Source organism: Spinacia oleracea, chromosome 4 (assembly GCF_020520425.1).
Source record: "Spinacia oleracea cultivar Varoflay chromosome 4, BTI_SOV_V1, whole genome shotgun sequence".
Lineage (NCBI taxonomy): Eukaryota > Viridiplantae > Streptophyta > Magnoliopsida > Caryophyllales > Amaranthaceae > Spinacia > Spinacia oleracea.
The window spans coordinates 77,274,542-77,342,159 of NC_079490.1; the positions used below are offsets into that span (position 1 = coordinate 77,274,542).

The window sequence follows — 67,618 nt, forward strand, 5'->3', positions numbered from 1 at the left end:
TGCTTGCCTTGCAAGCAGCCGGTCAGCCCTAGTGTTTTAGGGTTTTGGGTTTTGGTAAATTCCTAAAAATTTCCTAAAACGTTATAGGATTTTGGCTCCTAGGGTTTTTCCTATTTCCTATAAATATATGGCCTATAGTCATGAATAAACACATCAATTGAAACACAATTCAATTCTCTTTGCCTATCACCTAATATTGAAATCCCGAAATCATAAACTTTATACTATATCCTAATTGGTACGATCAAATGCAGATCCGAACATATATATTGTGGACTTTCTACGGAGGGATGACGTTTGGCGTTCTAATTTGTTTTTGTTCGGTTCGGGAGCAGCAAGGGAAGGCACGCATCACAAAGTGTGTTCACTAAATTATGCTAAATGATTAAGTGCATTTAATTTGGATTCTGGAATTTATGGGTTTTCCGTATGACATTGGATTGTTCATAACCTAAGACGTGGTTTTTGATCCAATAGTTTTATAATGGTCTGGGTAACGATTCTAGGCTTATTCTGGATTCTGCTGCTAGTGGGAGGGTTATGCAACTTCCTGTGTCCAGGGATATGGAGGTGATTGAGGATACGACCATCCACAATGCCTAGTATGGGAATCCTATAGGCCTTCCTAAAAAAGGTAGTAAGCATGAGATAAATTCTATTGAACAACTTATTGCTCAAATGACTGCCTTACATTATAAGTTCGATTTTTTGCAAGCTACATCATCTCAATCTGATCTCCTACTAGTGTAGCTGCAATGAATGCCCAAACTGTGAATGTCTGTGATAGTTGTGGGGTGTCTGGTCATTATGCACAAGAGAGTAGAAGCGCCATTGAGACATATAATGCCTTTCAGGCCTACAAGTCAAACAATCCATACTCCAACTCTTACAATGAGGGGTACAAAAATAATCCCCTTCTATCTTACAGGAGTACCAATATTCAAAACCCACATCAGACTCAAAATCCTCCACCACCACAGCAACAATATCAATCTAAGGGCAACTATAATCAACAACAGTCTGGTGGACCACCTGGGTTCTCTAGACCACCTTATACCTCCACATGCACATATTCCACCATCACAGCCTTAGGCCCCTTAGTCTGACCCTATGTTAGTGGAAATGCGTAATATGATTCTCCAAATCCAAAAGTATCTCATGGAAAATGATGCAAAATTTGATGCTCTTGCTGCTCATAACAAGATCATTGATAATCAATTGGCACAGATGGCCACTAGTCTTGCAGGGAGCACCCAAGGGTAACTTCCTTCACATCCTAATACTAAAGAGACTGCAAATGCTATTACACTGCGGAGTAGGCATGGGTATGAAGTCCCTTCTATGCATGTTGATGATGATTCAAGTAGGGAACTGATATTCAAGTACCACCCATTGTACTCCCCTTCCCAAACCGTCAACTTAAGAATAAGCTAGACAAGCAGTTTGGTAAGTTCTTAGATGTGGTCAAAAATTTGCAAGTAATTGTTCCTTTTACTGAGTTAATTTTACATGTTCCTGCCTATGCCAAATTTATGAAAGATATTTTGACCAGGAAACGTGCTTTTTGTGAGGTTGAGACTGTGGCTTTTACTGAAGAGTGTAGTGCTTTATTGAAAAATAAGTCTCCACCTAAGCTTAAGGACCCCGGGAGTTTCTCTATCCCATGTAACATTGGTACTATTTTTGTTGATAAAGCCTTATGTAATCTAGGTGCTAGTGTGTCTGTTATGCCTTTGTCTTTGTGCACTAAATTGAACATAGGTGAGTTGAAGGTTACTAATATTACTCTACAAATGGCTGACCGTTCTGTAAAATACCCATTAGGTATTTTAGAAGATGTTTCAATTAGAGTAGGTAAATTTTACATACCTGTGGAATTTGTTGTGCTAGACATGCAAAAGGATACTCGAATTCCCATTATTTTAGGCAGACCCTTCCTTTGTACGACAGGGGCGATTATTGATGTGAAAAATGGGAAATTAACTTTGTCTGTGGGGGATGATAAGATGACTTTTAATCTGAATACTGCCTTAAAAAGTCCTATTCTTGAAGAACAATGTTATCGAATTGATGTAGTTGATTTTATTGTGTAAGATAACGCCTCCCAAGCCCTTGAAAGGGATCACATGGAGGAAGTGCTTTGTTGTGAATCCTCTGCAGGTGATATCAGTTCTTAGAGAGCTGAAGTGGATGCTCTAGAATTGGCTCTTGAAGGTGAAGAGCTAGACCTGAAGAGAGCACTAAAGTGAAGAGGTTAGTTCGGCCTGTATGTTCAATAAAAGAGGTAAAGAAACCCGAACTTAAACTCCTTCCCTCTAATCTCAAATATGTATATCTGGATGATGAAGAGCTTTATCCGGTTATTGTTAGTACTGCACTCGATGATGGCCAATTATGAACACTTCTATTTGTGTTGAAAAAGAATAAGAAATCCATTGGGTACAATATTGACAATCTAAAGGGTATTAGCCTAGACTTTTGCATGCAAAGGATACATTTAGATGAAAATCAAAAACCATGCATTCAAACCCAACGTTGTCTGAACCCCATTATGCATGCAAGATGTTGTAAAAGCTCAGGTTATGAAATTACTTAATGCGGGTATTGTGTATGATGTAGCTGATTCTAAGTGAGTAAGTCCTGTTCAGGTAGTCCCAAAGAAAGGGGGGACAACTGTGGTAAATAATGAAAAGAATGAGTTGATCCCAACTAGGGTAGTTACATGATAGCGTATATGTATTGACTATAGGCGTCTGAATGTTGCTACTAAAAAGAACCACTTTCCCCTTCCCTTCCCTTTATTGATCAGATCTTAGAGAGACTAGCCTGTCACAAGTATTTTTGCTGGATGGTTTTTCTGGGTTTTTTTTTCCAAATCCCTATACATCCAGATGATCAAAAGAATACCACCTTTACATGTCCCTAAGGTTCTTTTGCATATCGTAGGATGCCCTTTGGTCAATGTAATGCACCAGCTACATTTCAACATCATGATGATCATCTTTCTGAGTTTATAGAGTCGGTCATGGAAGTGTTTGTGGATGAATTTAGTGTCCATAATACTTCTTTTGATACATGTTTTATTAATTTGACTAAGGTCCTAAAAAGATGTGAAGAATGTAATCTGGTACTCCCTCCGTCCCGGAATACTTGACCTGTTTTCCTTATCGGGCCGTCCCTTAATACTTGACCTGTTTCTATAAATGGAAATATTCTAACAATATTATATTATTTCTCACTCCACCCCTATTAACCCACCTACCCCCTACTCCATACAAAAAATAATTAAAAATTCAACCCCTACTCTCCCCCAACCCCACCCCTTTACACATTTCCCACTAACTACATTAAAATAATACCCCACTATCAACTACTACCTATTAAATTAAATAAGTCAATTCAAGTCCCTTAAACTCTGTGCCGGTCAAACCGGGTCGAGTATTCCGGGACGGAGGAAGTATTAAACTGGGAAACGTGTCATTTCATGGTTACCAAAGGGGTGGTATTGGGACACTTAATTTCTGATAAGGGCATTCACGTGGATCGGACTAAGGTCCAAGTGATTGAACAATTACCCCCTCTAGTCAATGTGAAGGGTGTTAAGAGTTTCCTTGGTCATGCGGGGTTTTATCGCCATTTTATCAAGGATTTTTCTAAAATTGTTAAACCACTATAACCCAGCTTTTCCTCAAGGATGCCCCATTTGTGTTTACTGATGCTTTTCTTGAGGCTTTTGACAGGATTAAACATGCACTGATATATGCCCCCATCATCCATTTTTCTGAGTGGGATCTCCAGTTCGAGATTATGTGTGATGCAAGTGATTATGCGGTTGGGGCTATTATGGGACAAAGAAAGGACAATGTTTTACATGATATCTACTATGCTAGTAAGACCTTGGATGAAGCTCAAGTCCACTATGCTATTAGTGAGAAGGAGTTTCTAGCTATAGTCTATGCCTTGGAAAAGTTCGTACCTATCTTATTGGGTCCAAGGTGATAGTCTACACAGATCATGCGACTCTTAAGTATCTGCTCTCAAAGAAAGAAGCCAAGTCGAGGCTTATTCGATGGATACCACTGTTACAAGAGTTCGATCTGGAAATCCGAGACAAGAAAGGGGCTGAGAACGTGGTTGCAGACCACTTGTCTAGATTGAGGTGATGGTAAAGCTGCTACACCTATCGATGATTCATTTCCGAATGATCACCAGTCAATCACCATGGTTCGCCGACTATGCGAACTATATTGTGGAGGGTACTCTTCCGGACGATCTGTCATATCAACAAAAGAAGAGATTCCTCCATGATGTTCGTTACTACTTTTGGGATGATCCGCACTTGTTCTGTGAGACTACAGAAGGTTTGTACAAGCGTTGTATTCCTGAATGGGAAGTTCACAGGATTCTCACTAGGTGTCATTCTTTACCTTATGGGGGGGGCCATGGGACTTCCAAGACAAAAACGCGCTTTCTCAGTCGGGTTTTTTCTAGCCTACTATGTTCAAAGGATACACAGACTTTCATTATGGCTTGTGATGCGTGCCTGAGGACCGACACTATTTCGAGGAGGCACGAGATGCCACAGACCGGAATGCTTTAGGTAGACATCTTCAATGTCTAGGGGATTGACTATATAGGACCATTCCCATTGTCTATGGTTAATCTGTATATCCTTGTTACTATAGATTATGTGTCTACGTGGGTGGAAGTCGTTGCCTCACCTACTAACGATGCTAAGACAGTCATCTCCATGTTCAAAAAGATCATCTTCCCTATATTTGGAGTTCCTAGAGAGTTGATTAGTGATGGAGGTTCTCACTTCCATGAGCGTCACTTGGATGCGCTTTTGCGTAAATATGGAGTATATCATCGCACCAGGCTAGCCTACCACCCTCAAACGAGTGGGCAAGTTGAGGTCTCTAACCGGGAGATCAAATCTATTCTTGAGAAGGTAGTAGCAAAATCTAGGAAAGACTGGAGTGATAAGCTACGAGCAAGCACGAACGTGCACGCAAATAGTCTTACATACACGCTACACATTCTTAAAAGTATGTACATTTTCTAAAACATGTAAGAAAATTTATTTAAAACTAAAGAAAAAAATATACATATTTATATGTAATACAATCTATTTATGACTTAATGTAATAAAAAATTAACTATAATAAACGTAAAAGATTGTGTTTTTTACGTGTTCATTTTTTTTGCGTTTTTTGCCGCAAAGTGCTTGTATACCCATATAAAATTAGGGTATGATAAAGAGTAAGACTAAGTTTAATTTTGTAATAAAAAAAATGTAAGATTGAAGGGATGAATTCTAAATTTTTTAACTGTCTTAATAATTGCTTTCATGTTTGCTATAGGAATTAAATTAAATTGTTGTTGACTTTTGGTTGTCACGTGCATTGATTTCATTTTTTACAATATGACATTAATTATCGGTTTTTAGAATTATTATAATTAAATTAAATTAAAACTTATTAAGGATATTATAGTCTATTCCATAGGAGACACCAAAAGGCCATTTACTAAAATGACCTCATAAATTCCCTTATAAAATAGAGATGTATGTCTTATATGCATGCGATGCATGCGAAATTATTAAAAACTTAAAATTGTACTTTTACTTAATATTGATGTATGGGCGTAAGCAAAGATCTTGTACATACTAGTGCAACTATACTCTTATAGTCATTTCTACATAATCATATATTACCATTCTTATGGAAAATAAATGCCATAATAGTTTCCTAATTTTATAGAAAGTCAAAGATCTCCAAATATTAGACCACTGGATTTTAGCCCGTGTGATGCACGTTTTCTATTAAATTGTTACGTTAAAATAAAACTCCTATATATATCACCTACTATATTTTATACTCCTATATTACATTAGATTGGGTTTTTATTTTGGATTAAATTTCATTTTAGATTTATTTATATTTTTTAATTATTATAGTGTTTGCTTTTGTATGAAATTGTATACAAGAAATATTAATAATTAATTAATTAAAATATCTACGTGGCACCTAATTATTTATCTACGTGGCATTCGACTTTTTAATTCAAAAATAATTTTAAAGTCTTATTTTTCATTGGCCGAAACCATTAGATTTCCTACGTGTCGCTCTATGTGAGGGGGTCGAAAAAGCACGAGGCTAATGCGTGACCTTGTCCCTCGTGGGTGTGACGTTTCTTTTTGTCAAATCAAGTGTAATTGGATTTCCTGTGAGTTTACACCCAATTGACTAGTAATATAGGAGTCGCCATTCAGTTTTTAACGACAATGAGAAAAACTGACAAAACCCGGTTATCGTGACATAAAGGGAGTGCAATTATGTTTGACCACGACGGCCGTAGGTTCCCTTGTGATCCCTGGTGTGGGGATCTCTCAACATACACCCGCAAGGTAGAGATTGAGGGTTCGGGGGACTATAACTACCGAGAGGAGTACTCGCTCTTCGATAACTTCAGAGGCAGGATATCCTTACTAGCTCAGCATAAATAATTGAAGGGACATGCGTTAACTATTAAACTAATCTGAGTTGATTTTAACAATATGCAACATATAATACTAGATCGATCGCGATTATCTGATTTAGATTGTTTTAAGGGACCTAGCATGATAATCCAATTTCCCAACATATTATCTTTATTAGGCGTGATAGAACAATCAGATTTGATTAGTTTAACAGTTCATAAAAGGGCAAGGAAAGCAATTAAACCATGGAAAAGGGACACATTACGACGCACCCTTGAGAGGTGCGTCACGGTTCTCAGAAAACTAATCACTTTGACTTTGCTATTTCTCCTTTTATTTAACGAATCTCAAGTTACGGGACAGGATACGTTCTGTTCGATTTTTGGATCGATTACGACAGAACCCGTGATCAATTTCGCAGCGTGAGGCTTAGGCTTAGGGGTTGGAGTCAATACTCAGAATAATAATTGTGTGTTGTATCTTTTTTTCACGTCGAACTTGGGCCCTATTTATAGAAAAGAGTTCGTGGAAAGATAGAATTGTAGAACTCTAATCCACGAAGAATTAGGAAACAACACGTCCCAGGTAATTTCAGCGCCCAGGGCTGGGCGCCAAAGATTTCGGCGCCCAGAGCCAGGCGTTGAAAATAGGGTCTGGGCCGTTTCTTTATCAGATTTGGACTCTTAGAATCCGGAGTGTATGAGACTTAATCGAGTCTTTTAGTGCGTATTAATTTTATGATGGAATGCATCTGGGCCCGTTACGAACTCTAGGCTCGTTAGGATTTTAATTAATACGTAACTCTTATTTTCGAATCGTATTAGGAACAGGATTCTTCTCGCAATTTCTATCTCATTTAGGATTTATGTTGGAGTGCAACACCTAATTCTGACAGGTTTCTATCTTTTATGACTTGCCACTTTTAACAACTACCCATTACGGCAGTTACTATTTTTAGCAGGTTTCCATAAATGGCAGGTTTCTATAAATAGCAGGATTCGGGTGAAATGAAAAGGGGATTGAGATTCGTTATTTTATAGGAGATGCGTTGTCAAGTGGAGATTTATGTTCTCATCATCGAACCTTCCCTTTCGGGAATGGGGACAAAAGTAGGTGTCTACAGTTAGCCCCCACTTTGACTGAGTCTTGGAGTAAGACGATGGTCAAAGTATTAGACAGAGTGCGTCACACAAGCCATGCTGACCTGCTTTTGCGAGGGTCTCACGAGCCCCCGAGTGATAACATTTGACTTAAGGGTCATCACTTGAAGTGTCGACATATCCCTCACGTGTCATTGGGATTTATCAACGGATAGTATAGAAACTCCCTCACTTTGTCATTGGAAGTATCTAAAGAGGCGTAGAAACTCCCTCACTTTGTCATTGGGAGTAGCTACAGATGTTTTCGAAATCAAAGCTATAAAGTGTAATTGGGCCTGGCCAAGCCCAACCACGAGGTAAAAAATGTTTTTAAAGATTCTCATTTTCAGGGCTAGCTAAACGAGAAAACCCCCTTGTTTTAATGGGACGTAAAACGAAGGAAAATCCAGCACATCGTTCTTTTTTGGAAAAACGGAAAACCAATCCTTTTAATTTTTGGAAAAAAGGAAAACCGAAAAAAGTTATCGCTGCAGCGACTAAGGACCTGCGCGGCTAGTGACGCAGACCCCGACGGCTAAAGATGGCGAGCCTGTCCGCTAAGGGTGAACACCCCGTCCGATAGAAGTGAACGAATCCGTTTTGAAATTTGAAAATAAGGACCTACGCGGCTTGTGACGTAGACCCCGCCGGCTAAAGATGGCGAGCCTGTCCGCTAAGGGTGAACACCCCGTCCGATAGAAGTGGACGAATCTGTTTTGAAATTTGAAAATAAGGACCTACGCGGCTTGTGACGTAGACCCCGCCGGCTAAAGATGGCGAGCCTGTAAACATATATTTTTTGAAGATTCTTTTTCGAAAACTGAGGACCTGCGCGGCTAGTGACGCAGACCCTGCCCGCTGAGGGTGGGCGAGCCCTGTCCGCTAAGGGTGGACGTCCCTGAATTCGTTTTTTTCGATTTGGAACTCATGTGGTTCGTGACGCGATCTTGCCAACTGAGATGGGCAAGTTCCTATATTTTTTCATCGTGATTTCTTTTGAGAATTTCTTTTATTCATTCTTGCAAGAGCGAATTCTTTTGAGGGATGCTCGGATTTAGTTGTAACCTGGATGTGGGTTGACAACGGGTTTAGACGGACCTTTATTTTGTGATCGTCTTCTTTTGTGGTTTAGAGCTAGTCCTTACGGCTCGATTTTTGCCACCACTTGGTCTTTGATCAGAAGACCATGTACAAGTGTCAACGGCGACCTTTCTCTGAGGTCGAAACCGGTTCTTTTGAGTTTACCCAAAAATGGGACTGCGTGTAGCATAGTTCGGGAATATGATTTTGACTCCGCACACTCTTTGTTGGAGTACATATTTTTTCGCGAGCCCCCAAGCACTTGGGCTCGTTGGTCATTTTTCGCCAAGAGAGGTACGTATTTTATAACGTCTTTTAATCATGTTTGGGGTCGTGCTCGTATGTGCGAGCGGCCTTTATAGCGGTGTGCTATTTTGGTGAAGTCGTGGAGTGCGACTTCAGTTTCTGGGCGACAAAGTTTATTTTCCAATAATATCCGGTTTAGCTTGGCCCGGATTTAATCTTTTGACAAACAAATATTTTCATTTTGAGAAACCAACGACTTAACAATATTTTTTGGTGTTTCGAAGAATGACCTTGATATTTAATTTGCTCATATTCGTTTCGAAAAGTGTACACATATATTCCTTGAGACGAGTCTAAGTTTTGGCCAAGTTTTACCATTCATTTTTGATATTTGGGTGCTAAAGGTGCTTTTGGGCTTGATCTTGATTGCAATAGGGCCTCGTGTCTAGCAACACGGTTTTAAGTCCTTTCATGTTCCGCGTTTTGTGAAATATGGGCCTTGGGCTGCATTTTCAGCGCCCAAGGCAGGGCGTTAATTATTTCGCGCGGCGCCCAGCCATGGGCGCTGAAAGTCCTCTCCTGGCGATTTTTGGTTTTCGGATTTCTTAACGCGTTTCCGAATGGGATCAGGATGTCACTTGATGTCTTCAGCTATATATAGGGGCTAGATACGTCCCTATTTTCTATCACTCTCAATTTTCTTCTCTCTTGTAGTTGCTTAGTCTTAATTCCTCCTTGCTTTTGTCATGTCGATTCCTCATTTCTCACTCCAACGAGCTGTTAGGCGTTGGCTACGAGCCCTTACTCCTACAGAAAAGGCTTTGTTGAAAGAATACCACTTAGAGGCACTTTTAGGCTTACAACAAATTAATATTGATTATAGTTTTCTGCATGCAGCCCTAAGCTTTTGGGATTCCGATCATCATGTTTTTGTCTTTCGGGGCAACGAAATGTGTCCTTTGCCAGATGAATTTACCGCGATCCTTGGTTATCCTACTAATGCTACTCCTGCCACCCCTGGCACCATTGAAGAGGGTAAAACAACCATAGGGGCTTTCCTAGGACTAGATGCTAACACACTTGCTGAGATTGTTGTAGGCGATGAGGTTAATTTGGCAAAGCTTGTAAAACATCACTTTAGACCTAGTAAAAATATGACCAAACAAAAATTGAACATTCGAGCCCTTGTATTTTGCTTGTTGAATCATTATTTGCTGTCGAATAACAATGGTGAGTTCGGTGACATAAGGTTGATCCCCTTGATTAGCCAGATGGAAAGTTGCTATTCTATCATACCGTTGGTTGTTGCCGAGACTTTGCTGAGTGCGGATGAGCTGAAGAAGGATGCCAAATCTGAATATTTTAAGGGGAGCCCCCTATTACTGCAGGTAATCGATCTTTTCCTTGCGCATGTTTTTTTTTTTGCATTCTTTTTTACTCGTCCTGCCTGGAGCTGAGTTTCAGCGCCCAGGGCTGGGCGTTAGAATTTTCGGCGCCTGGTCCTGGGCATTGAAACTGCGCCCCAGGCTTCGTTTGTTTATTTATTATTTTTTGATCTGATCGTACCCGTTTTTTGCAGATTTGGCTCATGGAACGACTTAGGCTCTTAGAAATTCATGCCGATCCTAAACACTATCGCCCTATAGCCTTGGGTAACTGGAAGTGTTTGCACGAGTGGGCCTCCTTTTTTACTCATGGTATCTGTTCTATTAAGTGGGTGGTACTGTGGTGGGGTTTGACTACTATGACGGGGGGGGTCCGATGTATCGGTTTACGTTTCTTTGTTGGGGCTATCCCGGCCCATTTATATTTTTGCTTACCGAGTCATGCGTCAATACGACTTAAGGCAGACTATCCCCTTTTCTGATACGGTACCACCTAAAGTAGCGGCCTTTTCACAAGCACGGGTTCAAGCATGGGCTAAGTATTATGATGGTCTCCGCGTTGGGCCGTAGCTACAAATGGCTTTGTGGGTCTTTCTGAAAACTATAAGTTGTGGATGAGCTCCGATGATAAAGCTGTGAGGACCGAGGCTCGAAATGGGGAGCCGGCTGAGCTTTTGATACCTCGTATTCGGGTTAGATATGAGGGCCGTGATTCTTCCAATCCTCGCACCCATGGTATTAAGACTGTGAAAGCTTGTCCTGATCGAAAGCGAAAGGAAGTTCCTCCCCGTTCCAGTTCTAGGCCTAAGAAGATGCCTAACATAAAGGGGCCTGCCGTTGCTAAAAGAAATGCAGGCTCTCGCGGAGATCGTCGCCGGAACAATGTGTGGGTTAGGAAGGTTCAGCCGCCTGTAGAAACAGTGACTAATCTAGTTGATGTTGATAATCCTTCTCCCACCATTGTCTGTGCCCTTGAGGCTGAGCGGGCTGTAACTGAGAATGTTTCTGAAGTTTTGGCATCTTTGGAAGTTAGTGTCCAGGAGCCGGTTCTTATGGAGATTGATATAGGGGCAGCGCAGAATACTGTGGAGGTGGACCCCGCGAACATTGCACTCTACAAGACTTTATTAGATGATCCGGAAGAACTAGAGTAGTGTAGTTCTTGCTAGGGTGTAGGTGCCCTTTGTTTATTCCAGTTGTGTTTGTTTTTTCCCTCTTAGCACTTTTGTTTTCCTTCTTATTATTTTTTAATAAAGGCGTATTTTATTTTTTACTTTCGTTTTTGCTTCTCCCTTTTTTTTTATATTTTATATATGTCTAACACTTTTGCACAATGTATATATATTTTGCTATTTTAATTGGACCGAATCCATAAATAGGATTGCCTACGTATCTTTGTTAGAATCAGGTCGCGCGTAGTTCTAGCTAGAATAAATTCTAGGATGCCATATTTTAATAGATATGCCCTGAGGTGGAAACATATTTTTTAATCGGTCAAATGAGTGAAGTATCATCATTATTTTCGTCTGCTGTTTTCGCCGTAAGCCGCGTATAAAAATGAAATTCCATATGTTTTTTGTACGGCTATTTTTTGGTACGCATATCTGGATACGTGCTGTACCCCCCAAGTGTTCGTTATTTTTCCGTTATGTGCGGATAAAATGACGAGCACTTTCTGGAAAAAAGTTAGGCAGGCAGAGAGTTTCAACGCCCAGGCTGGGGCGTCAAAGATTTCGGCGCCCAGCCCTGGGCGCTGAAAATGATTTCTGGGCGGTCGTTTTTGACGTTTTGCTTCACATGTTCTTGCATTTATTTCTTTTTTTTTTCTCTTCGTTTTGTGCTTTGCTTTTTACTCGTAAATTTTAAGGCTATTTCGGAGGATTTTCTGACTGTTAGCGTGAGACGCATTTTTGTCCGGATTAATTTTTTCTATTCGTGACTCGAAATGGTTTTGAGAATTGGGTTAGTGTGCGGAAGATATGAAGATCTTTGTGTAGGCTTTTGAGTGGGCTGAGGTGCGTGTTGATGCCGAGGGCGGCGTTTATTTTTATGAGTTTTTTTTCTTGAGCAACATTTGCATGGTTTCTTTTGCTTTCTTTGGGTTGCATGGGTTAGACCCTTATGTTTTGGTAATATGATAATGTGGTTCATTTTGGGGTTTGATGAATTTCGATGTCACGACTCGAGACCGAGTGGGCCTTGTTTGTTGGGCCAAGAGTAGGCTGCCTCTTTGCAAGTACGTTTGGTGCTCATTTAGTGTTAGAATAAAAGTCTTTAGGAGAAACATTACGCCTTTATTAACTTGGAAAGTAAGGAAAATACACTGAAATAAAATTAACCTATATTCTAAGGGGTCTTAGGACCATCTAAAGTCTTTATTATTTCTTTTCTACCAATCTAAAGAACTACTAGGCGCTTTTTACTAAGGTGTTCTATATGGCTCAAGCCTTGGGTTTAGTCTCGTAAAACTTTGGTCCTTCACCAGTACTCATCTTGAATTCTATTCCTTTTGTGTTGACCCACTGATATGTCTTCACCCATCCGTTCTCGATCTCTTCTAGTGTTGATGCAGGAGCGATTAACCGGGTTGGGTCGAAACCTTCATCTTGTAAAGCTAGGGTAGTCATCACAGTCTCGTCCTCCATAGGCCTCGATTCGTTAAACAATGTCCATAGAGCCTGGTTGTCCAATATTTCAGCTGTTTTGGTCTTGGTGAGGTGGGGTGCCTCATCCAAGGTGTGGCAGTCATGGAAAATTTCAAATCCGGGTTTTAGCAAGCCATCCTGAACGAAGGGTTCAGGGAAATCACAGCATGGGTGTTCTTCTCCTTCCCGTACGAACATCCCGTTAAGGGTCCTTTGATACGGGGGAAGGAGGGTGGTTTGTTTGGCCTTGTTAAGGCGTAGCCCAGACAGGCGGTCAGCAATATCTTCCTCCGTTGGTTCATAGCCTAAGCCAAAGGGAGTAGATTTGGTGGGTAAAGGATGGAATGTGTATTCCTTCTTCCTTATGCCCAATGGGGTTCCTGGGAAATAACCTTGAGCTAACAGCATTCTAGGGACGACTCGGGATGCGCGCGGGTCTAGGAATGCTGGATCATAGTCTTCGATGAACTGGATTGCTTCATCCATTTGAAACCCATAAAGGTCGTCTGCAGTTTTGGCCGTTCCAACCATAGCACAACTGACGTCGACAGGAGGGGCACGGATTTCCAGTATTATCCCGTTATGGTTAAGTTTAACCATTTGGTGCAAGGTAGAAGCCACACCTCCTAAGTCATGGATCTAAGGTCGCCCCAAGAGGAGGTTGAAAGTGGGCTTGATGTCGATTATTTGAAACTCCGTGGTGCGTGCCACAGGCCCGGTTTGTATGGTAAGGTTGATTTTTCCCAACACAGGCCTTCGAGAGTTATCATAGGCTCGTACCCCTTGCGTGGAGGTTTGGAAGTCATCGTTTCCTAGCCCCAAGCAATGGGCGGTTCGCAATGGGCGGTTCGCAATGGGCAAACGTTAACCGCCGAACCGTTATCTACGAGCGCTAGGGGGATGTTTTGTCCTTTACATCCAACCACTAGATAGAGGTCTTTATTGTGAGCACCCCCCTCTTTGGGCAAGTCTTTGTCAGTGAAAACTATGGCCTTTTCTCCAGCATCTCTCGTAACGTGGTTAACCAATGAGTCAGGTGTGATATCTGTAGGCACCGAGATGAGGTCAAGTGAGCGAATAAGCTTTTCGCGATGTTCCTTCGAAGTACACATGAGATCCCTGATGGTAATCTCGGCTTTGGTTCTTTTTAGTTGTTTCAAGAGAGGATTTTCAATGACTTCCGCGACAGTGGTGTGCCGTCCATTCTCAGGAGTTTGTCTAACTGGGATATCGTCCATAGGAGGTGGGCGAATATCCGATTGATATATCCTTCCGGATCGGGTGAGATTGTCGACTTCGGGTTCCTGAGGGGTGGTGTCAATGAGAGCATACCCGGGCCAAGTTTCAGTAAAGAGGTCTTGGCCCGATACTTGAGATAGGTAGATATCTTCAGCATCATCATCCCACACACCGCAGACTTCTCTCTCGATTCGATCCATAGGGACCACAGCGAGTGGTGCACCTTGAGGTGTAATATACACCGTAGGGTCAAAGTTCTCATTTTCTGGTTGGTCGAGAGAGACGTGACAAGAGCCGAGTGGGATTTTGTTGTTGTTGGGTTTGCCAACGTTAGGGAGAGGTATCACTTCATCCTCTATCATGTCCTGGATCGTATGTTTTAGATTCCAGCAGTTTTCAGTGTCATTCCCATTTCCTTGATGGAATTTGCAGTAAGTACCTTCGACGCAATATTTTCCCTTGACAGGAGGGTCACGGGTGGGGCCTATAGGTCTCAACTTTCCTTGATTGGTTAGTCTTTCAAAGGCTTGTACCAAAGTCGACCCGAGTGGGGCAAACTTTCGGTCTCGGACCCATCTTCCAGGGCTTCTTCGGGCGGGAGTCTCCTCTACGGCATGGACTTCTTGGGCTTGGGATGTGTTGCCCCTGTTGTAGGTGTTGCTTTTGTATGCGGGTTTACTTTGTATTGTTTTTGCGAGGTCATCCTCGATCTTTATTCCCACATCATAAACTCTTTTGAAAGTGTTAAGTCCCAGGTACTTAAGGTGTTGTCTGTAAGCCGGGTCCAGGTTGTCAATGAATTTTTGGACCAATTCTGTTTCGGGGGGCCTATTGATCAGTTGGGCCGCCTGGTCCCTCCATCTAGCAAAGTAGGTCGTGAAACCTTCATTTTTCTTTTGGAAGAGAACTTCCAGCTCGCGCATGGTGACTTGAAAATCCATGTTCGACGAGTATTGCTTGATGAAGACATTGACAAAGTCTTCCCAAGTGGGGAAGAGCTTAGGGTCCTGGTGGTAGTACCATTTGAGCGGCACAGGTTCCAAGGACAAAGGAAAGGCAAGTAAATACATGGACTTGTCCACGCCTTTCAAGTTCATGGCATTCACAAAGCTCAATAGATGATCACGGGGATTGTCCGTGGCTTTAAACTTTGGTAAGTCAGATGAACTAAACTTTTCTGGTAGTTTGCCAGGAAAAGGTTCAGGATCGAGGGAAAAGTACTTGCTCCCCATGGTCTGCTGTAGGACCATTTTTTCAATCCTCTTCTCGTTATCGAGGTCATTTTGTGCTTGTGCAGCCGCTAAGGCTTCGTTTTCCATTTTCAGTTGGCCCATGAGTTGGGTCATTTGGGCCATCTGGTCTCGCAATTCTTCGATGGACATGTTTGAGGGTGCGAATCGAGGTTGGGGAAGTGGAGATCCTTGAAATGAGGGATGACGGACGGAGCTTGGAGTCACTAAACCTGGTGTTGGCGATGTATCTTCGAGACGCACTAACCTTTGATTTCCCGATCGGCACCAAGTGGCAAGACCAGTCCTATGCATCAGATAAGCTAAAGTTTAGGCCCCAAAGTTTCAAGCATTACTTAGTCTAGACTTTTACTCTCTCTATTGGTTTTTTCGCTCTTTCTTTTGTTGGTACACTTTTTGGCTTTTCTTTTGGTCATTCTTTGGATTTTCGAAACACTTGCCCTGTAACACCCCGACAATTCCCATTTTCTAAAACAACCCCTTTTAAAATATAACTGTAGGGAATTATCAAAGTATTATCGCCCGTGTAAAAACGTACGGCTTATTCAGAATTTTGCAGCGGAAAACATAAAACTAACTTTTGGGTTCATAATTAATCTATTACATATTAGGTCCAAAACAATTAACTGAAATAAGGAAATACGAATGGTGCGACAAGTTTCAAATCCAAGTTAACAAATTGAATCACTTGATTAAACAAACAGAACTACAAGCTCTCTAATCCCGATCCCAATGATGCATCATCTTCAAACCTGTAGATGGGCAATGCTTATTGATCCTTAGAGACTGCTCACCAAAGATGGGTCATCACAGGATCAATAAGGCATAGCCATGATCAACACACACAAACAAAGCACGTAATCAGCAAAGCTGAGTACTACATACTAAAACAACAACAATCCTAGCATGATACTATCAAACCCACAACCCTAACATGATACTAATAACTATAAGTAAGGACAGACAAAACATAATAATTTGACGATTATACTTGACTAGACTAGGCTAGATTGGACTAGACTTTTATAACAATAATATTATTTTAATTGAAATAGGCAATGGACCGAGTTTTCTAGCTAGACGAGGTACGGGCGCGACTCCGTAACCTCAGTGACCTGCGATATCGAGGAACGTTTGACTGAAAATAGGACGCGGTGATCAATCCGGTCCGAATGAAAGGCCATGGGCTACCACCATGAACCCCAACTCCTGTTTGTCCGTCACTTTAGACGTGCACAGTCTAAAGCTATTGCTACTCAGTTTCACTTTACATGATTTACAAATTGACACCCTGTTATGACTCAACAATCACATAAGGCATGCAACTCACATTTATTTATAACTGTTTTTATCTTGAAATTGAGTAAGTGATCACAAGGCATCAAACAAGACTCATTCCAATTAACTCAAATATTTTTCTTTAATACTGATCAACCCCTGAATATGGGTATAAGGTTTCAACTTACTAAATAAGGTCCTCCGCCCTCATAAAGTAGTGAAAAGCTAAAAAGGGAACAACAATTAATTGATCTGAATTATATACTGAATAATCTAGTGTTCCCAATCAAACATGTTTGCATCAATCTTCCATACTAACATGTTATAATCCTCAAAATGCAATAAAGGTTTAATATGTTCATCCAACAGTATCAAACATGCGATATCAACTTGACTAAGTTCATCAACAACATTAACATAACCAAGTTCATCAACGATTCAACATAACCAAGTTCATCAACAATTCAACATGGTTTCAACAATTAGCACACATTCCAAGCACACAGGTATGTGCGTACCTTGTGTAAACAAACTGATAGGCCACTTTAATAATTCAAAAGTCGCCTAAAGAGAATTCTCCTCCTAAAAAAACCAACAAATAATCCCAATCAATTTCTAATCATTGGCAACCATAATAAAACATTCTAAATGCATCCTAAACATATTTAGAACATTCCCCAATATCAGAACTTAAACCTTTGATTTCCTAGCATCATAATTATTGAATTAGTGATTGAAATTCGTTGAAAACTCTTTGCAAACATCGTACTTTAAATTTTCAGCAATATAACTAATTTCAAACTACTCCCAAAATATATTCAACATGCTTAAAATCATAAAATCATAACTTTAATAATTCATAAACATCCTACCATGATTTGAAATCATTAAAAACCTTAAAAATTCATATTTTAATAATTAAAATGCTTATTTAAATTCAATCGTATAATCTGAAATTAAAATTATTAATTATGCAATACATAAAATCTAAAATTCATCATTAACCCATAAAAACTATAATTTAATTCAAGGAAAACATGAATTATATTAATAAAACGTAATTAAAACATTAATTAGTTTAGGGTTTAAGAATTAACCAAAAGAGAGAAGGAGGGAAGGTTGGCCGGAGCAAGCTGGGCGGCGACAACAGGTGGCGTGTACGGCGGTGCCGCTGCGGTGCAGGGTCGCGTTGGGGGCTGCAGTTGACCCGTGCAAGAAGAAAGGAGGAGGGTAAAAGAGAGAAGACACGAGAGGGGAAAAGAGGTGTTGCTGGCTGGAAGGGCAGCGACGTCGGCCAACTAAAGGCGGTGGTTGGTCGACGCGACGACGCTGGTTTGCAGAGGAGGCTTGCCGAAGTGGTCGGAGGTGGCTGTTGGTGCAAGCAGTGAAGAAGAAAAAGAAAAGAGGGAGAGGAGGGAACTATGGTGCTCGCGAAGGAGAATGGAGCAGGGAAGAAAGGCCGGCGGCTAGGCAGGGAGGCGACGGCGTGTTGGAGGCTGCAACCAGGTATTGTGGTGCGACGGTGGAGGAGGGCTGGTGGCTGAAGCAAGGGGTTTGCGGTTCCTGTTCACGTGAAATAGAAGGGTTTTGGTTGCTTTGGGTTTTACATGAATTGTATGTGGGTTTGAGAGGAGTGAAACTTGTGAGTCAATTTTGGGTTTTATCTATTTGGGCTTTTTCAAAATTGGGCTAGGATTAGGATTTGGGTTTGAGTGTATGCATCAAAAATCGATTCGGATTGTTTTCTGAATTTGAATTCTTTTCAAAGTAAAATTCAAAACTATTTTGATTTCATAAATCGTTAAATATTTAGAACGTAATTAAAATAAAATAAATATACGTTAATTATATATTTATTACTAAAATTCATAAATTCTATTTAAATATAAATAATATACGTTGAAATATATTAATAAAATTTATAAATTTACGGGGGATTACAATCTACCCCTCTTAAAAGAAGTTTCGTCCCGAAACTTGACACGAAATTTCCCACATTTTCCCCAAAAGCTTTTATCTTAATCTTACTAGAGAAGTACTTATGCCACTTATGTGACTCTTTTGCCAAGTCAAAGCTGCTTGTGTTACTCATGAACACCTTTTTCTTATGCGGAGAATCTATTTACTTTTCACCAACATGTATAAGTCGCTAAAAATGAGCATAAAATGCATAAAATTGCTATAAAAATAGGTAAAAAGCGCGAATTTCTAACGCATTCTACCCCCTTAAAGAAAACGAGTTACGCCCTCGTAACTCATCTCAGGGAATAACTTTGGATACTTCCACTTCAACGAATTCTGTCCCCAATACAATATTTTCACTCAAATCATTCCAGCAGATGGACTTTTACACTTTTCCACACAAAGCCTCAACATGTGACATCGTAATGCTCGCATGGTAATTATTGATGCACGAAAATTCAATCAAATCTAAATGAGCTCCCAACTTCTCTTTAAAGTCAATAGTACATGCTCTCAACATATCTCCCATGGTTTGGTTAGTGCTCTCATGCTGACCATCGGTTGCAGGGTGGAAAGCAGTATCATTTGCAATGTTGTCTCCAAGGTTCAACTGGACCCTTCTTGCTAAAATTTCGAACTTTATGGTCGATAAGGATCTTACATGTTGTTTTATAAAGGTAATATCTCCAAATATTCACAGGTAACACAATAGCAGCTAGCTCTAGGTCATTCGTAGGGTAATTAGCCTCATAAGGTTTCAATTGACACGACAACAGGTGCGGAGGTCAAACATTCCTTTAAAATCTGGAAAACTTCTTCACATTTCTCACTCCACTTGAATTTCGATTCCTTTTTCAACAAGTTGGTCACTGGTTTTGCTTTCTTCGAAAAGTCTTTCACAACCTCCTATAATAGTCATCAAGGCTTAGAAAACTTCAAATATCAGACATGTTCTTTGGAGTAGGTCACTCACTCACAGTTTGAATCTTAGCAGGATCTACAGAAACTCCTTCTGTTCAACTTTTCCTTGTTACCGAACTTCATTACGCTTTTCATGGGTGTATAACTTTTGGGCTTAACTCTTAGCTCTTTCACCAATTCATATAATTCCTCCCATCTTTTCAAGACACCAAATGATTTCTAACGATCCTGGACCACTCGAATCTTCTCTTAAATTTATTCCCTTACGTAACGAAATTTTTAACCAATTTAGTCCTTCACTTTTCCTTCGGTGTCCTTTATACACACATGACTTCAAAATTTGTATACTTCATTCACATAAAAATAAATTCTTTCTAAGCATCTCCAAAATAACCCTCAAGTGTTCATCATTCTCTTTTCCACTCTTCGAGTAGATCAGGATATCATCAATAACATAATAACGAACTTAATTCGGAATTCGTGGAAAATCTTATTCATCACATCTATAATTATGGCAGGTGCATTGGTTAACCCAAATGACATTACTCTAACCCAGAATGACCATAACGAGTCTTAATGAGGTATTAGGTATATCCTTACCAGCTATCCTCGATTGGTGATACTTCGAACACAAATCACTCTCCGAGAACGCACTCTCGTCATTCAATTAGTCAAATAGGTCATCTATTCTAGAAAAAGATACTTGTTCTTGATGGTAACATTGTTTAGCTCCCTAAAATCGATGCACAATTCCCTACTCTCATCTTTCTCCTTAACAAACAACACATGAGCTCCCCACGGTGATGCACTAGGCCTAACATTCCCCTTAACGAAGCAAATCTTGCAATTGTGTCTTAATTCTCTCATTTCAGGAGGTGCCATGCTATACGGTGCTTCAGATATAGGTGTCGTTTTAGGATTTAACTCTATAGTGAACTCAAATGCTCTAGTTGGTGACATACTCGCAATTCCACTCGGAAACACCTCAATGAATTCATTCACACAGGGAACATCCTTGATTTTCACTCCAACTTCTTTACTCCCTATTCATCAATTTCCTCACTTGCATTACCGAAATAACTAAGGGTTATTGGACTTCTCGAAACGTCTATATGAGGTCAACCTTCTAATAGGGTTCCTTAAACTTACTTTCTGAATTTCACAGTCTACCTTAGACTTGTAAAAACTTAGTTAATCTGTCCCCATAATTACATCTAGGTTTCCCTGGTTCAACTCTATCAAATCAGAAGGAAAACGCAATCTTTTATGTTCCAAAACAAGTTCTTAAACAACTTGATACACCTTATGGTTACACCAGTAGGTAGGCTAACAGGTAAATCAATCCCCTCAAAATCTACTAACTTCAGACTCTTAATAAGAGATGACGAAACAAAAGAATAAGCTTTCCCCGAATCAAATAACTTTCTAACTAGCACGGAGTTAATAGAAAAGTAACAGAAACTAAGTCAGCAGGTCGTTCAGCTTCATTTCGACTTATCACAAACAGTTTACCCGGGGACTTGTGATGGTTGTTATTCTAATCAGCATACCTATGGAGGATTCCTTGGTTGTTCTGCGCCCTTATAGGCTTCGGACCCTGGTTTTCTGATTGGTTATACCCTGACTACCCCTGGTTACCACTCTCATTACCATTTTGCCCCTTTTTCTGCTTAGTTGCAGGTTACTAATCCTCCCTTTATTTTTCTACCAGGATGGTTGCTATTGTTGTGCCCCTGTTTGTTCCGTCCTTGAAAGTTTCCATTTCCATTTTCATTTCCATTCCCATTTTCATTCCATGTTCCTCTTGAAATTCCTTTGGTTTTCCCCAACATTAAACTCTTTTATTTTTCTCCCCAACAACATTTTTTTTTTTTGTCCCTTCTAGACTGCAACCATAAGTATGGGCAGCTTTCCATACACAATATCCAAAGATGTAAAGGTTTCCCCACCTAATCCTAAGGTTTATGAATTCCTGCGCTTTTCGTTTTGTTATAAAAGGAGGATAAAACTTTTCCCTCAATGCAACAACAAATGAGTCCCAATTAAATCCTTCAACAACACTTAGCTTAGTTCTATTTTCTTTCCACCATAGATCGGCCTCATCTTTTAGGTAAAAGACAGCTTGGCCTACTTTCATATTTTCAGGACAATTTACCGCCCAAAATAGTTTTTCAAACTCCCTAATCCAGTGTTCTAGGAAGGTCGGGTCTGCTTGCCCCTTGAAGTATGGTGGCTTAACTCTCGCAAACCTTTCAAACATGTCCCCTGCAGAATCGGGGCGCTCAGTTCTTTCCTGGGCTAGTTTTTCCGCCAAGAGGCGAATAGCAGCAGCTAGGTCATTATTGTTGGCCATCCTAAAGCGCGACCTGTAAGTAATATATTCTATTTTACGTTCGAAACTTCACTTAACATTATCCTAGCAATGTAATATCACACCAGCATCCAGAATTCACATACATAAACAATCATTTATGAATGATATTCGCATACCGGACATTCAACTAAGAAACAAGGATCAAATTCAATCATCACAAATAATAAGGTAGAAAAAGAAGAAAACATTCCCTTGCGTGCCCAAAATAAACTCTTGGTCCTTTGGATAATCAATGATCTAACTTTTATTCCTCAAAAGAATGAGTATAACAATCCCTAAATATTAACAACACACTTGTCCTCAAAATAAAATAAAAGTTCTATGATATAAACATAAACTATTGTTGGCGAATTATGGAATTCTCACATTGGAAACGAATACTTTAACTTTTATTGCTAATTCTATAAAGGTTTAATACATCCTTGAAAAGAATAAAGAATAACTCAAACTCTTATTGCTTTAACTTTAAACTGTTGTAGCTTTGCTACTTATTCTCCAAAACATTTAAGAACAAACTAACTATTACAACTTCAAATGTTTAAGGCATCTTGTCTATCTGTTCTTTCCTTGGAAATTTGTGAAGTGAAATCTAGATCCTCAGTATTCGTCGATCTTCTCAAAGGATCCTATGTTGGTGTACTTGGAAAGAAACGTTTTATTCATGAAACAAACAACTTAAGATCTTACTAACGATTTCCCAACCAAAGCATAATCAGAATTCAATAAAACAATTAGTTTGGTGGAATCAAACAATTTCTATGCACATTTACATGCAACACTTAAACATTTAACACATGCACATAGCAATTAACTTCTTATGTTAGCAATTAACTACTAATGCACATATAATTCTATCCTATATGCCCTTTCCTATATTACCCATCTCTCATAATAAATCATAATAGGTCAAACATTGAAGAATTTAAAGAATAAAACAAGAACGATTAGTAAGAAAAAAAGTTTATTAAACGAATTAATAATAAACGAATAAATAAAATAAAGAATATTTTTTTTTTTTTTTAAAAAAAAAAAACGAATAATTAATAAGAAATTTTTATTAAACGAATAAATAATAAACGAATACATATTTATTAAGCGAATAAATATTAAACGAATAAATATACTTAAGGAATAAGATTTTTTATTTTTATTTTTTTCGAATATATTTAATTTAATTTCGAAAATAAAGAAAAACGTACTTAATTCACATAAACAAAAAGTTTCGAATAAATAAGTTGATTCCGAACTTAAATAAGAAATATTATATACTTTCAAACAAGATAAAAGGAAATCGGCCCCCCAAAAAAAGTACCAATTTTTGAACACTATAATACGTAGAAGCTCGATTTTTTTAAGAAATTTATTTTAAATAACTAGATAGTTAGGCGCCTAAAAAAATTGTTAAGTAAAACCTTAGCTTCTAGATACCACTTTGTAACACCCCGACAATTCCCATTTTCTAAAACAACCCCTTTTAAAATATAACTGTAGGGAATTATCAAAGTATTATCGCCCGTGTAAAAACGTACGGCTTATTCAGAATTTTGCAGCGGAAAACATAAAACTAACTTTTGGGTTCATAATTAATCTATTACATATTAGGTCCAAAACAATTAACTGAAATAAGGAAATACGAATGGTGCGACAAGTTTCAAATCCAAGTTAACAAATTGAATCACTTGATTAAACAAACAGAACTACAAGCTCTCTAATCCCGATCCCAATGATGCATCATCTTCAAACCTGTAGATGGGCAATGCTTATTGATCCTTAGAGACTGCTCACCAAAGATGGGTCATCACAGGATCAATAAGGCATAGCCATGATCAACACACACAAACAAAGCACGTAATCAGCAAAGCTGAGTACTACATACTAAAACAACAACAATCCTAGCATGATACTATCAAACCCACAACCCTAACATGATACTAATAACTATAAGTAAGGACAGACAAAACATAATAATTTGACGATTATACTTGACTAGACTAGGCTAGACTGGACTAGACTTTTATAAAAATAATATTATTTTAATTGAAATAGGCAATGGACCGAGTTTTCTAGCTAGACGAGGTACGGGCGCGACTCCGTAACCTCAGTGACCTGCGATATCGAGGAACGTTTGACTGAAAATAGGACGCGGTGATCAATCCGGTCCGAATGAAAGGCCATGGGCTACCACCATGAACCCCAACTCCTGTTTGTCCGCCACTTTAGACGTGCACAGTCTAAAGCTATTGCTACTCAGTTTCACTTTACATGATTTACAAATTGACACCCTGTTATGACTCAACAATCACATAAGGCATGCAACTCACATTTATTTATAACTGTTTTTATCTTGAAATTGAGTAAGTGATCACAAGGCATCAAACAAGACTCATTCCAATTAACTCAAATATTTTTCTTTAATACTGATCAACCCCTGAATATGGGTATAAGGTTTCAACTTACTAAATAAGGTCCTCCGCCCTCATAAAGTAGTGAAAAGCTAAAAAGGGAACAACAATTAATTGATCTGAATTATATACTGAATAATCTAGTGTTCCCAATCAAACATGTTTGCATCAATCTTCCATACTAACATGTTATAATCCTCAAAATGCAATAAAGGTTTAATATGTTCATCCAACAGTATCAAACATGCGATATCAACTTGACTAAGTTCATCAACAACATTAACATAACCAAGTTCATCAACGATTCAACATAACCAAGTTCATCAACAATTCAACATGGTTTCAACAATTAGCACACATTCCAAGCACACAGGTATGTGCGTACCTTGTGTAAACAAACTGATAGGCCACTTTAATAATTCAAAAGTCGCCTAAAGAGAATTCTCCTCCTAAAAAAACCAACAAATAATCCCAATCAATTTCTAATCATTGGCAACCATAATAAAACATTCTAAATGCATCCTAAACATATTTAGAACATTCCCCAATATCAGAACTTAAACCTTTGATTTCCTAGCATCATAATTATTGAATTAGTGATTGAAATTCGTTGAAAACTCTTTGCAAACATCGTACTTTAAATTTTCAGCAATATAACTAATTTCAAACTACTCCCAAAATATATTCAACATGCTTAAAATCATAAAATCATAACTTTAATAATTCATAAACATCCTACCATGATTTGAAATCATTAAAAACCTTAAAAATTCATATTTTAATAATTAAAATGCTTATTTAAATTCAATCGTATAATCTGAAATTAAAATTATTAATTATGCAATACATAAAATCTAAAATTCATCATTAACCCATAAAAACTATAATTTAATTCAAGGAAAACATGAATTATATTAATAAAACGTAATTAAAACATTAATTAGTTTAGGGTTTAAGAATTAACCAAAAGAGAGAAGGAGGGAAGGTTGGCCGGAGCAAGCTGGGCGGCGACAACAGGTGGCGTGTACGGCGGTGCCGCTGCGGTGCAGGGTCGCGTTGGGGGCTGCAGTTGACCCGTGCAAGAAGAAAGGAGGAGGGTAAAAGAGAGAAGACACGAGAGGGGAAAAGAGGTGTTGCTGGCTGGAAGGGCAGCGACGTCGGCCAACTAAAGGCGGTGGTTGGTCGACGCGACGACGCTGGTTTGCAGAGGAGGCTTGCCGAAGTGGTCGGAGGTGGCTGTTGGTGCAAGCAGTGAAGAAGAAAAAGAAAAGAGGGAGAGGAGGGAACTATGGTGCTCGCGAAGGAGAATGGAGCAGGGAAGAAAGGCCGGCGGCTAGGCAGGGAGGCGACGGCGTGTTGGAGGCTGCAACCAGGTATTGTGGTGCGACGGTGGAGGAGGGCTGGTGGCTGAAGCAAGGGGTTTGCGGTTCCTGTTCACGTGAAATAGAAGGGTTTTGGTTGCTTTGGGTTTTACATGAATTGTATGTGGGTTTGAGAGGAGTGAAACTTGTGAGTCAATTTTGGGTTTTATCTATTTGGGCTTTTTCAAAATTGGGCTAGGATTAGGATTTGGGTTTGAGTGTATGCATCAAAAATCGATTCGGATTGTTTTCTGAATTTGAATTCTTTTCAAAGTAAAATTCAAAACTATTTTGATTTCATAAATCGTTAAATATTTAGAACGTAATTAAAATAAAATAAATATACGTTAATTATATATTTATTACTAAAATTCATAAATTCTATTTAAATATAAATAATATACGTTGAAATATATTAATAAAATTTATAAATTTACGGGGGATTACATGCCCATTGTGACATTCATAGTTTTTTGGCATGTTCGGTTTTGGTGCCGAGCATTGTCGCCGTAGGAGGCCTAACAACGACACAAAGAGTTATTTATATATTTTTTTTAGTCGCTTTAAGAATCGAGTGCTTTTCATACGCCCTTGCAGCAATTTTTACGAATGGTTTCTTTTTGCTACATATTTTTTGCGCGGGCACCGAGGCTGCTGCGCCTGACCAAAGGGCTAGGCAGCAACTTCAGCGCCCAGCGAAGGGCGTGAGAAATTATGGCGCCCAGCCAGGGGCGTTGAAAATGCGTCCCTGGCTGGTTCTCGTTTTCTGTTTATGTCTACTTTTTGCTTATGCGACTTTGATTTTGCGTGCTTGCCTAATAACGTCCTTTACGCGTTGTGCAGCGTTTGTGGGATTCGTTACAGGCCATCCCGAATGTCGCTTATTTTTGTGGCGATCGTTCGGGTTTGCGGAACACGTATTTCGGTATAACTCTTTGGCCAATTGGTTTATGAATGTTTGGGAAATTTTTAAGGTCGTTGGTTTTCTAACATTGTTTGTCACACACAATCATACATTTCGCTACACATAACTAACATTACATTATGAGGCAATAATAATATGTCATGTAGTTTATGATAGGCTTCTATCGGTAGTATTTGCGCCTGGCTTGGTACCGCTTCTATCGCAAATCCAACACATACCCCGGTCGAGGTAGTGCCTTCAACAGACGAATTTCGCCCAAGAGGCCAATCACGATGTAAGCCAAGGGGGCATGCACCAATGAGAGGGACCTAATGGGCGAGCGATTGGGTTTGGGACGGGTGTACTACTAGTGAAAGTGCCGAGTGGACAACATTCGAAGCGTATGCACCCCCCGGTTGGCGATGGGTATCCTTAGTCCTAACTCCCTGAGGGAGCCAGGATTCGTTATGCGGTTCTGCCCGTTCACATTAATATGCTGATTTTCAGGTCGTCCCAACTCGATGGGGAAATAAACGCGGGGTAGGATCGTTTCACCCTTCGGCTATTTTGATTACCTACAAGCACGAGTATTTCCTTCACTATCCCCAGTGGAGTCGCCACTGTGAGGGGGTCGAAAAAGCACGAGGCTAATGCGTGACCTTGTCCCTCGTGGGTGTGACGTTTCTTTTTGTCAAATCAAGTGTAATTGGATTTCATGTGAGTTTACACCCAATTGACTAGTAATATAGGAGTCGCCATTCAGTTTTTAACGACAATGAGAAAAACTGACAAAACCCGGTTATCGTGACATAAAGGGAGTGCAATTATGTTTGACCACGACAGCCGTAGGTTCCCTTGTGATCCCTGGTGTGGGGATCTCTCAACATACACCCGCAAGGTAGAGATTGAGGGTTCGGGGGACTATAACTACCGAGAGGAGTACTCGCTCTTCGATAACTCCAGAGGCAGGATATCCTTACTAGCTCAGCATAAATAATTGGAGGGACATGCGTTAACTATTAAACTAATCTGAGTTGATTTTAACAATATGCAACATATAATACTAGATCGATCGCGATTATCTGATTTAGATTGTTTTAAGGGACCTAGCATGATAATCCAATTTACCAACATATTATCTTTATTAGGCGTGATAGAACAATCAGATTTGATTAGTTTAACAGTTCATAAAAGGGCGAGGAAAGCAATTAAACCATGGAAAAGGGACACATTACGACGCACCCTTGAGAGGTGCGTCACGGTTCTCAGAAAACTAACCACTTTGACTTTGCTATTTTTCCTTTTATTTAACAAATCTCAAGTTACGGGACAGGATACGTTCTGTTCGATTTTTGGATCGATTACGACAGAACGCGTGATCAATTTCGCAGCGTGAGGCTTAGGCTTAGGGGTTGGAGTCAATACTCAGAATAATAATTGTGTGTTGTATCTTTTTTCACGTCGAACTTGGGCCCTATTTATAGAAAAGAGTTCGTGGAAAGATAGAATTGTAGAACTCTAATCCACGAAGAATTAGGAAAGAACACGTCCCAGGTAATTTCAGCGCCCAGGGCTGGGCGCCGAAATCTTCGGCGCCCAGAGCCAGGCGTTGAAATTAGGGTCTGGGCCGTTTCTTTATCAGATTCGGACTCTTAGAATCCGGGGTGTATGAGACTTAATCGAGTCTTTTAGTGTGTATTAATTTTATGATGGAACGCATCTGGGCCCGTTACGAACTCTAGGCTCGTTAGGATTTTAATTAATACGTAACTCTTATTTTCGAATCGTATTAGGAACAGGATTCTTATCGCAATTTCTATCTCATTTAGGATTTATGTTGGAGTGCAACACCTAATTCTGACAGGTTTCTATCTTTTATGACTTGCCACTTTTAACAACTACCCATTACGGCAGTTACTATTTTTAGCAGGTTTCCATAAATGGCAGGTTTCTATAAATAGCAGGTTTTGGGTGAAATGAAAAGGGGATTGAGATTCGTTATTTTATAGGAGATGCGTTGTCAAGTGGAGATTTATGTTCTCATCATCGAACCTTCCCTTTCGGAAATGGGGACAAAAGTAGGTGTCTACACTCTAATATTGGATTAATGTTTGATTTTGGATTGAATTTTATTTTAGATTAGTATTTGATTTTGGATGAATTTTATATTAGATTTATTTTTTAATTATTAGAGCGTTTGATTTTGGATGGAATTGTATATATTAGTAATTAATTAATTAATTTAAATATCTATGTGACACCTAATTAATTATCTACGTGGCACTCGATTTTTTTAATTCAAAAATAAATTAGAAATTTTATTTTTCATTGGCCGAAACCATTAGTAATCCTACGTGGCGCTCTAATAGTTCAGCAAATATGCCTCCTTTATGGCACCAAAAAACTTTCCCGATTGGTATTGATTTTTAGTTTTTAATATCAAAAAATAATCAGATTTTTAAATCAATAAATAATTAGCTTTTTAATATAATTTATTGTGAAATTTTAGAGGATAATTTAGTCTTATCTTAGGGGACACAAAAAATAGTGTTACCGAAATACCCTCCCCTTTTGACTTAAATAATAGAGATATATATTCGAAGCCTATCTTATTTTTTTTTTCTCTATCTTTCGCAACAAACTGCAGAAATCTTTCTCTCCTCCAAACAAATAAAATAAAAAAAATAACAGTAATGGCAACCAAAATCCAAAACCAAAGTAGAATGTCATCGTTTGTTGTTGGGAATCGATTACTGTCATCGCCAAAGCTTGCTGCGAATATCTGTTAGGGGAGCTTAGCTAAGATCCTTCTGTAGTCAGTTAGTCTAAAGTGGTTATATAGGTTGTTAGCAAAGTTAGTTTAGTTTAGTTGTTGTATAAATAAGTTGGATATCAGATTGTAATATTCATTCAAAGAAATAAGAAAACTCTTGCTTCTCTCTCTAGTTCTATATCTGATTCTCTCTTCTCTTTCTCTAAATTCATCTTCTATTTCCTATCTTCTATTGATCAGCAGTTGAGGAACTCTCCTCCTGCAACATTGGTATCAGAGCCGACCCATTCTTCCGCCATTTTTGAGCTTCACTTCTTGAATCTGCAGAAATCTTGGAGAAAATTCTGATATTTTTCCAACCAGAATTCTTGAAACTGCATAATTCTTGCAGAATTCTGACGTTTTCCAATTAGAATTGAACCAGAATCTTGAAGGAGTTTGTTCTAACACATTGCAAAATGGGGCTTGACGATTTTTACAACAATCTTCAACAAGAAGAACCAATCCTTCCACAACTTGAAGCTGCTCAACAGAAAAAGGTAATAAAATCATTCAAGAAGCTTTTGAAGAGTGAATGTTTTGATAGTTGGAATAAAGGATTTTGTGAATGGTGTGATGAACCATTACTTCCGGTACATGAATGCAGCCATAGTGGTGATAATTGGGAATTTGTTGTAGTATATGATGAAGAAGGTGATTATGTGATTGCATTGGAGTTCAATAATAAGGAGGCACCAAAGGTGTTCGACAAAATGTCAAGCAGAATTGTCGTTCAAGAAGAAGTAAGTTCTACAGTAGCCAAGAACTGTCGTTCAATGCTGAGTACTCAATCCTCTGTGTCGATTCCTTCTCCAGAATTAGTAAAAGTTGATGCTATGCTCACTAATCCTAAGCAATTCTTTCAATCTACACCATCACATGTTAATCAACAAGTAATCTTGGCCAAACGTGAACCAAGTTGTCTTGGAAAAGTGGTTGATGTTTCATTTTGTCTTCAAACTGAAATAGGGTTGCATTACTATGGTGGTCAACAAGGTGATTTAGGTCATAAGTGTAATCATGAGGAACTTTCATCTCTTACAAGATTGATGTTTAAGGATCAGTTTATCATACTCTTTGAGGATGCTGCTGTGTTATCTCTTCATGGAAGGTGTTTTTAGTACATGGTTTCTTTGGAATTAGTTGAAGTACTAGTCAACATGAGGCCTCTTCCTTGGCCTCCTCCTCTACATATTCCTCAATAGTGAATAGGACAGAAGTTTTGAAACTGACAGCAACAACAATCACATAATAAATACGGTAGCTTGCTAGTTTAAATGTCAGTTGGGGTGATTTTATAAACATGTGTCATGATTGGTGTTCCCAGCACTGCAGTGAAGCAAATACAGAGGTGGCTACCTTATCAGTTTCATCTTTTGGGTTTGTTGGCCTTGTGTTGCCTTGTCTTTGGAGACTATACATATTATTTGTGGTAATTAGCAGTGGTTTTGTGTACCTCTTTGGTTCAGTTTACGGTACATAAATGTTTGCTTGTTATCACTGCAAATGTGTACTAGAAATGCTTGCTTGGTAAGACATGTAAACTTTCATCCTGATGCAGACTTGAGGACAAGTCTTTCATAAGGAGGGAGGAATGTTAGGGGAGCTTAGCTAAGATCCTTCTGTAGTCAGTTAGTCTAAAGTGGTTATATAGGTTGTTAGCAAAGTTAGTTTAGTTTAGTTGTTGTATAAATAAGCTGGATATCAGATTGTAATATTCATTCAAAGAAATAAGAAAACTCTTGCTTCTCTCTCTAGTTCTATATTTGATTCTCTCTTCTCTTTCTGTAAATTCATCTTCTATTTCCTATCTTCTATTGATCAGCAGTTGAGGAACTCTCCTCCTGCAACAATATCTCAACAACATGGACAAGCTACTTGGAGAAGCAAGCTAGACGTGTAAGTGCCCATCGGTCTAAGCCTCCGAGCACTCCAACAATACAAAACAATGTCAAGAAACAACAATCCGCTGTCGTCGAGCTTAGTGGTGAATATCAAAGTTATGTCGGTTATCACTATGATTATGATGATATTAGCGATGCTGAATCCTCCACTTGATTGATTCTAAGCTAGGGTTTTTATTCTTCAAAATATGTTGTATCAATGTATGGAAACTAGTCCTCTTCTTTTTATTTGTTAAGTATGTAATTTCTAATTGTTGGAACTTAAATTAGTTTGTACTAGATTTTAGCCCGTGCGATGTACGGATTCTATTAAATTGTTATGGTTAAATAAAATTCCTGTGTATATACCACTTTTATATATCAGATTAGATTAGTTTTTAATTTTGCATTGAATTTCATTTTAGATTTTATTTATTTGTTATGAGAGTGTTTGTTTTTGGATGAAATTGTATATGCGTAATATTAATAATCAATTAATAAAAAATATCTACGTGACACTAATCATTTCTTTACGTGGCACTCGACTTTTTTAATTCAAAATTAATTTTGAAATCTTATTTTTCATTGGCCGAAACCATTAGTTTTTTCTACGTGGCGCTCTAATATTGGATTAATGTTTGATTTTAAATTGAATTTTATTTATTTTATTTTAGATTATTGTTTTATTTTGGATGAATTTTATTTTAAATTTATTTTTTAATTATTAGAGTGTTTGATTTTAGACGGAGTTGTATATATTAGTAATTAACTAGTATAGTACCCGTGCGATGCACGATTTATCATATGATCGAAAATTAAATTTGCATATCTAAACTATAGCTATAAACAATTATCATCAAATAGAGATTAAATAATCTTCTTATTGAACCTAACGATGGATAGATCTGTTATTGTCTCCATTATGTGTCTTATTTATTTAACAAATTGAAAAAATAAAAATAAGGGTACATAGGTAAATTTACGTTCTTCCCTTTCAAAACCCATGTCAAACATAATTTTATTCTCACCCATTCTTTAATTCGATAGTCATACACATTTCATACTTCCATATCATGAGTATCATCTACAGTATATCATTACCTGATCATTTAACACCTACCCCCACCATATACTTTATTCATCTAGAAATAACTTCGAAGCGGGGTGAGGTTGGTCACTCAACACCTGTAACTGCCTAAAATTCGCATCCCCATGCATGTCACCACGATATGTACGATACTTATCCCCGTCCTAATCCCCGCCTCACGGGTGGAAAATAAAATTAACCTCCTTCATCATTCGTCCGTGTATCCACACGTACCCACCTCAAACCAAGCCCTAGACGGCTGAGACTGACATAGTTTTGAATTTTAAAACTCTAAGAGTATTTGACAATTTGGTTATCTGATTACTTTATACTTTGGACACACATAACTCATATATATTATCCTAATTAAAATTAATGATGGATAAATTTGTTATTGCCCCGTTTGATGTCTTATTTATTAAAAAAAACAAATAAGTGTACATATATACACAAAATTATTTTCATATCCATTCATCACATGTGTCACTCATAATATTATTCTCCTCCACCCTTCACTTTGATAGTCATACCTACTTAAGTATTTTATATTTACATCATTACCCGACCACTTAACACCTCCCCCGCTATTTACTTTATTCAGCTAGTCGTGACTTTCAGGCTGGTGGGGTTCTCCAAACTCGTACTCGTCTAAACTTATCTCATCCCTATCCCCGTCACCCACAATAGGAAAGGTATTCACCCCTCTCATTCCTTCTTAATGGGTAAAAAATAAAACTCATCTCCGATCTATCACCCACCCATGTATCCGCACTCGCCTCAAACCCACCCCTATACTCAACATTTTTTTTATTGGTAAGAGAGTTTTGAATTTTAAAATTCTACTACAAAGTCTTCCACAATTCCAATGTCTTATTAGCATAATTGAGTAAATAAGCAAAACATTATAATATGAACTCTTTCCCGTCAAAATTTAGTCGTTGCAAGATTCTTTTCACGCAAATGTATACGATAAGTTATAATAAGCTTATATATTACTTCATCCATTCTTATTTACATGACACAGTTAGATTTATGACACTATTCACACAAGCTCATTTGACTTCCTTTTGTGATTTATACTTACGAAAAAAAACATAGTCGTGCGGGATCTTATTAGATTCGTCTCAACAAATATTTTTTAAATATTAACTTTTTATAATTTTTTCTTATGTATAATTGAAGATATTCATGTTTGAAATCGTGCATTGGCAAACGTGCCTAAATAATTGTGTCTTTTAAAAAAGAACGGAGGAGGTATAATTTAATATAAAAATAAGTATGTTGGGAGATAGTGGGATTTTTTTTATATAGAATCAATTGATTTCCACATATCGCTCCACATTGATTTCCATTATCTGAATTTATGCGCAAGGATTTTTTTATTAGATTACAATGTAAAATAAATTCAAATATACTACCCATCAAACGATCAAAGGCAAAGAAACTAATAATATAAAATGAAATTAAAAAGCTCTTAATATTATTTTTCATTTAAAAGATTAAGGAACTATTAAATAAAAGGATAAGTCCCCTCAAAAAAATAAAAAATAAATAAAAGGATAAGTAGAAATTATAAATTCGAGAAAGAAAAGATACAAAGTTATTAAACAGTTTTTTTTTCCAATAAGCATGTTTTACACAACCTTGATACAATTTTTTTTCAATAAACATGTTTTACTACTCCGTACTTCGAATATTAAAGCAAAGGTAAATATTCATTATACATATCCGCAGTCAATATAAGACGCGTATTTTATATAACAATTGACAATACATACAATTAGTCATTCGTAAATTTAAGTTAAATATTTTGATTAATACATGCTAATAGATGTACGTTAATTTTTTTAAAAAAATAAAAAGATGTATTAGACAACCTTGTTATTTTTATTTTATTATCACATTGTAAATCTATTACATTATACGGTATAATAAAACAGGCAACAAGAATGACACGTGTCACTTTCTGGTGAAAATATTTTCTCCAAAACTTTCTTTTTAAATAACTTTTTACGGAAAAGGTTCAGTATATTTGACTAAAAATTTAAGAAAATGGTCAAATGATAATTTTATAGATACTTGTGTGCATAGGACCTACTCTAATATTGTGATATTGAAGTGGATTTTCTGTATAGGCTTTTTTAGTCAATGTGTTGATGTATACACAATATATTTCAACGTGTTATTTTAGTAGTTTATTTAAATTAAGAAATTTATTGCCATAATTAAGTAAATACGTATTCCGTAATGTAATTGGTTTATTACCATAAATAATTAGAAGTTTTAAGTAAAAAAATATATCAATGAGTGACATTTGTCATCACCACATTGATTTCCTCTCTTTTAGTATAGTATATAGATTAATTAATTAATTAATTAAAATATCTACATGGCGCCTAATTAATTATCTACCCGGAAATCGATTAGTATCAATTAAAATATCTACGTGACACCTATTAATTATCTACGTATCACTTGATTTTTTTAATTCAAAAAGAAAATAAAAATCTTATTTTTCATTGACCGAAACCATTAGTAATTCTAGGTGGCACTCTAATCTTTCAGCAAATATGCATCCTTTATATATGTATATTAGATTAGATTAGATTTGATCAGATCGTTGTTCGTTACAAGTCGATTTCAAACTTTTATGCATATACTTTATTATGTACTACTACTAAATTTTGCGTATCAATTATTACACAGCTTTCTTGATGTTGTTTAAGTAGTTAATTCTGTTTTCAGGTATATGATGTATTCCATTCAAAGAAAAAAAACAAGGAAAACTAATTGATAATAGCTGATCATACAAACAAATTAACACTATCATACTAATCACCAAACAAATTTGACATTATCATAATAAAAACCCAAACAAAATTGAAATTACATGGTCAAAACTGCCTTGGATTGGAAAAATCAGCTGTAGCGAATACCTTCTTTCCCAAAAGGGCATCACGCATCACGCATCACGCATCACGCATCAGCTTTCTCAGCTAAAAGAGGCAATTGTCATGCAACACAAAGAAAGCACTAAACTATGGAAAAATGTCAAGCACTTATATATCAAAGTCAACTTACTACTGTACAACCCTTGATGCCCTTGAGAGAGGTGATTACTGATTACTATTGCAAATTAATGGCAAGCTCTAGGAGCAATTCAACTTGGCGAATAGCTCGTTGTTTCTCTTGGTATTTCAACCGACCTGCAACAGACTCTGGGTCAAGGCCTTTCGTATTCTCAACTTGCTTCTGTTCACCTCTCACTTCTTGCAGTAACGTGTCAACCTCTCTCACAAAATCAACCCTCAAAAGAACCTCGTCACTCTCCAATGGTGGACGTAATGGCCCTTGATGCTGTATTAGATTATCAGTTTATCATTATCAGCTAACTATTCATTACCCAAAAAAGGACAGCTTAACAAGTCCATTTTCTTTCAGCAATTCACAATCAACAAAACATCACTCCAACATCTTACCTACAATTTCAAGTATCATGAAATTTAAAACTTCTTTTCTCCTTTTTCGATATACATGATAGACTAAGCACTCCACGCATTCATATATTTGTACCTTATTTAACATAACTTTACTAAAAAAACTATTTGTATTTTGTACCTTATCTAGCTCGAATCCTGCAGGAACAATGATGCTGAAAGGATCCTCTTGCGGGAATGTCTTATTCATATATTTCTTGCATTCCTTTAGCCACCCTTCATCATCAAACCCATCATGCATATTCAAAAGATCGTTCAGCAATCTCATAGCAGGTGAAGCCTCTCGTTTCAAAATCTCAGTCTACATTTTTTACAAGACTCGCATTAGAAAACCAAGAGTTCTGCAATACTTTCCATGAACCTAGGAGTTTGTAAACTGCGTCTGGAACTTACAAAGGAACTGATAAATGTCCTAGACCAATCATGATGATTTCTTACAAATGTAGCGAGAAAGCATACCTCAACCCTCCTGTATAAAAGATCCAAACTTCTGATTGCATCTTTCTCATCCTGTATAAACATGTCAACAGATCTCAGCAACATTGACACCAAAGGCCCAAAACATAAGGAGAATTTTGATCTTCACTGTCCCAATATACTGACAAGAAATATCACCAGAAAATTTGATTCTCTAAGTGTTTGTTTTCTATATAGAAGTGCAGGTAAGAACAAATGACTGAACAAATTTCCAAGTTCTGTTTTTTTCCCCAAATAATTGTTTTGTGGGGAGGGGGGTCAATGTCGGAAAATATTTGAAATTTTGAAGTTGATATATATTAATCCTTTACTAAATTACGAAAAACAGTCTCATTATTCAGGGGCGGTTCTGGGGCGGCGCAGTGTGAGCGACGGAACAGGCCCCCCAAATTTAAATTTCAGATATATCGTAAATATACACAAAAGCAAAACTTGAGTGGTGGTTTTGTTTAAATATACACAAAAACGAAACTTAATTGGCCTAAGTGCATTGATATTAAACCAATGGTCTTGAGTTCTCATCTCCCAAATTAATTTCATCATTTAATTCCTTATCAAATCTCATTTTCAACGGATAAATCTTCAATGTTATCATGAAATTGATGAATAAACCGCTGTTTATCTCCCTAATTGGCCTAATGTAGTGAAGGTTTTGTTTGATAAAATCAGATATTTATTTAAAATAATCAATTGATGGCCCCATTTTAAGAAATTGCACAGGGCCCCTTAGCCGTGGCGTGAACGTAGCCCCGACACTGTCATTATTTTATCAAACAGCCCTTTCTATATATTGGCAAAAATAAATACACTATCATTCTCAAAATTACCCTGAAAATCTGATAATGTAACAAAGAGATGCTTTAGGTTTGAGAAGGAAGACCACGAGAAATCTATTTCATGGAAATTAGAGAACGGAAGCAAGTGGCTCTATTGAGTAGTATTTCAGAGAGAACACATCAGTAACAAGTAAAAGCAACCAGGAACTTGAACACAAGCAAATGAACAACAGGTCCATTCCAGTATAAACAAAAAGCATATAAAAACATACATCTCTTCTAGCAAGATCAAGTCGATTCCAGATGACCATTAGAACAAGTTCGTCAAGCTCCCCTCTCTCAGCAGCTTCTTCAATTTTCTACACAACAAAAACAAAATTAACAATTTTCAAGAAATTATATAAGTACATCTCGATTCTTGCAGATTGGTACAACTGTAAGTAATTCCATTAGACAGAATCAAGGCATGTTTAACTCTAGGAAGCTGGTCCAAAGGGTTAGGATGTGGCAACCTATATCTAAAGCTCACTCAATATAGTGCTCGTAGAAGTTCATTGGCTACAACAGTTGTACAAAAAGGTCTAACATTGAAATTAATTAATGAAATCTAAATTTCTGAAGGAAGAAGGTAGCCTAAGTGGGCAACCACTCTGACATGGTAAAATGTAAGAAATTATTCCCACATTTATTGCAAAATTTATTTCAAAACAATGGAACTATCTGATTCCTCCAATTATCAGCATGCAAGTTTTTAAAGACTTTGATATTGGCATGATGAGAGTTGCCACCAATTGCTTCATCTCAATATGACTATACTTTGGTTCTATTCAAGCTAAAATTAAATGCTCAATGTGAATTCTGCCTTGAAACAAAGAGCTTCTAATGTAATTATTACCTCTTCTACTTCTTCTTCGGCCCTAATAAAGCTTGAAACCAATATTCTTGCTTTCCTAACATCTTCATCCGGAAACTCTTTAAGACGTGTACCAATTTCACGGTACTCTTGGACCTTCCTTTCCTCTTCTTCGTCCTCTTCAAGGCGTCTCCTGTGAAGTTCTTTGGTCTTTTCACGCTGTTTTGCCTGCCAATCCTGTTTTAAGATAATGTTAGGTCCATTCACAAAAATAGTCCCTGTTGACTGCTAGCTTTTTAATTCCATAAAAGATATTAGTTAAAAGGCAAAACTTGCAACTCTAAAATTACATTTGTTAAGGTGTTCAACATGATCAAGTGAAACAGAGCTGACAATATAAATTCTCTGACTATCTCAAGAGCTACAACATTACAGTACCACAATATATTCCATCGCATATAACATTCCTGGTGTATTTTCCATCCTGAATTTCACAGCATCAAAATCTGAAATGGCTGAAAGATAACTTAGCTATATACTGTTATAGACCGGAAAAATCAGCAGAAGAAGAAGAGATCTGGGGAAATATAGATGCTAGATTGTATTTGATGCAATTAAATCACCAAAAAGAGCATACATTCCCAGCTCCAAAGTGGCTAAACAGTCTCACTAAAAGGAACTAACAAAATAAAACTCACATCAAATTACATCATGCCTTCTCTTTCCCTAAACTCTTCTATCTAAAGACTAAGTAATTCCCCTCTAATTGTTGCTCAACTTATCAAACTGAATTATAATGACAATTCCTACTGTGACCCTCTCCAATACTCGATCCATGCTGATAGTATAATGCATCATATTGCAAATTAAGACTCTACAAAACGAAATATATATGCAACTATAGTTCAGCTCAAGTCAACATAACAGGAGTGCAAGACTTTCTCGCAAGCATACATAAATTAAGCAAGACTATTATTTTCGGCAGCTTTTCATAATTCCTCCCACCCAAACTTACTATACTTTTGTGGGAAGGTAAGAACAATCTTTCAACAATTCTCTTATGCCACCAAATAGTGCAAAATAACTCAAATACAGGGTTCTGACAATATCTTTCCATACCATTGTCCAAATATCACTAAATTCTCAACCACACAAGCGTAAAAACTTGACAACATTCCACAAAATCGTCAAGTCACATAAGTCAATAAATGTCTAAATACGACCGAGCAAACCGTTGTAGAACTTATGTTCACTCCTACAAATTTTGGGCTTGCATCAACGATACACTAATCAATCTTCCAGAATTGGATAAAAGGTTGATTATACTCCCCACTTATAGAAATTTGGGTTCTTGGTTAAACCAATCTTCAACTCAATGACTGAATTTAGCAGCACAAACCAAAACAAAGACAGCAAATTATATCCACATAAGAAATACACATCCCCAGAAGCTAATTATTGAAACAAATAACAAAATTAAAACCCAGATAACAAAACCACATACATACATCATCATAAAATTCCGGAGGTAAACCTTGGGGTAGCTCCTGCAAATCTTGGTCTTCTTTGCTCTTAGTCCACCTCAATATTCCTGCAAAAATGAAGAACAATTATCATTAAAACATGGAAAAGGAAAATGCAAAAAGAGTAGAATTATAAGGGGAAAATTGCTAACCAGGAGCAGAAGATTGATGCTTAAAAAGAGGAGAGAAATTAATCATAATGAATGGAGTTGCAAAGTGTGTAATTTGATGGGGTGATATAAATGGGTGTGTTAGATGGAACCCTCTTGCCGCCATTGCTGCTGGGTTCAGAAAGCTCAATTAAAACTCTAATTTTTATAGAGCTGTTTTCTTTGTTAGCCTTTCTATTGGATAATTGATGAATTTGGAGAAAAGTTGAAGTTTTTTTTACTACTTGTAGTTTAGAAGGAGTCAAGGAGGGAACAGAGAAGTCCAGAAAGACAGTGTTCAAGACGGGCGGGACTGCGGGAGCGCAGCAGACATACTAAGGAATGAATACATATTTATAACACTATCTAACCGAATCTAACCTGTTTGTCTAGGTGTGTCGAGCTTTGTTTAACTTTCGATTTAGTTAAATTGATCAAAAGGTCTTGCGCGTATAAGGTGTACAATAAATTTATTGTACACCAAAATAACTTTTATGCAGTTTTTCGTAACTTTAACCTATTTTTCTGTAACTTTTATATTATAAAATAAAAAAGTTGATAGATAAACATTTTAAAGCGTTAAATGATTAATTTATACATTATTAGTGATTTTGAAGAAATAATATTTATTCAAATGAAATAATTGATCATTAAAAAATAGATAACTTTTACACATATAAATGTAACTTTTAAGCATTTTGGGTCAACTTTTACTACAGTGTACGATATTTATTGTACACCCATTGTAAACAAGAATTTGTGTAAACGGATACATTATCTATTTTATTTTGTGTACTACTCCTTCCGTCCCAAAATTATCTTCCTACTTTCCTAAATGAGCGTCCCAAAATTATCTTCCTATTTCTAATTTTGGCTACTAAGGCTTTATTTGGTTGGGAGGAATTGGAAGGAAAAGAAAAGAAAAGAAAGGTAAAATAAGGTTTCATGTATTTGGTACAAATAATTATAAGGGAAGTGGAAGGAAAGGAAGGGAATTGGAAGGAAAGATCCTTTATAAAATTTTCACTTTCATTTCCTCCCAAAATTGGAGGAATTTGGAAGGAAAGAGAAAATTAAAAGCTGTCATTTATATTTCCTTTCTCTTCCCTTCATTTCTTTCCCTTGAACCAAAAACAGGAAAATAAAATCTCTTTCTCTTCCCTTCTTTTCCTTTCTTTTCCCTTCCTTTCTTTTCTCTTCCTTTCCTTTACTAATAGTGAACCAAATAGGGCCTAAGATTCCCACTTTCTCATGTACTATATCATATACTTCATATAAAAAGAGAATTGAAAGTTTGGGTCTAAAACCCATTTGAACAGTTGTCTTTTTAAAAAATTCCTTCCAAGTCCCTCCGGTTGTCATCCTGCCATTCCACCATTTTTGTTTCTCACCAAGACAAACAGCCCCATCCATCTCCTTCCCTGTTACCAACCTACACCGCCACTGAAACTTGCCCACCAGTCATCCCACCGTACTCCCTCTCCTCTCCACGTTGCTCAACAACACAGCAACAGATCCAGAATCCTTCACCATACAACACCTAAGCAACATCACGCAACAACAAGACAGCCTTAAAACCGTAGCTGAGAAACAGAGTAAAAAGAAGAGCATTTATGTTAAGTTCCTCCCTAAGTTGGGTCTGACCGAACCTCGATTGGGTTCGACCTAACATGTTCTACACTCAAATAGTACGGATTAATGAAGGCTCGTGGCTGTCACGTAGTTGCGGGAAAAGATCGACTGCCGGCGTACAATCTCGATTAATGTTGAGTAGTGAGAAAAGATCAAGAAGCCACAATTGATTGAAGAGGAAGGCGAAAGAGATCATACGGGCACGATGATGATGATCATTGATGATGGCTGATGGTTAATGATGGAGATGATGATGATGATGATGATGCGCGGAGGCGAAAGCTGCGAGAACAAAAAGAAAAACAAGAGTCTGATGTTCTTTGGGGGGTGTTTATCTCTTTATTTCCCTTTTTCCTTTTTCTTTTCTCAATTTAATTTCTTTTCATTTTCTTTTACTTATTTCCAATTGCCCTCTTTTATTTCTTTAAATTATTTTAATTAGCTTGTAATATTTGATGTGGGTAAAAATACCCTTGCTTACGTGGCCCAATTGTCGCTGGACACGTGGCACTCCCTAACTGGCTGGCCGCCTATTAGGCTGCCACTTAGAAGTCACCATGTGCTCCTGAGTGACTGGCTTAAATACACTAACCCCTTTAAAGCCCAAGGCCCATAGAGAATTTGATGATGGTGACACATGTCACCATCTGGCAAACCAACCAATCATATGAGCTCACCTTAGGGTTTCCCCCAAAAAGGGGGGACTATAAATATTCCCATTTCCCAAGAAATGGACACACAATTCTAGATCAAGAAACATTCTACTACTCACTTTAATGCTTTCTGTTTATTAATTACATCTTCCTTAAAACCCGTGTCTTACTTAATCATCGGAGGGAATATTCCTACGGGAATATTCTTGTTTTGTAGGTGCGCCGCCGACGTGGACTGGACTCAACACTACGTGGAACCTGATACCTCCTCGTCATCATCCAAGGAAAAACTCCCACAACATTTGGCGCCGTCTGTGGGGAGGTAAGGTAAATGGTAAACGTCCAGCACTTCGGAGACGGGCCCATCAGTCGAAACGAAAACGACGAGACTGCCATCAATGGTGAACGTCCTCCTCGAGGGAGAGACGACAGAAGAAATCCGTCTGTAGGACAGGGCGGTCGTCCTGAACCTACTCCTGAGCCGCAACTTGAGCAGGTTCAAGTAGACGATGAGACGGGTCAACCTTCGCTTCCTCCAGGCGGCCACTTGAGAGCTGATGCCGACACAGTTATGGAAGAAAACCCAGACTTGCCGGTGTCTGCTGGGCAACTTAAAGATATCTTAGATGGCTTCAAGGCGCAGATGGACACCCTACAAGATGAGATCAAAGTTATCCGTTCTCAGTCTCTGGGGACAGGAATACCATTCTTTAATGGACTCACTCGGTCTAATGTCTGGCGGCAAGACCAAGCACGAAATGACGATCATGACAGACTCTTTGATAGAACCAGAACTTCTTTCCAGCCCATAGCTCCGCGTCGGGTTCTACCAACGTTTCGGCCTGAACCTGAACCGTCCAGAAGAGTACCGACCATTCAGCTGGATAGGCCTCAAGAAACTGAGCTGTCAGATACTGGTTCCACTCCCGTCATGCAAGATTCACCCCTCGCTGCCCCTTCGCGCCGTCTCACCAGGACTCATGTCAGCCGTGCGGACAGCGAGCGGCGTAGAACATCCCAGAATAGGAGGCAGGATCCAATATGCCATATTCAGCAAGGAGTGGCCGACATTATCCTTGATTACACCACTCCATTCTGTGCTGATATCATGAACGCCCCCAATGAGCCTAAAGTGAATCCGCCAGCTATTGACGCCTATGACGGCACGTCTGACCCTGATGTGCATCTCTTGGCCTATCGGCACCATATGTATGTCCAAGGAACCACCGATGCAACCTGGTGCAAATACTTCCCGTCCACTCTGAAAGGAGTTGCCTCAAAATGGTTCGAGAAGTTGCCCGCAGGAACGATCAATACTTATGCGGAGTTAGAGATGTTGTTTTCTGCAAGATTTATGGCTTATAAGGAGGAGAAGAAGACGAGCATGCATTTGGGCCGAATACAGCAAGGGAAAGATGAGTCCTTGCGAAGCTATGTTCGACGTTTCAATTTGGAGTCTGGACAGATTCCAGACTTACCTGACTGTGTGGCCTTTGATAATTTCTTCAGGGGACTTAAGAAGGGGTCTTTTAAGTTTGACTTGGTTAAGAAAAGTGTTAGAACTATGGCCGACGCTCTAGATGAGGCCGAGTCCTTCATTCATGCCACTGAAATCTGCTCCGTCCCTAAAGAGTCTAAGGGAACAGAGACCACTGACCATCCGCAGCGAAAGGACAAAGCGGACAAGAAGACCAGCCGTCCGAATGGGACATGGGCCATTGAAAAGAAAGGTTATTAGGCGACTCAGTCTCAAGGACTGAAGAGAGGACGTCCCTATGATAAAGAAAGATTCGAGTACAACACTGACCTGTACACAATACTGTTGGATGTCAGTGATAGATATGAGATTGACCGTCCGTTCCCCATGAAGTCGCCGGTGGAAACTAGGGACAGCTCTCTTTATTGTAAGTTCCACTGTGATGTAGGACACGAAACAAAAGATTGCAAGAGTTTGCGGAGGGCTCTTGATGGGTTAGCTGCCAAAGGGTTCTTGAAGTCGTATCTCAGTTCAAGTGCAGGAGGAAGTGGTAAGAAATTCTACAAGAAAAGCAAGTCACCGTCATACCGCCGTGACGGCAATGATACTGATCCAAAAATCGTGGCCGTCATTTCTGGGGGTCTGGCCGCTGGTGGCCCAACAATGAGAGGTCAAAAGGATTATGCAAGCCGATTGGGACAGGTCATGTTGTCTGGAAAAGCCCCAATGGACCACTTCCCTAAAGTGGAGATTTGTGAATCAGACAGGGGCAAGATCGCCACTCCACACGACGATCCCCTGGTTATTGAATTGAAGGTAGCAAACCTCAAGGTAAGGCGTATATTAGTAGATACGGGGAGTTCGTCTGACATTATCAGCACAGCTTGTCTAAATCGTCTTGAGCATGACCCCAAGACCATTGAAAAGATACATTACCCGATCATTGGATTCGGAGGCGGCATAATTCATCCCCAAGGGATAATCACTTTGCCCCTACGAGTGGGAGGTCGGCATCAGAGCAGGAACCTGAACGTCCGATTTCTAATTGTGAAAGACCTCACTGCCTATAATATCATATTAGGGCGTCCAACTTTAAACCAGGCCAAAGCGGTGGTCGTCACTCATCTTATGCTTATGAAATATGTTTGCGATAAAGGCCAAGTCGACACTATTCATGGTGATCAACAGCTAGCAAGAGACTGTTATCTCACTACGCTAAGTCCCGAGGCTTGGGGAAAAACTGACGAAGCACGAACAAGCTCTAAAAGAAAGCTAGATGAGATAGAGGAGAACGTCAAGAAAGAAACCTTCACCATTGCCACTGCGCACATGGAAGCCAGAGGACCGGAGCCGGTTGGTGGACATTATGAAATCATCCTCGATGAAGCACGTCCAGATAGGACGGTGCCAGTAGGGGTCTCTCCTGACGACCAGCTTGGGGCACATTTGGTCACTCTCCTGAGAGAATTCCAAGACATTTTTGCCTTTGCTGTGGAAGAAATGTCGGGCATCGATCCAAGCATAGCCGTCCACAAACTCAATGTAGATGAGTCTTTAAAACCTGTTCGTCAGAAGAAGAGAAATCATGGGGAAGCAAGAAACAAAGCCGCAGCGGAAGAAGTTCAGAAGTTGTTAGAAGCTGGGTTCATTCGGCCAAGTCAATATCCAGATTGGGTGGAAAATGTAGTGTTGGTGCCAAAACCCAACAAATCCTGGAGAATGTGTGTGGATTATACAGATTTAAACAAGGCTTGCCCAAAAGACAACTTCCCTTTGCCCAAGATAGACCGGCTGGTGGATTCAACGGCAGGTCATGCTTTGATGTCCTTCATGGATGCATACTCGGGTTTTCACCAAATTCCCTTGTGGCCAGATGATCAAGAGAAAACGTCATTTGTTACTGAGCAAGGCCTGTATTGCTACAAAGTGATGCCGTTCGGCTTAAAGAATGCGCCGGCCACATTTCAACGTCTGGTCAACACTGTCTTCTCTGGTCAGTTAGGGCGCAATATTGAAGCCTACATTGATGATATGATAGTAAAAAGCAAGCAACATGAAGAACACTTGGCTGACCTAAGAGAAACTTTTGAGACGCTCCGAAAATACCAGATGAGGTTGAATCCAAAGAAGTGTGTTTTTGGGGTGACAGCTGGAAAGTTCTTGGGATTCCTCATTGATGAAAGGGGAATCGAGGCCAATCCTGACAAAGTACAAGCAGTAATAGATATGACGTCGCCAAAATCAGTCAAGGAAGTTCAACGCCTGACGGGATGTCTAGCAGCCCTGGGGCGGTTCCTATCGAGGGCAGGTGACAAGTGTCATTACTTCTTCGGCACAATCAAGAAAAAGAGCAAATTTGAATGGACTGAGGCGGCAGAAACTGCCTTTGTCCGATTAAAGGAACACCTCCACACCTTACCTCGGCTTGTCAGTCCTCTCCAGGGGGAAACTTTGTATGTATATTTGGCCATTTCCGAGTGGTCCTTGAGTGCTGTCTTGCTGACTGAAAGGGAAGGAGTGCAACTCCCCGTCTATTTTGTGAGCCATGTCCTGTAGAACGCTGAATTAAGATATTCCCCAATTGAGAAGTTCGCACTTGCACTGTTTATGGCCAGCAAGAAGTTGCGCCCTTATTTTCTGGCACACAAACTAGTGGTATGCACAGACCAGCCCTTGAAACAACCCCTTACTAAGCTAGACGCTGCCGGACGAATGCTGAAATGGGCAATTGAGCTAAATGCATTTGATATCTCATATGAGCCTCGAAAAGCTATCAAGGGACAAGCATTTGCAGATTTCATTGCAGAAATGACGAGGCCGAATTTTGAAAAGAATGTGACGACTCGATGGACAGTCTATGTAGATGGCTCGTCAACCCAGAACGGGTGTGGAGCCGGCATAATATGTCAATCTCCTGAAGGAGACAAGTATGAATATGCCATGAGATTCAACTTCCAAACGTCCAACAATGAAGCAGAGTATGAGGCTTTATTAGCCGGTATAAAAATGTGCAAAGCCGCTGGAGCTCAAGAGATACTTGCCTTCTCTGATTCTCAGCTCATTGTGAGCCAAGTAAATGGGGACTATGAGGCAAGGGACCCTAACATGATCAAATATATGCAGGCTGTGCATCAAGAAGTAGAACATCTAAAGAGCTTCGAAGCTAAGCAGATTCCCAGAACGGAGAACAATCAGGCCGATGCCCTGTCAAAACTAGCTAGCTCGGCTTCCTGTGATACTCCGCGTCACGTGTTTTGGGAAGTGAAGGATAAGCGAAGTATTGAACAGGAATTGTGCGCTCCTATAGTAGCTGTCCTGGATCGGTCGTCAACATGGATGGACCCTATCATTGCTTACAAAATGGACGGTACGCTTCCAGACGATTCAAGTTTGGCTGCCAAAATACAAAAAAAGAGTTCTTGGTTTGAATGGTGGAATGGAGTTTTGTACAAAAAGTCATTTTCCAGACCTCTCCTGCGGTGCGTCACTCCTGAGAAAGGAAAGGAAATTCTAGACGATTTGCACCAAGGATTATGTAGCTCCTACATTGGAGGACGAGCCCTAGCAGAGAAAGCTTTGCGAACTGGTTATTATTGGCCCACTTTGAGAGAAGACGCCCTAGTCATGGTGCAAAAATGTGACAAGTGCCAACGATTTGCTCATCTCATCCACATGCCGGCCCACCCACTCACTCCTATTATGAGTCCCATTCCGTTTGCCAAGTAGGGGATGGATCTGTTAGGGCCATATACAGCGGCCCCCGGAGGCCGGCGCTATGTGATAGTTGCTGTTGATTACTTCACCAAGTGGGTTGATGTTAGGTTATGATACATATGACAATTCATAAATCATGCGGAAAAACCATAAAGCCAGGAAAGCATATTATTTACACATAATCATTTAGCATAGTTTAGATGCATACTCTTTGTTGCGTGCCTTCCCTAGCTGCGCCCGAACCGAACAAGAACAAGTCTTTAGGACTCCAAGTGTCGTCCCTCCGTAGATAGTCCACAGCACGTCCGGATCCGCCTTAAGCTTGACCAACTAGGATCGCCCTTAAGGTACTTAGAAATTTCGGCACTTATAGGCAATTGTGTGACTGAATTTTTGCTCTCAAAAATCACTTTGAATACTTGAATACTCGATATAAATTGTGAGCATTGATCACCTATTTATAGGGCATGGGTATCGGATATTAGAATCCTACTAGAAAACGATTTAGTGAATCTGAATTAATCTAAAATTCAATCACTTAATTTATCTAGTAGACTTAGGAATCAATCTTATACGAATCCTAACCGATCAAGGTTTCGTACGCAAGCACAAACACACACCAGGCGCAGCAGCCCACGAGGGGCGCCTTGCGTGCGCGCGCGCTGAGCCCAGGCCCAGCAAGTGCTCGCAGCCCACGAGGGGCGCGCGCCTGCTGGCCTTGCTCTCGCGTTTGGGCTTTGCTTGCTTTGGTCGCGCGCGGGCTTTGCTAGGCGTTGGGCCTAGCTTCATGCTAGGCCTTGCGTCTAGTAAGCTCGTCCGATGTTTATTCGTACGATACGCTTCCGATTAAATTCCCGGTTTCGGAATTCATTTCCGATACGAACAATATTTAATATTTCCGATTCCGGAATCAATTTCCGTTTCGAACAAATATTTAATATTTCCGTTTCCGGAATTATTTTCGGATTCCGATAATATTTCTGATTCTGACAATATTTCCGTTTCCGGCAATATTTCCGATTCCGGCAATATTTCCATTTCCGATAATATTTTCCGATACGTACCATGTTTCCGTTTCCGGCAACATCTACGACTTGGATAATATTTATATTTCCGATACGATCCATATTTCCGTTTCCGGCAATATCATCGTTTCCGGAGTATTCATTTCTTGCCTGTGACGATCTCAGCTCCCACTGAAACCAAGATCCGTCGATTCCGAATATCCATAGATGGAGTATTTAATGCCATTAAATACTTGGTCCGTTTACGTACTATTTGTGTGACCCTACGGGTTCAGTCAAGAGTAAGCTGTGGATTAATATAATTAATTCCACTTGAACTGAAGCGGCCTCTAGTCAGGCATTCAGCTCACTTGATCTCACTGAATTATTAACTTGTTAATTAATACTGAACCGCACTTATTAGACTTAACATTGAATGTATACTTGGACCAAGGGCATTATTTCCTTCAGTTGAAGCATAAGCTCTCAAAAACATAAAGACAAGTGATGTGAGGGCGTTTATTTGGAAAAATATCATGACTCGCTTTGGAATACCACAAGCTATCGTCTTTGATAATGGGCCTCAGTTTGAGACGCCTAAACTGAAGGAGTGGTTAGCAGATCACGGCATACACAGCTGTTTTGCCTCAGTAGGACGACCTCAAGCCATTGGCCAAGTCGAAGCATTTAACAAGATCATCTCCGAGGGGATAAAGAAGAAACTAGACGAGGCCAAGGGTCTATGGGCTGACGAGCTGTCAAACGTCTTGTGGTCCATCCGCACCACGGCCAAAAACTCAACCGGCGAAACCCCATTCCTGCTAGCCTATGGTGCAGAGGCCGTGTTGCCCATAAAAATGTGTGAACCTACACTAAGAGTCATGTTATATGACGAGAATGCCAACTGGGAAATGATGAAGCTGGCCCTTGACTTTTTACCTGAAGTGAGAGGAAATGCAGCGTTGAGGCAACAGTTGTACAAAATAAGGATGGCAAGGGAATACAACAAGAAAGTCTCTAAAAGAGTGCTCAAGGTAGGCGACTTTGTTCTCCGAAAAATGGAGTCTGTGGGACGAGCCAATGAACAGGGTAAACTGACGCCCACTTGGGAAGGACCCTATGAGATCTATGACGAAGTCAGAGATGGAACCTATCGCATTCAGGACATGACGGGACGGCCTATTTTACGCACCTGGAATGCAGACAATCTCAAAAAATACTTTTTCTAGGGTTTATTCTGACTATCTTTTATGAAAGAATATGTGGTCTAGACAACAGTAGCTAATGGGCCTAATGGAGTAGTAGTCTCTCTTGTAACCGGCTAAATTTGCCTTACAAAGTATAAATAATACTACTCTTGTTTCGTCCTATTTATTACTCTCTACTAATCCAACATATGCATGCAAAAAGCCTAATCGAATAAGGGGCCTAAGAAGTGGCCCCAGATTAGCACAACATTTACAAGCCTAATTGTTTGAAGCCTAAGAAGTGGCCCAGATTAGCATCAACATAGGCTGATCACCTATTAATTTGTAAAAACCGTTCCCGAAAACACGAGCGTCTTAATTTTCTAAGGCAAATAGGTTCATTCCCTATATGCCGCGGCAACAAACATGCCGTTTCACATTTACGACGGGGGCAAACCCCCACATAATTCAAATGTTGCGGCATCAAACATGCCGTGCCCAATTTGCGACGGGGGCAAACCCCTCCCAATTTGTCCTTTTTTCAAAAACGTGAATATTTTCTAAGGCAAATAGGTTCATTCCCTATATGCCGCGGCAACAAACATGCCGTTTCACATTTACGACGGGGGCAAACCCCCACATAATTCAAATGCTGCGGCATCAAACATGCCGCGCCCAATTTGCGACGGGGGCAAACCCCTCCCAATTTGTCGTTTTTTCAAAAACGTGAATATTTTCTAAGGAAAATAGGTTCATTCCCTATATGCCGCGGCAACAAACATGTCGTTTCACATTTACGACGGGGGCAAACCCCCACATAATTCAAATGCTGCGGCATCAAACATGCCGCGCCCAATTTGCGACGGGGACAAACCCCTCCCAATTTGTCGTTTTTTCAAAAACGTGAATATTTTCTAAGGCAAATAGGTTCATTCCCTATATGCCGCGGAAACAAACATGCCGTTTCACATTTACGACGGGGGCAAACCCCCCACATAATTCAAATGTTGCGGCATCAAACATGCCGCGCCCAATTTGCGACGGGGGCAAACCCCTCACAATTTGTCGTTTTCTTAAACGAATTTTCTAAGGCAAGTGGGATTACTCCTACAGGCAGAAACAAAACGGCGGAACCGCACAATAATCCCCATACCCAAGTTCAGCGGCAATCATACTGATTGATTGACTTGCGTCAATCAATCAACTAAAATAAACTTGGGCATGGGAGTCTGATCTAGAGACTTGCAAACACCTGCTCTGGGGCATAAAATGGACGGCTAATCATACAAGACATCAATAACAGAGAAGGCGTTTAAAAGTCTCAAAACTGAAAAAGATAATATAAAAAGGTGACGAATCACCACGGGCTCGCGCTCAAAACGGCGCCAAATTCAAACAAAAAATTAAAAATTATCCAGACAAATGCCCTAGGCGTTAAAACAGAATTAAAAATTATTCATTACAGGCGCTCTAGGCGCCATAAAAACTTATTGATTATGATAAGGGGGAGTGAAGTTAGGACCCAGTAGGTTGAGCGGCGGCAGAATGAGCGGAAGTCGACGTGCCCACACCATCTGGACCGTCGACAGCAGGTTTTGAGGTTGGCTGAGCTGAAGTCTCCTCCTCCTGAGCCGGTGAGTTCACCTACTCACTTTCGGCGTCGGAATCCTCGAAAACGGGAGGAGGAAGACCTTGTCTCTCGGCCTCAATAATTGCACCCTACTTTTGAATTTGCCGCTCAAACCAGGCGAATGAGAAGTACGTCCTCCATGCAGGCGTCCCAGGCTCGGCAAGTTCTCTCTCTCACCTCCTCCGCGGCCAACTTGGCCTCGGCCTTCACCTGAGAAACCTCGGCCTGAGAAGCCGAGACCATCTCTTCAAGACTGGCCACTTGCTGGCGCAAGCTTGCAGCTTCCTTCACCTTGGCCTCGGCCTCCTGGAGGAACGACTGGGTAGAAAGGGCTTCGGCATTCAGGGTCTCAATAGCTAGAACTTGTTCATTAATCTTGACCAAGAACTGCTTCTTGTCACTCCTCAGGACGGCCAGCTCCTTACTCTGAGCTTCAATGGTCTCCTGCATCTCCAGCCGAACCTTCTCTACCGTCGCCATGGCATAGTCACCAGCATTGGTAGCCTTATGCACCTGCCGCTGAAGCTGACTGGTGACGTCAGCTCGCCAGCGCTTAAAGCCCTCGGCCTTAATAAGCAGCTGCGAGAAAAATACAAGTAAGAAAGAATAAAATTGCTAAGTAAAAGGATGAAGAAGAAAGTAAGACGCTTACATCCAAAAGAACCGCCTGCATAGCCTCAAACTGGGCATCCGCCGCCGGAGGGAATTGGTCCACATATTCCTTCGGCACGGCCTTAATCACTGAAGATATGATCTTAGCCTTATCTCGGGATGAGAAATGCCGGGACGGAGGAATATTGCGGACCTCCTCGTCCAAAGCTGCCTGCCGGCCAAAAGCTGTACGAAAGAAAGGCAAGAGTATTACACCAAGTCCTTAACCCAGAAAACAACTAAGCCTAGAAGGATACTGAGCATACCTGGATCGTCACCACCTCGCGGAGGAGGACGAGGCGCTTCTGGGGCTTGGGCTGCCTGAGCCGTTGGGTGATCATCCTAGCCGTCTAGGATCTCGACCGGCGTAGGAGACACAGCCCTCCTGCTGGGACCAGCTCCTCCCCTAGCATCCCCCCGTTTGGCCGAGCCTTCTGGAGGGGGGTGCTGTCGAAGAGGAGTCACAGCCATGGGGACGACCTTGACCGGAGAATCTGTAGACTTCTCCGACACGTCCTCCTTCTTGGGACGCCGGATCTCCGCCTTGACTTTAGGACGCTTCCCCGCTGCGGAAGCATCCCCCTCGTCGGCCTTGCGCTTTGAGCCAGCCGGACCCTTCTCACCCTTCTGCAAAAACAGACACAAGCACCATAAAGAAAATGACGAACCAATAAGACCAACATCAGTGAAGGTAAGATAATTTACTTTCGCCGGGGCACCCCCGCCGAGTCCTCTCAGCTTCTGGTCAACCATCTGGGTTAACCACTCCTTGGTGTTAATGACCCCCTTCTCTTGCGGAGGAAGCTTGGACATGGCAACGGCTGCAAAAGGCGATTTTATAGAAGTTAGAAAACAAGTAACATCCAATGCATAAAGACAGTAAGGCCAAGATACTTTGGTCCAACCTATGGTCTAGACCAGCCGCCGCCAGGAACACGGAGTCCCTGAGCTGAGAACACGACGGAAGCCAGGATAGGGGAATGTTTAAGTTCTTGGCTTGGGCCGTCACGGCTTCAGCCTGGAAATGGACCGTGATTTGATCCCATTCTTGCGCCGTTAAGGCCGGCAACTCCTCGTTCCCTCCGGCAAAGTGAGGATTTAGCTGCCAACGGCTAAACTTCAGCTCCGCCTCCTCATCGGCGGTCCACATCACCACCCACCTCATTCTCCAGAGATGGTGTTTTGACGGCTTGTCAAAGGTGGTGGCATACTCCCCTTTGTTAGCCAACTGGAACCAACCTTCAGCTCCCTTCACCTTCTGAAAGCGCACCAGCCTAAGAAAGGCATTGAAAGATGGCTTCAGGCCTAACAGCTCACACTTGACAACGTATCCAAGTACGTTCGTCCAAGAGTTGGGGGTCAGTTGGCAGATACCAATGCCGAACCCATCCAATACCTCCTCCACAAAAGGATGGACGGGGAAGCGTAATCCACTCTTAAAAGCTCCAGCATACACAGGGAACTCGCCTGGGCCCACGTCAAAAATAGTGGACGCCTCACTTTCAGGAAATCTCATTTCGTAGCCTGGGCCGGTATTCATACCAGCGGCATAATTTTCTTTATGCCTATCCAGCCATTTAAGCCACTTCGGATCAGCCCCAATATAACCTGCATCGATTTGAGCATTCTCACCCTGGACGCCCCCAACAACAACCTGAGGCGCTCCAGCTACCTCTTCAGCTTCTTCACCCCCAGCCTCGTCGCCGCTCTCGTCTGGCTCCGACTCATCGAACGAGGCGGCAGGCTGTTCTGATGGACCGGCTTCCATCTCTTCCATCCAGAACTCGTCAAAGTAAGTACCCCCTTGACGAGCACTACTAGTCTCACCTGGGAGAGTCCGGCTTATTTCCCCCGCCGGCACTTTGATGGATCTCCCCCCTGAGAAAGAAGGGTCCATCTGCTGACCTCTAAGCCGCAAGTCAGCAATATTTGCCGTATTTTTCGTCCTCGCCATCGTGTCCTGCATAAAGACGCAATGGGAGGCCGAACTTAACGACGGGCTTAAAAGGAAACAATGAGGGATATTGGTGCGGCGCAGATCAGACCACCATATCCAGGAGCTCCAACCTTAACGGCTCGAGAACCATAAGCCATTGTTCCGAAAAGAAAAATAGACGACACCAACATTGACGAATACAAAAAATACAAAAATAACTTATTTAAATCAGGACCTTAACTCAAAAAATAACGGAGATGATGGCGTCACAGGTGAGCGTCACGAAAAGAAGACGAAAGGCCTGTCCGGTCTCTCCTTCGTCTTAAGAGAATGGGCTGAATCGAAGAAAGCGCCAAGAATCTCGGTAAAATCTCTCTCTAGGGAAGCACAGAGGTGAATTTTGAAAAGTGAAAAATGAAAATTTTACCCTCCTTCACCTATATATAGGGAGGGCAGATTGGGAAAGGTCGCCACGTGGCGCATCCTGCTCGGTTCAAAACGCCCAATCAGGAGATCAAGGGTCAAGGAAGGGCATCAAGCTAACCCTCTTACCTTAATACCCTTCTTGAGGGGCAAATGATGTGGGTAAAAATACCCTTGCTTACGTGGCCCAATTGTCGCTGGACACGTGGCACTCCCTAACTGGCTGGCCGCCTATTAGGCTGCCACTTAGAAGTCACCATGTGCTCCTGAGTGACTGGCTTAAATACACTAACCCCTTTAAAGCCCAAGGCCCATAGAGAATTTGATGATGGTGACACATGTCACCATCTGGCAAACCAACCAATCATATGAGCTCACCTTAGGGTTTCCCCCAAAAAGGGGGGACTATAAATATTCCCATTTCCCAAGAAATGGACACACAATTCTAGATCAAGAAACATTCTACTACTCACTTTAATGCTTTATGTTTATTAATTACATCTTCCTTAAAACCCGTGTCTTACTTAAGCATCGGAGGGAATATTCCTACGGGAATATTCTTGTTTTGTAGGTGCGCCGCCGATGTGGACTGGACTCAACACTACGTGAAACCTGATACCTCCTCGTCATCATCCAAGGAAAAACTCCCACAACAATATTTATACCCCATTTTGGGTCATGAGTTCATGACCAACCTATGTACATAATTAGACAATTTTTAGGGTTCTTCATTAGTTTAGTTTATAGAGAGAAAGTTTGTGGTCCTCGCATGTCTCTTCACACATTATTATTTAATCTAACTAAAAAACGAATTTACTTACCCATTTGCTTTTGATTATAAACAATTCTTAATAAGTTTTTTCCATTGTATAGGTATGACAATCTCACCTCTCACTCTTGTGAATTGAAATTCTTCATAATGTAACGTAAAACAATAGAAATAATCTTAAGAGTTGTATATAAAAGTTATAGGTATAAACATTATACATTAACTTATCATCCTTAATAATCGACCAGCTAAAGTGGGATTTTTGTCTAAAAATGGGAAATCTCTTATTGACTTCTACGTTAATTTGAGAAATAAAATAACTAGAGTATCTGTGACTCCATCCGTATTTAAAAGATTTCCTTCCGGCCAATTTTTGCTTTGTTAAGTTTTGGTTGTTTGTAATTTAGAAGAGACAAAAGTGGTGGTAGCAAATGTATTTTATATAAGAGTAAAGTTGTAATTTTCATCATCATTTATATTTTGTAGTATTGGGAAATACTTTTATTAATGGCCCAAAACGGAAAATTTAAAATAGGCTAAACAAAAATGGACGAAGGGAATATTTAAGTGCGGTCTTATGGATATTTTTCCTAAATACTTCGTATATCCTAACACATATAAAGGCTTGAACTCTCATTACTATTCATGGAACATTGAGTTGCCCATTTTACCCTTTGTTATCCTTCGATTTTACGGAGTGTGCCCTTATCCTCCTGCTCGTATCCATCTAACGTCTCTGCTTTAGATTGGGAACCTGTGTTTTCCCTTTCCCCCTTTCTGGTAAACTCATCTCCTCTCCTATGGCTTTGGTAGCTCAACTGATCCTTTGTTCCTACTTTTCTTCTTCGTATTCGCTCCATTTACCCAATCTATCCAGGTATAATACCTTTGAACATCAAGAACACTCATTAGATTTATCCTCGGTTTTCATTTCTCCGATCAAGGCGTTTTGTCAGCCTCCGCCTCTACTCCTCTGTCTTGAATCCGGCATCAATACCTTACATCTGGTTTCCCTCTATCTCAAACTCTTCTTTCTCATACTTTCGTTGATTTAGGGTTCCTCATTTCACAAGTTTTGAGAAACTCAACCATCGCAATTCTTCAAAACACATGGAATTCGCAGAAACCCTAAATTAGCCCCTTCATCAATATCCCATCTTCTTCCTAAACCCTAATAACCAGGTTTTCAATTCATCAGGCTTCTCTGCATACGAAAAGCGAGACAGAAAGAGGATTGAAGCTGATATAATTGGAGCTTGTTATTTTGTCAAGTTTATACGAAATTGAAGGTTTACTCTTCAAAATCTGTAAGCTTCGACATTAATTCCTTTGTTCATGTTATTTATTTTAAGTTGTTCTTTCTCTTATTTCTTAATTTGTTGTTTCTGTTTACCTAAATGATTCTTCTATGTCAATGTTCTTATTTTGATTGGTTTTGTATAATTTTGGTTTGAATTTAATACCCTTTCATAAGCTGTTTAAACTAATGTCAACCCTTGTCTACTTCTAGGATTACAATCCCTGAACCTACTATCCCCCTATCCATTCTGCACGACCAGACCAGGGGAAGAAGGCCTTAGATATGTATGCAATGCTGCTGCAAGAAAATTTGACGGGAAGGAGCTGGAGTTGGTTATTGTCATTCTACCGGACAATAATAGTTCCTTATATGGTACAATTTCTTCATTTTTTTGGGTATTATTTGCTTAGTTGCTTATAATCATTAACTTCTCACACCTTCACTTTCATTTCTTTTAAAGACATGAAGACTGCAGCTTTAGCTATAATATTTTTTTTCATACTCTGAATAATCCTAGAGATTTGGTTATGGTGCAAATAAAAATGGCAGGATTCCTGCACCATATCATTGTCTGGAAGTTTGTGTTTCATTTAGGTGATCATTTGAAACGAATTTGTGAGACAGACTTGTGATTGATTACACAATGCTGCCTAACCAAATATGTCTAGAAAGTTTCTCGACAATACCTAGCAAATCATTGTTTGAAGAATAATGTAAAGGTATGTGTGATAATGCAACTTATTCAACTTAAAGCCAAGGTTATGTTATCATATGTTTGATCTACCTGTGAAATAGCAATCAGGTAGATAAAACATATGAAAACATAACCCTTCTATTTTAATGTTGGCATGATGGTTATTCCCGTGGTTGTTGAGGACATCTGGCAATTTCATGTGTACGCTTCAGACCCTTGTCTTACTTGAAAGTGTATGGGTTCTTGTTTGAATTTGTGTAATTGTCACTTTTTCCTGTTTGTTTGAATTTGGGAAATGGGACTTCATTTTTGCCAATTTGTGTGGTTTGATGATCATCTGTTGAATTTTGTTAGCTGGCTATTGTTTTTCGACTTCACAAATTAACGTGAAGGTGATCTAGGTACTAATTTAAAATCTATGTTTTGTGAATGTATTTAAATTAAGGACTAAATTTGCAATGTGCTAAACCTTGAAATGGGCATTAATTGTTTTGTATTTATCTTTAATTTGTTGTTAATCTGTAAAGCACTATGCAATTTTTGATTTTCTATTTTCTTTTCCCCTTCTGTACTCAAGCTTAATCTTCTGGAGTGCGATTTTGAGGAGGAGGAGGTTGGGTAGGGATGGAGGGAATCTGGTAGAGTGATGGTGGGAGGAAAAATATGCGAAGTTACTCCCAAACTCCATCATCGCTTCTCAAATCCGAAAGAAGACTCACATCAAAGACCCCAAGGTTTTACCCCTAATTGACCTAATCTTAAATTTATTTTTATATTATCTGGGTAATCTTTTAGAAACTTTCGTTATTTTGTGTGAGTAGGGTAAATTGTAATGTTTTTTATCGTCGATTCGTCGTGTTTCGAATACGTAGACATTGATTGTATTATTGTGTTGTAATGTTGGCGGTTTTAGCTCCTTTTTGGTGGTTATGTTTAGCATAAGAATTAAAATTGGCTCAATGCAAAACAATCATGTAAATGCTGAATTTCGATTTTAGATAAATCTTCGGTATTTATTACAGAATAAACATAAATGCTCGGTTTCTATTTCTTGGTTTGTATCTTGCTTTAGTTAAAAGTTTAATTTGAATTATGGTTATAATGTTAATTAACCATACCCCCCCTTGGTTTTAAAATACATGCACACATGTACACACACTTTGGAGAATTAATCTGAAGCTTGGTTTATATGCGAAGCTAGACTTATGATCCTGGTGGTGATGCGGGATGTGACTATATACAACAGAGGCAGCAACTTAAGTTGGCAGGCCAATCTCTTCACTTGGACTGGTAGTTACAGTAGATTTCTTGAATTTGCTGCTTTATAACCAGGGGTCTTTTTACAATGGAAGCCGGTATGACTTTTTCAACGTTAACGGAACTCTTCCGGAAGAGGTCGAGCCTTCATTTATCAACAAGGTCGAGCCCGGCCCATTGAACATGTATATGATAGGAAAATATCAAATTAGTTGTATATGATTACTTTGTACTCCATAATCCGTATATATGATGTTTCTCTAGGCTTTTTATCCTCTTTATTTTGTTTGTGCATGAGATAAAGTATTATATAATATCGTATTCTTGTTATTCAATTGACTTAGCTTATACATAGTACGGGTAGTATATACTTATTATTTTAAGATGTTTTTAAGTCAGATTACATGAACATGTTCTAATACAATTGTGTAAGTTGTTAATCTAAGGATTGGTGAACCTTCCCCTAACATTGCTTCCTTTCTCCTTGCAGATAAAACCTGTTAAAGTCCGGCAAGCTGTTGGCTTACTTCTGAAAAATAATCTTAGAACTGCGCGCTTTCAAAACTATGGCCCCAACTAATCAGCAATATATGAATCAGAGTTGTTTCCTTGTCTTGTATCACCTGATAGGCACATCCGTACAACTGTTGGGATCACAATTAGTGTTATTATGCAGCTTGTAGGAGTTATTGGTTGACCTGAGACGTTGCAGGCTCTCTTAACTCATTTAGACATACTGATCTTAGTCAGGTCAAAGTGGCTATGGTTGCTTTATCAAAGGTATGACTATCCACTGGTTGATATACAACAGTGAATCAAATACGAAATACTTACTCTACTTTTCGCTCCTTTTTTCACCTATTACGATCAATAACGGATTTTGTTGGTGTTATATGTATTATCTGGTAGTTGATTTTTTTTGAAAATTAATTGATTATACTATATTTTTGGTAATGACTTCTGAATTTGGGTGTTTGGTTCTGATTTGTGAATCGATTTAGTAGTATTCAGTTGTCGATCATCTCCATCTTCTATTCTAGATATTCTCTCGAAGTGGTCGTTGCTAATTTTTCTTTTTGAATCTCTATCAATTAATTAATTCTATATATTTGGGTTTTTAGGGTATATTTCTAACTTTAATTGTGGGGTTTCAAATTTGGGAACTGTCGTTGTCAGTTTTAGTTTGGTTTTGGGGTGATCACTTTGAATTAATTTATGTGTGGGGTATTTTGGAGGAGTTGTGTTATTTTATTGGTTATTCATCCCAAGTTGGTAGAAGGGGTTGTGGTATAATGGTGGTTATGGGGATCCAAAGACTAAGGACTGTAGTGGAAGTTAGAAGGTGGCTGCGAATGAGCTGCCGAGTTTTGATCCTCCAATACCAATCTCTAATACATTGTAAATTTATCCCCCTTATATTGTTATCTTTTTTATTATTAGATTTAGAGTTTTTATAGTGTTGATTTGTTTACCTACCTTTTGATCTAATTACAAGTTATTTGAATTGAATATGTTTTTTTTTTTTTTTTGGCTCTTTTGGAAAGGAAATCTCAACTCTAATTGGGAAACTTAATTAAGATTTACTTATTCTTAATACTTAATACTTAATGTTAGTTTGCTAGCTTGTGACATTTGGTGAGTATTTGATCTATTTTTGGATATAGTGATTGGAGGAAGTTCGAGTTGGACATGTCGGTTTTTAGTAGTGATTGGAGATTTGGAGGATATAGTGATTGAAAGATGTATGAAATCATGTCAGTTTTGAGTAATTCTTATGATTTTTGAAGATTGAGAAGGTATTATGGTGTTTTCATATATAAGTAAGAAGTACAATAACTGAGTATGGTTCCGCTTTTTCAACTAAGTGAAAGTAGTTCATATGGTCTTTGAAGATCGAGAAGGTATTATGGTGTTTTGGTGGGGAAGTAAGACGTACAATCACTGTTTATGCTGTTTATTTTTTGCATCGAAAAAAACTTATTATGGGTCTGCTTTTCAACGAAATGAATAAAATGGATACAACTTTACCAGTTATTATTCTGGAGGGTATTCATAATGTGAATTCATTTTCAGGTTTGAAGGATCTGTGATATTTTTCTTTTAAAAAAAATTCTTATTTATATATTTTTTTAAAATCTTAAATCTTATTTATATATGTATTTAAAATATTATTTATCAATTAGTCATTGGTGACAGATTTTACTCTGATTCTTTAAGGTATGGGGTAATTGGCACTCTGTCATGCATATGGAGACTTCACAGAACCATTATATTGGAGTGTAAATGACCTGGAATTTATTTGCATTGAAACAGGAAATCATTCACAATATTTAAAGAGGAAACGGGCTATCCCTGGTACAGCTTTGGCGGCGACACTTGCTTCCGCAACTATAGTTTCATATTCTATTCCCGATGTATGTTCACAAGGTGCCCGTTCTCACTGCATACAGAAGACCAAAGAGATGGGTACCTAGCAGGGAATGAAGAGAGTTGGTATATGTATGGTTTATTTAACTGGAGAGGTGTGTATTTAGTTATTTTATTATTCATAAATCAAATGTGCGCTATCTCTAGCTTCAGATTTCAACATTTGGATATACCCTTAGACCTTTGATGTGTAACCGATTTACTGAACATTATATTTGTTGAATGAGTTCACGTGCACATGTACATAATTACTGAACACGGTTGGTGATTAACACATTCTTAGCATTCTGGTGTTTGGTTTCGGCAGGTGAGCTGTAGGATTATTATATAGGTTATATTATAGAATCTTCCTAGAAGTTTTACTTGAGAAGTTGTCTACTATTGTATTATTCTGCTCTGCGCAGCTGCTAGCTTATTGTGGAAGGTACAATTGCATATTTGGTAACCTTTATCTCTCCAATTCTGTTACTGTATTATTCTGCTCTTCTGCTCAGCTGATATCTGTAGCTCGAGCCTTTGACATTAATTCAGCACTTCAGCATTGCATACGTCATTTCTCTCCTAAACAATGAAAGCATTAAGAGCCACACTGACAGGGCTTGGTTTCAACATGATGTTAGTTTCCTAGATCATGAATGGATGGCACCGGCAAGGGGGATGGGCCTTGAGACTTCCTATGAATTCATTCATAAAGGTATATTTCCTCTTTTGTAATTACAAATTTTTGTAAAGACGTAAAACGAAAGTGTAAAAACTTAATTGGGACGGAGGGAGTATTAAGTTTGAAATAACTAATTTTTTCATGTACACAAAGGAAAATGACCAGGTGTATGTTTATATGGTACATATAATCTTTGCCATTTTCATAATTGGAGGAAGGTACTGAAATGTTTAATAAATGTTGCAGAATCGTATTCATAATTGGAGGAAGACGACTCTAAGTTTGACTTGTATTCTATTTCTAGCTGCTGCATGCAATATGGTTTATACTTTATACGTAAGAGTCTTATCTGCATCTTTCCTTCCATCACCTTTTATTTCTGGGCCAAACCTTTCCTCTTGCAACATTATTCCCTTGGAAATAAAAAAAAGGTGGTGTTCATTATTAAGGCATTGTCCACTGCACATATGTCCACTTTAAAGATGATGTTCAGTCCTAGCTCTTAGGGACCAACTAATCTAACTAGAGTCTGCATTGATATAAGATATTACAAAATACCAGAAGTAACAAGTATGTGTTTTCCTTAAGAAGCGTACTGATTAATTCTTTAAACTTTATTATGCCAAGTGGGTTCATGGCTGAGTTCAGTTTCTTTTGTCACCAACTCTCTTGAGTCTCTTCTACTACAGCTCCCTGGTTCCAACAAAGAGAAGAAATAGCTTGCTTGGGGTCTACTTAACCAAGTCCGATATTATAGGTTTGCTTGAGAGAGATGATACTTGTGACAAGAAGTTGCATCTCAATAGAAAAGGAACGTTTTAGAAGCTTGTCTATTATATGAAAATACGATTTTATCATGACATTTCTCATTTATCATCTTCCTTGCACTATTCACAAAATTATAAGTGTCCGTCTTTTACCGAAATTTTTTACAAGATCATTTTTTATACCTTGGGGATCCAACAACTAGTTTTACAAAAAAAACATACAATGAGTTGAGAAATAAATAGTCATAAGTTCAAATATAAACTTTTAATTTGATCGACTTATGAATATATGACTTGAGTTACACATTATAATTAAACCGTATAAACTTTATAATTAGAAAGCTACACTTTTTAAACAGTTATACTTTATGATAAAATTGTTCTATTTTATATATAAGTAAAAAGTTATATCCTTTTTGTATGGGATCTTGTTTAAATCGACTCAATTTCATGAAAATACTACTTTTTCAACAAAAAAAAATATTTTTTATTTCACGAACATTATAAAAGTTGATAATCCTTCAATCTTAATATAATTAACTTTGAATTGAACACTTTCCTTTTTATTTTTAATTGACATATTTCTTTAGTTATGCTTTTAATGCATAACTTTAAATATTAATATCTTAAATTATCAATAACCAAAATTTATGAAACTAACTTCTTATTTAAAAACAAAATCGAGTTTTATTAGAATACCATGTTATTTGCAGCCTGCGTGATACTCGAAATAAAATTCCCAATACAATTAATAAATATTTGCATCCCCAAAAGAAAAAGGCACCAATTGCAAGGGAAACAACTCTAATTTTGTACATGGGTATTTTATATACAAATTTATGCACATTGCAACATCGATCAAGCTCATAATGAAAATGCGGCAATAAATATTCAAATAGAGGTATATATTGTACTGCCATTTTTGTCAACCAACTCTTAAGGTGAATGATTGATGAAGTGTATGTAGTTATTCATAAACTTATACCATCTCCGTTTTAAAATGATCTTTACACTTTCCGTTTTAGTCCGTTTCATAATGTTCTTTACACTTTGCTTTATTCTATTTTGCGCATGAAAATTTACTACCTTACCCTTCTTACCCCAAAATATTTACATTTTTCCACTCACTTTTTCTTACCTTATTAATTTTGTTTTCTTACATCCACCACCTTTTTACACATTTCTCTTACGTTATTTATATTTTATTATATTCAACCAACTTTTGTACTTTTGTCTTAATATTTGTGCAAACAGTAACCGTAACAATCTTTATGAAACAGAGGTAGTATATTTATTCAATATACCGTCCACGTAGATTTCAATTAATGAAGTTTGTTCTCTTGACATGTCAATACCATGTTAGTTTATAATGTTGCCAAGTATTAACTTAATACTCTTAACCAATTCAATAAAATACCAAGTGCTTTACCGTTAATTAAGCTTCCTACTTTCGAAAAAAATAACTTCAAAGTTAAAATCCTTTATGATTATGAACTTCGTAATTCACAAGAGCGTAAATACAAATATTTACAACTCTTTGTGTACGTGTTGAAAACTATAAATATCGTCTAGCTATAAAGTCTGAGTAATATGTCATGCTCATGGAACTTTATTTGACTTACGATCAAAATTCATTAATATTCACCTTAAAAATGTAAATAATATTTCCTTTGTTCTTTATTTAACACATAATTGAATTTTTACTTTTTTCAATGCACAAATTTGATCTTTAATATCTTTTAATTATAATTTTATTAATATATAAAACAATTACTATTTTAAAATTATACATTGTAAAGAATCTAATAAAATCATGTAGAAAATAATTTATGCAAAAATCATAATACATGGTCAAAAGATAATGTGAAAATAAGACAAACCCGAATTGTTGTAATAAATTAAGAACAATATTAGAAGTATCTTTAAATTGGGATAATAAGAGTAATAATTTAGCTCATAGAAATCTGTTATTACATATGTAACACTTGAATTTGCACGTAGTTATATGATTATTTATGGATAATACATAATAATGAATAAATTAATAAACAAATTGAGTAATAAAATATCAAGTTGACTGGCGCGTGCGTAGTACGCCACGGTTCAACTAGTTAATTAAAATTGAATTGAAAACCCCACCCATGTACTATATTCCACTTTTCCCATGTACTATATTCTCTTTCACATGTACTTCATTCCACTTTTCCATACAACTCAATCATCATTTGTACTTTATTCCACTTTTTCATGTACTATATTCCACTTTTCTTAAAATCTGTGTTTTTGGTCAAACAGGAAGATAATTATGGGACGGAGGGAGTAAGTTGCTAGTTTTGGATTTCTTTTACTCCTAGTGCATATGAATTTCCTACCATTTGTTCGGTACGCAGCATTCAATACAAAAACCAAGCAATGTCTTGGCGTAGTAGAAATGGTTTCACCTTCCAATCAAAAGGGTGAGGATTCAATTCCACTATGGGCACTTTGAGGGAGGGTTCCCCATACCATTCCCCCACTCTCAAGGTATCTTATCTAGCCTGCAAATCCGGATAGGTTAACCCGTGCGGAGTTCCAACCTGGTAAATCATTTCATCTTACCTTCACAACAACAAAAAATAAAAGACATTCAATACCAAATTCGAAAGTTTTGTGCTAATGAGTATTGTCCATGACGTGAAACTAGATTTCCAATCATACGGAATACACCTTTTCTTTTTTTTTTCTTCTTTTTTTTTTTTTTACAAATTTACAATATCACTCAATAGCCGAGCACTTCTTAAGGCAATGGATCATAATGAAAATTTACCACCGTTGGCAATTTTGTATTGTTTTTTTTAATATAAGAAGAAAGATGCATGGTATTTGGGGTGGAAATGGGCATTTGTTCAAATTCACAAATAAATAAAACTGAGAAAAAGAGAAAACATGCTGAATTTTCGTCTAACACCCAACTACACTTTTTAGGCTTAGTTTGATCATAGGAAAAGCCGAAAAGTTTTGGTTCCATTATACCAACAATGAAAATAGTTAATGAAGCTTGAACGCAGTTTCGTCACCCCAAACTATGAGAAGATACAAAATTCATGGATATTCTATTTGAAACTCATTCTCTCATAAGGGGTTGCCGCCTTGCCGGTACCGTAACCAGATGGGCATAAAATCCAAGTGAAGAGAATACCCCTGGAGTTCCAATTACATCCACAAAATTTGAAAATTAAAAGAACAAAATGAGTTTGTGCTCCCAATTACCAACGCGCGGATGATGCAGCCATGCACGGGTGCGTACGTAGATCTACATGCACCTGCACCAAAACGCAAAACAAAAAAAAACAAAAAAATGTAACGCAAAAAATAAAAAAGAACGTATTAAACTAAACAGAAAGAACATAATAGAGTAAACGAAAAGAACATTAACCACAACCTGAAAAGAACACTAATGCTAAAAAACCAAAGAAAATGTACGAAAATGAAAAGAACATACTCACTCTCCTGATAAACTATAAAAATAACAACTATTTTTCAAAAAGAACATCATGTAAAAAATGCGACAGAAAAACAACAAAAAAGTCAAGTATCGATAATATTATAAAAAAAATAAAAAAGGTAAAATAGTTAAAAAGAACACAAAATAATTTAAAAAAGAACAATAACTTTTTTATAAAACACAAAAAACAAAAGAAAAAGAAAAAGAAAACAACAAAAACTCAAAATTAAAATTAAAATTAAAAAAAAAAAGACAACAAAGAAAGAAAAAAAAAACATGAAAAAGACAACATTTTCTTTTTCCTTATCAAACAAAAGAACAAAATGAAAGGGACGAAAAGAACAACGGATCTATATTCTTTTATTAGTTGTACTTGTTCTTTTCAAACTATATAGTGTTCTAACTAAAAAGACGAAAACGACGATATTTGGATGCACTTAAAACTAGAACAATATTTTCGTTAAAGGTATTTTTGTTCTTATCCTACGCATCAGATCTATGTTCTTTTATTAAGTGTTATTTTCCCTATTTAAACGATTTTATGTTCTAATTAAAAAGACGAACCGACGATTTCTTGATGCACTTAAAACTAAATCCATATATTTTTTAAATATTTTTGTTGTTTCGCCACGAATAAGACTATGTTCTTTTATAAGTGTTATTTGTTCTTTTCAAACCATTATATGTTCCCATTAAAATGAAACGACAAAATTTTGAAAAACTTTAGACCAGATCTATGGTATTTTTCATTTATTACTGTTCTTTTTCCTATGTTTTATTTTTTCTTATTAAGAAAAGAAGACGAGACTGCAATGAAGTTGTTGAACTTAAAATCAGATCTACAACTTTGCTATGTTCGTTTACAAGTGTAGTTTGTTCTTTTAATAAAGTGTGTTTTAATGGTTTTGGACTTAAAAACATAAATTAGTTCCTTTTAAAATCTTTTTTGTTCTTTTAATAAAAAAAAGTACAATAATTGTGTTACGAGTTAAAATAATATCTATGTTCTTTTAAAAGTTGTTTTTATACTAATAGTATAATTTATTTATTTATTTTAAATTCAAAATGTGTTTTAATTTTATAAAAATAATCATTAACAGTATCAAAAAAACTCTCTAAAAATTTAAAAGAACAATCTATGTTGATATAAAAGAACAAACTATGGTGATTTAAAATAACAAACTATGTTATGACATAGTAAAAGTAAAGTTATGAAAAGAACATTACAATTTGAAAAGAACATTAGAGGAAAGAACAAGGAAGCATACCTTAAACACTTGATTAACATTTACCAAGAGCATCAATATCCTTTAATAAATCTTCAAAACTGATCTCAATCCTCTGAAAATATCATGCTCTCATGTGATTCTCTTGCTTTGAAAACTAGCCAAATTGAACTAGTATTTTTCTTAATTCACTCATTTTCAACTAAGGAGAAACATTCATAAGGAATTTTAGAGAAAGGATAAAGAGAAAATGTAATTTTTATTCTTTCACTCACTATCTCACTCTTTCTCTCTCAAAAATCTCTCTTATGTTGAGAGAATATAAATCCTCTCCTCTTTCTCTCTCTAAAATGTATTTCTAAAATTCTAAAATGACTAAGGGTTATGATTCATAAATACAATATATATATATATATATATATATATATATATATATATATATATATAGGGGAGGGATCCGGTGAGAACACCTCCTTATGTGAGAACACTTCTTATGGTGAGAACACATTTACACTCTCTATGTTCTATATTTGTTCAACAATGTTCTAAATTTTCAAACTCATGTTCTAAATTTATTCAACCATGTTCTAAACTTATTTAACCATATTCTAAATTGGTTCAGCCATATTCTAAATTTATTCAAGCACGTTTAATTTTATTCAAGCATGTTCTAAATTTGTAAGCTCATGTTCTAAATTTATTTAAGCATGTTCTAAATTTATTCAATCATGTTCTAAATTTTATTCAAACATGTTCTAAATTTATTCAACGATGTTCTAAATTTTCAAACTCATGTTCTAAATTTATTCAACCATGTTCTAAACTTATTTAACCATGTTCTAAATTGGTTCAGCCATGTTCTAAATTTATTCAAGCATGTTTTAATTTTATTCAACCATGTTCTAAATTTTTAACCTCATGTTCTAGATTAATTCAAACATGTTCTAAAATTATTCAACCATGTTCTAAATTTGTAAGCTCATGTTCTAAATTTATTCAAGC

General features: G+C 38.3%; 1 protein-coding gene and 1 long non-coding RNA gene across 6 annotated transcripts; one reads left to right on the forward strand and one right to left on the reverse strand.

Annotated features, from left to right (window-relative positions):
• Window positions 1-35,253: 35,253 nt before the first annotated feature.
• LOC110805582 (protein PALE CRESS, chloroplastic) lies at window positions 35,254-40,067 on the reverse strand. The gene is made up of 7 exons (XM_022011202.2): window positions 39,728-40,067; window positions 39,561-39,643; window positions 38,095-38,289; window positions 37,472-37,558; window positions 36,406-36,456; window positions 36,068-36,247; window positions 35,254-35,806 (listed from the first exon to the last, which is right to left on the reverse strand). The coding sequence occupies exons 1-7, from the start codon at window positions 39,849-39,851 to the stop codon at window positions 35,576-35,578; spliced, it is 951 nt and encodes a 316-aa protein (XP_021866894.1). The 5' UTR covers window positions 39,852-40,067; the 3' UTR covers window positions 35,254-35,575.
• A 15,448-nt stretch (window positions 40,068-55,515) lies between these two features.
• Window positions 55,516-60,734, forward strand: LOC110779317 (uncharacterized). Of its 5 annotated transcripts, none has more exons than XR_008932753.1 (6): window positions 55,516-56,107; window positions 56,311-56,472; window positions 57,372-57,528; window positions 57,992-58,213; window positions 58,542-58,831; window positions 60,365-60,734. It is a non-coding gene; the product is annotated as an uncharacterized lncRNA (long non-coding RNA). The 5 variants fall into 5 exon arrangements; XR_008932751.1 differs by having other exon boundaries at window positions 57,996-58,213; XR_002531087.2 differs by lacking the exon at window positions 57,992-58,213 and adding an exon at window positions 56,650-56,819 and having other exon boundaries at window positions 55,521-56,107.
• The last annotated feature ends 6,884 nt before the right edge of the window (window positions 60,735-67,618 follow it).

Coding starts and splice junctions, on each gene's coding strand:
- LOC110805582 (XM_022011202.2), bottom strand. CDS start 39,851: ATGGCGGCAAGAGGGTTCCATCTAACACACCCATTTATATCACCCCAT. Junction 38,290..39,560: donor CTCCGGAATTTTATGATGAT/GTATGTATGTGG, acceptor ATCTTAAAACAG/GATTGGCAGGCAAAACAGCG. Junction 36,248..36,405: donor TTTTATACAGGAGGGTTGAG/GTATGCTTTCTC, acceptor TAAAAAATGTAG/ACTGAGATTTTGAAACGAGA.